The following is a 72,089-nucleotide window of genomic DNA, read 5'->3' as shown; positions in this document are numbered from 1 at the left end:
TCCTCCTACCATAGAAATGCTTCACATCCAAAATGGTAACAATTGTTCTTTTAGTTTTTAAGAAGTTAAACAATGTAAAATTGATAACGGACGAAAACATATAACACTACTTCATCTGAGCTTACGCAGGTGACCTAAAAATAATAGCATCTTGCATAATCGCTACATGCATCGATATCATTGCGATGATTAGGGGATGCCTATTTAATGAAAATAAGTCAGTTTGCGTATATGAATGACAAATTATTTAAAATATAACAGACATAGTTAACCTATCACACATTGAAAATTATTCTGTCTTCTCTGTTTAATATAATACAGCACAGTTGTCTACGATAAATCCATTGGTTCCTCATATCCATATACGGAAACTTTAAAAGCATCAGTGATTTGCCTTATTTTACAAACAGCTGTCTTAGACCGGAAGAATGCAAATGCAAAAGAACCAAAGGAAGTTACGTAAAGAGAAGGCAACAAAAGAGGAGGCCTATGTCGTATCGCAGCAGACGAGCTTTGTTGATGATCCACTGGACCTTGCCAACAAGGGGTTGAGCATTCAGTGTATGATGGGGATAAGGATGACGAAAATCCTAGTTGATAAATCGTGCAATGTTGGTTAAACGTTAAAGAGGTTCGTTCATCTGTTTTTGGATAGCCATTTTGGGTCACCTCTATTCTAGAAATTATGCATAATATATTGATTCTCCTCATAAATTCAAATTTTGTAATGCCGATTTAACTATCTGAAATAAAATAGTAAAGGAAAAATTCCATATTTACAGAGATTAACATGGGACTATATTTTGTGGCGGAAGGTTTTTAAGAACCAAATGAACATTTTTCATAACTTACTAGTAGTTGTTTTAGAGTACCGTCACTTTAGCTTCCTTATTTTCAGTGCAAACAAAATTTCCAGATAGTTTGCGCATTAGGACATCTTTATTTTGTTACGAAAAACAATTTTACAATTTTTTAATATTTCTTTCGACACATATTGGCAAATTTAACTTATATTTCATAAAAGTCAAGGAAAAATGAATCCCAATTTTTTTCCTAAATTCAGCTTATTTCATGCCATATCTCAAATTTTACATAATAGACCCATACTTTTTGTTTTATTTTCTGAAATTTTAAGATTTTTCTGACAAGTTAATCATAATTTGAGAAAAAGTTTGAGACTTTTAAATAATTTCATAACATGTTGAATTGGTAATAGATAAAAATAGCGTTTTATCAGTGCAAAAAGGTCAAAATATCAATTAGGTGAAGAAATTGTAAAATTTTTCTTCCTGATAATTTTAATTTTATTTATTTTAAATAGTATAAATTTGTTTTTGATACCATGGTTCATTCCAATAATGAAATACAGAGGGAAAAGCGATTTATGTGCAATCTGCACTTTCAGTGCAGAAAGGTCATATTAAATACACCCTAGCGCCAAATGAAGCATATAGACCCCAAAACTTTGTTGTGAATTTTGGTTAAGCTATGTGTGTAGATTTTAAAAAAATATTTTAGAATTTTTTTTTAAGACTTTTGATCGCAGGATCCAACGTCCTTAAAAAGTACATGATACACGTTTAGAAACAGTTCATCGACTCCAAAACGCATGCATAGAGTTGCGAATTATCCTAAGACCTTAACAAATCGCGCATTACTCATGTAAGTACCAAAAAAAAAAACCGCTGCAAGATGATGTTCATATACAAGTAAATTTTCGTGTGTATTGCATAGCGATAATTGTAATTGCATTCAGTCGCGTCTAAATACTGTCCTTATCTATTATTTATGAGACTTGATTCGACCATTCAAACGATTGCAACAAGTGCGAGACAAATAACGACTTATGCGAGGGCTCGCGCGAAGCTTAAAGATATCGATCACAACGAGTTATAATGAGCCCGTGCGCAGATTGTAAACGACATTTACTAGTTCAATATATTTCGCTGTAAAGATCTTATCCATTTGGTTGCACATCTTGCATCGCCGTAATAATACATTTCACTCACTTCTCCAACCATGAGAATTACATGTTATATCATAATTTACAAACAATGTACATTAAACAAGAAATAAATGCACGAAATCAAAAATATTTATGCCGATATTTATGAGGTGTAACTTATCCTGCTTTACCAGCAATGTCGGTAACTTTTAAAAGTGATTCTGGAAATCAGGGCGTTTATACAAGCTACTCATGGAGGCTAAATGGAGAAAAATGTAAAACTAAGTTGTGTAACTCAATTGTTTTGTGGTAAAAACAGATCGACGGATCAGGAACTCGAAATAATTTGTAGCTTATCCGTCAATCTTTTGTATAAACAGAGACAAACCGTTACATTCAATTGGATTTTGTAAAGAACTTATTATACATAGCCATTTAAAATTCACTATTGATTGTACAATATTTAACGTCATACTAAAGAAAAATTGATAAATGTAGCTTTTGTTTTCTAGAATTTTTGTTTTTCCTTCTTTTGTTTTTGATTAAGGAATCTTGTCAAAACTAATCAATTTAGACTCTTTTGATGTTTTCTTTCTAATTTATTGATATATTGTTTACAGGTATAATTATTATGAACTTTTAAGTTATGAATACAATATTATGGGTATATTCATCGATTATTGCCCCCTTTCTCATGATTTTATGTATGGAATTAATTAACGTCAAAATCATGCTTTCAAATTGTAAGACTCTCTTTTTCAAATAGTTTGTTTGTTCAGGTAGTAAATGAATCTGGACAAGATTTGAAATATGTTTAATTCACTTACTATAAGCTAGTTTGCTTTCTTTAGATAAAAGCAAACTTGTTGATATAATGAAAATCTTATTTAAATTTAGTGACATTACATGTACTCGTTATGTTGTTTCTTTGTTTTTTTGTTTCGGGGTTTTTTATTTTTTGGCTTTTTTGGAGATTCAGTTGGATATTTTTTTTTTTAAACAGTACAAAAATATCGTTATCTCATTGGTGTGAGAAAATTGAATTACATATGAAACTCGCTTGGAATCTACAGCCACATAACCACAAACACAAGATCGATATTCTCCAATCAGTCAACTGGGATATGACTGAAGGGTTACATGTGCTAGAATGTGAACAAATGGCAGAACCTTGCATTACAGTCCCCTCTCAAAACCTTTGATTTAGCATCCAAGACTGAGTTGTTCAAAACTCTGGTTAGCCTTAATCACTGTTTAATTTAACTATTGGTCAAAGTCAGTATCCACAGGTTTAATAACCAGTGGTCAAAGCGGATAGGTGTCTAACCATTTGTTACTATTGTTTAAACAGCGGTAAGTATCAAATAATGCATTTGTCCGTCTGTCAATAATGGCAGAAAAAAATGATAACACTTCAATTTGGACAAACAACACTCAGTTTATCATTAAACAAGTTAAAAACTTTATATCCATCTTAACAGCTATATATAGAAGTACATGTTATAAACTCAATACTGCTTCGATACAGGTAAATTGTGATAAAGGTGATTTTTTTGGATTATTATACACATTGTGCCTGGCTGATAAATTTTTAATTGGCACTATTTTCACACAAGTGTGAATTAACTAATTACTTTTAATTACATCCTCCCTTTAAACAACAGGGTTTTTTAAGTGATTGCACTTGACAAGTACACTGTGTACAAATATCAAATCTACGTGCAGTAAGGTGTTTTAATCATGCCTAACCAGTACAGTCGGTAATGTTTGGAAGTGATTCGGGAAGTCAGAGTGTTTATACGAGCTTTCATGGTCTAGCAGGTGAAAGAAGTGTGAAACTCAACTGAAAAGGATCGTTAAATTGTATTAAGTGAAGTATCATAGATTTTGTTGTCCATTTAAATGAAGCAAAATTTATAATGTTAAAAAAAGAAAACAGACTGCCCAAGCTGGAAGGTAAATTGAGACAATATAACAAATACAAAATCTGGCCCCATAATAAAATAGTCTGAAATCTTGGTCTGGGTGGCGCCAATGTTTCCATTTTCATTGATAAGAGAGACTTATGTTTATAGCATTTTCGATTTTATTATATTCGTCGTAGCTGAAAACGTTGTGACTTAGTATATACAAATAACTAATGTTTTCATCTTCATTGGTAGAAGGAACATAAGTTCTTTACTTTCTTTCGATGAACTTATGCGGAATGCAAACATTACGTGTCTAAAACGTTTTCAATATTCTTAATGTACCAGGCCCTTTTAACCCGGTCGGAAAATACAGCGCTTTTATAATAACTTTACAACTTATATATTTTTTTTTATCTGATGTATAACAAAGAAAAAACCCAAATTGTCCAAACTTACTAGCAAATAACTGATCAGATATATAAATAATCAGTCGGACGTGACTTTTTGAAGTGTTGATATATATTTTTTGACAGTTTTCTAAACTAAAATCTTATTTTAGTTAGATTAGATAATATATATTCTTACCGTGTTAGAGTCTGCTTGTTCTAAAAAAATATTCAATGTATCACCACTGTTCTCTATTTTACTTCTTTGTCGATATAATCCAATGACGTGGATTTTCTTATTTAGGATGTCTTCCTAGTTGATGTAATGCATCATCTATGATTTCCTTGTTAAATGATTTTTGAAGCTTATTTCTTGTCAAGAGGTAGTATTATTTCATAAAATTCCTATCTTTTCTGTAATTGCCACAGTCTTTTTTTTTGTTAAATGAATTGGCAAAACACGCAAAAAAGCAAGATTTGATAGAGACTCTTCTCTTTTGTGATGGTAAGGCTTTGCCGTTCATACATTATCCAATTGTACAGGTTAAGCAGTCTTTGCTTCATACAAAGTAATTTGTTGTACCGGTATTTAAATGAAAGAAAATTAACACAATATCATGTTTTACACTTATTTGTACACACAGGTTTCAGCTTTCCTGGCAAAATGGTTCTTGAGAGGAAGATTTTGAAAGAGTTAGTCTTTATATTTCTATGTAAAAATTCAACCCCCATGTTTGCTCCATCCTTCCTTCGGGAGTCGGACAATTTAGGCATTTAGTTTTTGGGTTTAAGATGAATCCGTTCAGCGTGATCAAAATTGACTTAAATGGAACTTAAAGATGGTGAAAATACAATTGAAAGGGGGCGTAAATGCCACTTAAAGATAATCAAAGGTGGCTTATGGACGTTTGGACATAAAGGACCTATAAGATCTGGCTTAAAGGTGACTTAAAGGTGGCTTGAAGATCATACGTCCTTAAACCCACCTTTACGCCACCAATAATGACTTGCTAAAAGATGATTTTTTCGCCCTGTGACGATTAACTAGCATTCATTTAAATTGTCCAGTTGAAAACAATAGTTTGATCTTATCCACATTACTAACATAAAGGCCTTGTCGGTGAAATACATCGTCATGCAGCACAATAACAAACTTTTTCCCGGTTTAATATGTTTAAATATATTATATTTTATACTGAGCAAAACTCTCTAATATATTTTTTAAACTTTGCACACAGCTCTTTATAAAACTTTGCTTTATGTACTTTAATCAATTCTTTAGTGATACTATATAGATCTGTCTAAATGCAATGATTTCACACTCATATCTTAAATTTTCTAACTCGAAATACTTTCGTAACTAAGTGCTTTTCTTCTTTAAAAATATCAAGTCTTTATGCGCTTAATTTGTACAAATACTGACATATCTTAACGAATAATTTGCTTTTCGTGAGTCATATGTAATTTGTCAAAACAAATTATCACTTTGTAAACAACACAAAGTGATAAAATACAGAATCATTTCTTTAATAAATCTGAACAAGATCGAAATACAAGTACCTGATTAGGCTCACTGCAAAAGCAAATCTAAAAGTTCTACTAGGCAGCAAATGTGATTTATTCAAACTAAATTTGTGAACCATATTATATATAGTACACAGGTATGACAAAAGGCAAATAATCAACGTAAAGTGAACATTTATATGTACCTATAAGAGCAGGTCAAACTCTTAAATTTATTTATTTTTGCAAAAATATGGCCCACAAAACAAACCCAAACTGTCATAAATCTTCCATCAATAACCTGAACTCTAGATCTATAAATGACAACACATGAATTTTATAATTACAGATAACCTTGTGTATAATAGACAAATACTGGTGACCATTCTGAGAGGCTGTATTAACAGGAAGAATAGAAAATTAAAAACAAAAGAAACAAAATCGTTAAATAATGATGACCTGAGACAAAGTACCAAAGCAGAGAAAAAATATACATCAAGTCCTTTTATAAATCTGACGTTTGCAGAGCCATCAATAATAAGTTAAAACCCAATGCAAATAATGTTTCAGCGTTACATTGTTCACAATAAAAGTTTATGTATGGATTTGATTATGAATAAAACAAAAAACCCCAGAATTAACAATATTAGCAAGACAAAAAAATGCATTTTGAACAAATAAAAACAATCCTTAAAAAAAAAAAAAATAACTTTGTTTAAAAACACAAAGCCAAAAATGCACTTGTGAAAATACATCACTTTAATCTATATGTATCTATTTATTGTATTATATGCAATACTGGTATATTGTTAGAACAAATTGATAAACGGTAAAAATCATACAAGCATAGGTATGTATTATTATATTTTTGATCTTGATACCTTTCAAAAACATTGTGTTTCATCTACTGCACATACACCCCATTATGAAAAAACAAATGATAAATATGTTCACAGATTTGAATGATTTGAATAGCTGTGAATTTCATCGTAGTTGCTTGGTTTGCTGATAATAGCAAGTTCTGTGTATTGTTGCGATGTCTCACTAGGTCCATCTGTAATCAAGACAATATCTATTAATATTTTTTTCAAAATTATTTAAATTCATTCACCATCTTTAATTTTTTATGTAAAATAATAACAAGTATAAATTATTTGTTATTACGAGTACATGTATTTATTCATATGTTTGTTATCTCAATCATTTGGCTAAATATAAATTCTACTTAAAAATATTCACACAAAATATAATTTAAGCTCTGTTAAAATGATTATAATACGCATTTTAATGGTTAACGAATTTTCATTTAGATCGAGTTAAAAAGATTCAGTGCTTTTTTTTTCTTGTTGATTGCAGTATTTTTTTTTTATTTCTTTTGTATTGGTTTTTTCTGCGTTCATAAGACGAACAAATTTATTGCAATTTATCGAGAAAAAATTAATTATATCATAGGAAAAATATATTTCTTTAACAATTGTCATCATATTAATCCTAGTCAAAGATATGTATTCAAAATAAATGATGGTTCATTTAATTCAAAAATAAACAAAAAAACTTGTTAACAAGTTAAGTATATGAACTTTATGCTTTATGTTTCTGAATTAGGTAAAACCAATGCCTTTTCTTATCCGTCTATTAAAAATATCTCATTTTCTTTCTGATTTTTATGATCTAAATAGCTTGAAATGTATTTTTCATTAATATATATTTGAAAGCAATTTCAAATGGCAGATATAGTTTACAAATGGTTGATACATGTACATATATGACAAAGGTATCAGTTTATCAAAAAACATTTTGTATAAATATGTAAACAGTCCGTCAAGGAAAAGAGTTAATAGATATCGTCCCATTTAACATAACTCATCTTTTTAGAAGGATGAGGGAAATACGTGTTGGAAGCATTTACTAATGAAACTTTACCTGAAGGAACTTGAAGTGTTGTACTTATTTTCCTTCTCCACAATATAACATGTAATATACTTCCACCGACAAAAATAATCAGAACTGAAACAACAACGCCAATGACAATAAAACTGTTTCTATTAAGAAAGAGGATTTTCTATTCGTGTCCTCTTTTTTTCAGTGCAAAATGAAAAATGAACACAATGCAAAAACAGAAATGAACATGAATTTTATTCATTTTGGTCGTTGAACACAACATAAATTGGTGAACCCACCATCTTTTTTACACAAAAGCACATTTTACAGTATCTTTAAACCTTCATATTCCACAATGACAGTCATAATTTTGGTGATTCCACCAATTTCATTCATCGATTGTTTCACTTACGAAAAAACTTGGTGGGTCCACCAATAAGAAGATAATGGCGATTCTGTTATTTAAAACAGCACCAAATATATCAAATTCACAGGACCCTGGTGATTCCACCAATTTTATTCATCGACTATCTCACTTTCAAATCAACTTGGTGGGTCCACTAATAATAAGATATTGGCGATTCTATTATTTTGAAAAGCATAAAATATCTCATTCACACAGGCCCCTGGTGGTTCCACCAAAAATCAATTGTGAATTTGTCTGTATACAGTTTTGTATTTCATTCAAAGAATTGGTGAACCCACCAACAAAGCATTTTGCAAACATTGTTTGGTGATTCCACCAATAGTCAAAGAGGTAAATTTTTCTAATAACGGTATGTCAATAATATTTCAATATATATAAATACTACACTGAACAAATTCTAGGAACTTGTCAAAATTGTAAATGCTGTCGCTATTTCAATACTTGGTGGATCCACCAATATAAAATTGTGCGAAATGTGAAATGAAACTAGAGTTCCAAATTGGTGGATTCGCCAAGAATTTTTAAAAGATTAAAAGCTATTAATAAATCGCTGTGTTAAATAGAGCAGGTTTGGCAACCAAAAAAGATGAAAATGTTTGCTTCTATACAAGACAAGAAAGTTGGTGAATCCACCAGAAAGAACACATTAACATATTTTTAGTTTTCGCTGATGCAGACTAGTGAAATGAATTTACCTTGTTGGACTCACCAAAACAAGCACTTTCACTTTAGATTTACATACTTGGTGGATCTACGGTGACTTATTATCCAAAATAGATAACATAGCTGGTGCATGCACACAAAAAAAAAAAAAATCCCTCAAAAACATTTTGTTTATCAGTCAAATAAAAATATAGATTTGTCGGAGTCTGCTCTTTCTGTGAGTCAAAATACGTTTTCCTTTTTAAGGGATTATCAATGACAGAAATAATTATATTATAAAAGATAAAAGCAAAAATTATCATCACTAACTCCTAGGTGCAACTTAGAAGGATTTCCACCGATGGTAGGTGTTGTAAATAAACTAGTCACCGTCACTATTCATCATTTCAATAATTCGTTGATTATTATCCCTTAGAAAATCACCAATACTACTCTCTGGTCATGTTTTAAAGAGTTCTCGAATTATCGACATACGCATAGTGTGTCTTTCCTCCTCAGGCTTCTAGATGGAGGTGGTGCCACAGGGATTTTATGTGTAAACCAACACAGCGATCTGTATAAAAGTACAAAACTAATTACTTTACTGGATAATTATGAAAATGGAAAGAAATTTTCAACTTTCTTTTTGATATGATAAACTTTCACAAAGATGATTTTACTTGATTTTGTCAGCTCAAGTACAGAGAAAATGAAAGAAAATATAATCACGTAAAGTCAATGTAGAGGTCATGCGTTAAAGTTTAAAATAATCAACAAAATGTTGATATCACGAACAAAATTGCATAAAGAAAACTAGGTACTCAGTTTCAGTTTCGTATATAAATAATGACAATAAATAATAATCAATATGTAATCAATAAATGTTTTAAAAAGTGCTAGTCTCTCATGTTTGTAAATAATATTTCCTAATTTGTTTGCTGGAAAGATAGTTTTACATAGGTGTTGTTTCATGAAGATGGCTATAGAATACATATTTTAACTAAACAACCCCTCCAATTATCCAGGGGCCGGAGAGCAATTGTACCGGATTAAATGAAAATAAAAATGGTATACAATGCTTCATACTTCACTTAATTTGCATTACTTCTCGTATCAACATATCTAAGAACAGAATTCGGCTCTTCCTTAGCACATTGTATTGTATTAGACTATGACCAGGCGTCTCAGTCTGTACCCGCTTCACCCGAATTTTATACGAAATGCGAGAAAGAATTACGTAATAATGGCAGCTACCGAGTGCCTTTTGGACAAACGAAAAAGCTTTCATTCAACAGGTCGGGTACACTACCTTATATGGATAGCATTGTTTAACACGTGACAGTATTTTCGTCAAACAGATTCTCCAATCCAGTGAATGAGTTGCAATTCATGACGGTCTACAACGTGTTTACGATTCAACAAACTCACATGGTTTTTGTCTGTTTTATTCACAATATTTAATTGCTTGCCGGAATGTTTGTACATCTTGATTTTTACTTTAGAAGGTAAAAAAGGAAAGATTACGTACCATTAACTTTATTCCATGCTCACATTGCAAAATAATGTTGTTGTAGTTGATCAATTGTTGCTTCAAAAAATGATCAGTATCAAACGACTGACAAACATACGCATACAAGTACAAATAGATTTTGATAAGAAAAAACTGCACAATTGTGTATTGGTGATTTTATCATTGTGCACTAGAAATAAATACAGGTAACTGTACATTTTTAACATACGTGAATAGCCACGGTAGTAGAAATGCACAAATATACAAATGCAGAAGTGCAAGCTATACAGCATATAGTATTTTGTCCATAAGCATTCTGATGAATGTCCCTGAGGAAAATATCAACGCGCATTCTACTAATGTTGTCCCAAATATGGGGTATCTCGTGAAAAAACGCTACTCTCTGCTTCTAATTCAATAGGACGTACAGCCGTTTCATGCATATCTTTTACAATTTAATGCCATGCTATGGTATGCGATTTTTATTAAATGCTATGAGATTTGTATGCTATGCTTTGAGAAATTGAAATGAAGGGCTCAATGATATGGTATGCTATGCTATGCTATGGTATGCTATGAGATTTGAACAAAAACGCCTCCACACACAGAAGAGTTCTACACATTTCGAAGTAAAATAATAAGAAGCCAAAGTTTACCACAAATCTATCTTGTAAACATTTATATTTTTTCTCAAATAAATACATTTAAAACCGAGTTTTAATAATGTTGTATGCTATGCTATGGAATGCTATGGTATGATATGACGAATGCGATTCTATGAGATTGTATGCTATGATATGAGATTCCAATGCTATGCTATGAGAATTCAATGATATGCTATGAGATTTCAATGCTATGCTATGCTATGGTGTATTTTGTAAAAGATATGCTTGAACCGCCTGTACCTCTCTTTTGAACATTGACAATAGGGTATTTAAATAGGTTGATATAAGTCCTCATATGCAATATCTTTTAAATGTGAGCATAGAAATTGAAGTTCAGACATAAGTGTCCATATAAATTTCATAAATTCTGAAAAATCATTCAAAATGAGTTTCCAAAGGACAATTTAAAATGGTATATATTTTCAATACGCTTTGTATACACTGAAACTTATAGTAGCCCACAATGCCTTGCAACTCATTCACCTCATTGGTTTGTCGATAAAAGTAAACAGATGGCTAATTTAGTATGCAAATTTATGCCGACGTCACAAAATATAGTGGTCTCGACCTGTTCAATACATACAAATATTCCGTTTGCCTCGTGGTTATTTTAACGTCAACCGACCTTGCAACCGACAAGGCAACTTGTCATCTAACGCTATCTGGCTATTCTACTTGGCGATGTCACTTATTTAAACAAAAAGATATTGCAACTCATCATGGCACAGTTCTCTACGTAATATTACATTGTAATCAAATTATACAGCTTATACCACAGTGATATTCTTTTTCTGCGTACATGTACTTCTTCTGCATCTTATATTCAGTTTATTGAATATTAGACAACATAGCTTAAGCTTTCAGTATTCATTCTTACACTTTAATAGAAATACAAACAACCATATGTGTATATTGGTGAAAATATATGGCATTTAAGTCCAAAAATCTTTTTATAACATATTATGCAGTGTTTTGGGATAGGAAATTGTTAATTTTCTATATTTACACCCACCAAGTATGATTACCTCAAATTTTAACAGAAAGGATGACTGCACTTAAGGACATGCGATATTTGCGAGAAAATAAACTTTTAAAACAAGAATTTTCTTTAAATTGCAGAAATGGTCAACATCTAAACTGCAACTTTACGTAATTGCGTTAAATAAAAGTATGTGTTAACAAGTACGAATTTGTTTTATAGCGGGGGTCATCACGATTTCTTGAATATCCTTACGATAATAAGGACACCCACTTTTACACTGACTTCAAACAAAATCAGCGCATGTTTGTCTATTGTTTTACGTTTAACAGTAGTTGTATATTTGCATCATCAAAGTTATGTCAAAGGGAGATTAATAAACAAACATGCGTTCATGGTTTAAATGAGAAAAAGCTGCTTCTTCTTACTTCCGCTTTACCCGTTGTAACCAAAGGTTGATGCATGTTGTATATTATATAAATCATCACGTGATTTCTCACCTCAGGTAACTTTGTGAAAACAAAATTCTATCACATGACGTGTAAGATAGCATTTTGTGTGCTTACTAGGACAATATTTTCAAGAACGTTAAGTTGTCAAGCATTGACTTAAAGGGACTTGGACACGATTTAAGCTCAAATTTCTCAAAATTTAATTTGTCATTTTTAATGTCTAAAACAGTCAGTATGGGTGTTTTTAATACTTTGTCAAAATTTGAAAGTACAATATCGAGTTACAAGCGCGTTACAAAGGTAAAAATGTTTTGTAAACAAAGCTTGAGCCTTGTTATTGTTTAAATATGTGTTATAATGATATGTTTCAATCTAATGTTACTTTTCTTGTTGGTAAAATAATTTATGAGCCAATTGAATGAGTTTATCTTGTTTCCAAAAGTTATTTTGTCAAAGAAATTGTAATTTCTTTACTTTACATTATTTGTAAGCAAATATAAGACTCGAGCTTTGTTTACATAACAACGATTTCTTTCCTCTGTCTCTCGCTTGTAACATGACTTCTAACATTCAAATCTGGGTAAATCATGTATACAAATCAAAAATAAAATTTTCATCTGAAATTGTGTCTAAGTCCATTTAAAGTCTTCTGTACTTACATAGGCGTGGTCTAATTGTTGAAACCATATTAAATAGTATACTTGTACTATATAGAATAGATAGGGTTATGGTGAAAGAGTGACCACATTAATTTTATACATGGCATTGTTATTCATGCTAGTATAATATTAGTAGCATTCTGATAATGTCAGCTCCACCTCTCATGGATATTAATATCAATCGTATGTTTGATCAAGGGCAGATAGGCAAAAAATCTCCTTTTTTCGAACGTTATAAGGAGAAAAACACAGAAATAGCTTAATGTATCACGGTCATGTTGGAAATTGACTAGACTCTTTAAAAATTTTAACAAAAGTGGAACTAGGTTTAGAAATAAACGCAACAGAAGCGACCAAAAGGGGCCCAAAACCCGGCGCCAAGTGCAGTCATCCTTCATGAAATATATAGCTATGTAGACACTCATATAACTGAAATCTACCCAACCCTCTTATCAATTGGTCAAAACCTACAGTGACATAGGAAAAATCACGGACTGCACGAAATAATCATATACATATACATCTTACTGATGTATATGAATTGTAATTTAAATATTTTTTAATTACTTTTGACAATCATTTCATCAATTTGTTAAAAGAATGGTGTTTATACAAACAGAAACGAGGGTATGCTTACTTTGATGATTCATACAGGTTATATAAAGGTAGCGAAAATTGCAGAAAAATTTCCTAAACCCGATAACGCGAATTCTAGCCACACCCTGCGATAAGAAACCCTACCCTGTGGTTGTTGAATTCATAATTTCGGACTTTACAGTCTTTCTTAAAATTCATTCAGTTTCAGTAGAGAGAAAGAAGGTTTCAACCATTTTACGTGTATATTAACACTGCATGACCATTTTGGCCGACTGAGTGCATCAAATAAACAAAACAAATAAAATCAAAAACACTTAATATTTTTAAAAAACCATTATGACAGCAGTTACAGGCACGTATCATCGTTATTGAAAGTGTGTGGGGGCAAACTCATCCCAAGCAAAAAAAAAAGTTACTTTCAAAATCATAAAAATCCTAATCCGTGGGGAAGGGGGGTGGGGGTCAGAACATAGCATATCTATAACTTCATATAACATCAACTTCCTTTCAATTAATATTTTTTACATTCTCCCAAAAAGGGGGAGACAACTCCATTTTAATTTCCCTCTTTATATGTAGATTTAAAAAAATGTTTACTGCGCAAAAAAGCAAAAAAGCAGGGGAGATGCTGCCACCCTCATCCCTACTCCACCCTCACCCCCGATGCTACGTGCCTTAGCTACAAGGTACTTGTATAAAGGCCAGGTCAATGATACAGATATAGCTGTTGCATTTGTAATGTTAATACTTCCATAACTTTAGCAATCGTCATAACTTCGCATTTTTTTTCTGCAGTTAATTGTGGACACGGTTAAGTAACATATTCACAAAAATTCCAAGTATTCAAGTATTCATGTTGATGCAGTGTATTACTTACCATAACTAGGCCGACTTCATTTGTTGTCTATTTCTTTTTTTCTTTCTTCATTTATCCCACCATCGGCATCCATATATATATACATGTATAATTCTGTTCTTCCCTTTCACACACGATATCCAATATTTCGGTCATTATTCAAACAGATGAATCATTATATTTCGTGGTATTTCAAAATTCCGTTGTTGTTTATCCGTACGTCCTATTTTAGAATGTTGGTCATTCGTACTGTAAACTGTTCTGTACATGATCCATTCACCCAGCCTTCCATTGGTTGATGGTATAATGTTTCAGAGGAAGGCACAGCAGGAAGTCTTTATGCAACCGTTATTTGTTGACTGTGCCGTGCATTTCAAATTCAAAATAAATAAAATATTTACTATACCTAGCTACATTTAACTGTATTTATTTGTTGAATAGTACTTAAAATAAGCGAAATATTTTTCAATTATGCGATCAATGGTTCCTGTTTTACAAGTTTTTCCGACCCACTTTTATGAACCACACTAGTCCATAATGCATCATTCTATTCATAATGATAAACTACATGTAACCTTTAAGGGAAACTTGTTAAATAAATCTTAATCTAGGATTAAATCGTTACAAACAATTAATTGTCATAAATTTTCTAAACACTCTTCTCCTAGAATAAACAGAAATTTGATTAGATCAATACTCTCTCTCTCTCTCTCTCTCTCTCTCTCTCTCTCTCTCTCTCTCTCTCTCTCTCTCTCTCTCTCTCTCTCTCTCTCTCTGCAAATTATCTATGCACTTTTTTTTCCTTTCTTTATCTCTCTCGCCGATCTTGCTGACTTTGACATGTGTCTATGTGGGAATTTTACGACATCCAAGAGCAGTGAATAATTCTCTCTCTCTCTTTCTCTCTCTGGGGAGGGTGAACTATTACCATGACCTTACAAGCCGCCCCTGTCTACTGTTGGCCGCCCCGATTACGACACCGAGTGCTGATTTTGAAGCGGAGAATTTCATCGGATAAAGTTCGATTTCGTTACAGTTCAAATGAAAACTTGTTAAATAGAAAGAGTTGAATGAAAAAAACTGAGGATGGGGGTGTCTGAATTTTACTTATTGTTTGATGATGAAGAGTTTGGGGGACAAAGTCATCATATCGTACATAAATTGCTTTAAAAGCTTATCATGAATTAGGTGTCTGGTAACTGGAATGGGTTCTTTCATATCGATCGGATTGTTCATCTATTTTGAGTACAAAGTATCATAACAAAGAGACATGTTTTGAAGGGTACTGTTTAAATCAACATTTTTTGTATTTATTTGAATTAATCAGTTAGCAATGTTTAAGCGTTCCTTCGCTTTTTGTTGAGACACTCATATCACATTGCTGAAAAATGCCACATATGCATGTATATAACCAAAATATATACTTAGTATTCTTAGCACTTTCTTCAAATATAATTAGAAAAAACTTCAAGGTGGATTTAGGTCATATAATATTTTTCAAATTGTAAACACACAAGATAAGGTCGCTAGGATATAGAGGAGATAAGGAGACACAAAACGCGGTTCCTCTTGTCCTGCACAAGGTCAGCAATGTTTATCCTCCCGCTGGTGTGAAGACCCAGCGAATTCAACAGAATGTAGCCTCCCGCTGTGCCGACCAAGAAAGTGATCTTACAGGTGTTTGTAATTATCTAATGAAAGACCTCCCTCTTTGCTGAGCTTCTAGCACGGAATTATTCTGAAATTCTCAGATATTGCTGAAGTTTACGTAATTTACATTACGTTGCGATGTTCTAATGAAACATGCTCCTGGAAAGTGACTTATAACTCAATGAATATAAATATATATCTTTTCAGTTGAATAATTGTCAAAACTTAGAAGCAATTATTAAAAAGTCTTTACGTAAAAAAGTATGTACCTTACAAAAATACGATTGAGATGAACTGACTGAGTACCCACAAGAATGTTTATGAAGCTATATCTTATAAATAAGAAACTTTCGAGAGGCGGGTATGACGCATCTTACATGGAGGTTCATGTGATGCTGAATATTTGTCTATTCTTAGGACAACTTCTGATAATTTATGTAAATGAATGATGTACATGTACTTATTTCTTTTTTATTTATTCGCCGTCGCATCAAATCCAACAGTTTGAATAAAATATCAAATTTGAGAATAAATCATTCATTTGGATTAATTTTTATTCATTTAATGAAAATGACGTTTATTTAAGATATGCATTAAACGGATGCATAATCTTTTCCCCACGCAAAAAAAACAGAATTGTTTCTGATGCTTTTAATAAAAATCCGCACATACGAACGCCTTCTGTCCGCCGCCACTGTATTTTTCAGAGTTACATGTATACGTACGTCCGCCGGAGAACATAACGTGACGATTTTATTTAGAAAAAAAGTTCTATATACATGCACATTTTGCACATACATGTACATGTGTATTTCCCTTTTTAAAACCAAAAATCCTGCATCTTATGATCCTGAAAATTATGACCACTCTAATACAAAACATAAGAAGTAAACCGAAGCTGTCTTATGTATACTAAATCATATATAGGGATATAGAGGGGTTTTCAAAGCAGAAAAATAGGAATGGGAATAGGAATGTATAAACTTTCAATTCTTCACGTGCACATGATCTGATATTTTAAAATTATACTTGTTTCTTGCATTTCTTACCCAGGTAAATGTAGACAATGGTGTGTACATGCATATACATGTATATATAAATACATGTCATAATACTTATCATGTTTATATCAAATTTAAATTGCGTGTATTGTTTTCTCACACCATAAGATTATTTGGATCTATAAATGTTATTTTCGATCAGATATAATTTGCCGATATTAGTTTTTTTTATAAAATGGAAATTGCAAAAGGCTTACTTAGATCTACATGTAAATATTAGACGGGGAATCTTCTTAAAATTTAGAAAAAACGGATTTTGTACTCAGTGTATGTAAGTAAACACAAGTCATGCGTGGATTGGGAAGAATGAATTTAATTTGAATACAATCACATAGTTAAGTTACTGAAACTAGCGCTCGGAACCTCCACCCACCTTTTGGAGAAATGCAAATTCAGATATGATCAAAAAAGTGTCCTTGTTACAAACCCTGAAACGTTCTACTTTCCCATTTTTTCGTGTGTTCAACGTGCGCTCATAGTGCGCTCAATGTGCGTTCACTTGCGCTCTCCGCTCCGCTCCGTTCGCGCTCACCGTTCACAAAGCTCTCATAGTGCGTTCACAAAGCGTTCACCGTTCGATCAGCTTTCACGTATCTTTCAGTCAGTTTTCATTCGGAACTCCAAAATGAAAGAAACGGTCTTTTTATGCGAGACACAGCAAAATGCAAAGGTTGTTGAAAATAAATTCTAAAAAGTTCGTCTTCTGCCTCAGATGACATTTTATACAGCTAAAATTGTCTTTATACGATAGAGAGCTCCACAATTATAAAAAGGCGAGGGCGAAAGTTTGAAGATGCGAAGGCGAGAGTGCGAAGTTGCGAAGGCGAAGAGCGATAGTAGTATCGCTCCTTCGCCTTTGCAACTTCGCATTTTCGCCTTTGCATCTTCGCGCTTCGCCATCGCATCTTCGCACTTTCGCTCCTTCGCCATCGCACCTTCGCACTTTCGCCTACGCAACTTCGCACTCTCGCATCTTCGCCATATAGGTGAAAGTGCGAAAGTCGATGTGGCACCATCGGAATACCATAATTTTGTCCTTATTACCGACGAAATACAACGTAAAGAAAATCTCCGAGGCACTCCAAATATATCGTTTCTCTTGCTTGTACAAAGCGTTCACATATCGTTCATCGTGCGTTCATCGCTCACTTTCCGCTCCGCTTGCGCTCTATGTTAGCTCATCGTTCACCAAATTCCGTTCAGTGTGCGCTTACCGTTCCCTCAGAGTGCGCTCACCATTCAAGTGGGAAAGTAGAAAGATTCAGGGACTGTACCTCCCCCCCCCCCCCCCCCCCCGCTATGAAAATATGTATCGCGCGACGGATTGGTTGTCCACCTTATGCATAATTTGTAAACAATAAACAAATGGTGTAGATACGTCTTTATGCATATGGATAAATTATTTATGCACAAAACGGGGAAGATGAAGGGGAGAGGGTGACCCCCCCATCCTAAAATTTTTTTTCAAAACATTATTTTATCTGAAATTCTTATTTGGGTGGATGATAAAAATAAAAGGGACCTAAATCACAAAATATTGAGATACAATGCACAAAATATATGCCCACTTACTGGTTTGATTAAAAAAAAAATATTTTTTCAGTCAGCTGCATAAAAAGAATTATGGCCACGTGCATTACATAAATCATGAGTTTAGATTTTTCAACCATATCCTCTCCTATAACTTTTCATTTTGCAATTGCGATAGTTTTATTTTAATTTTAAGGAATAGGTTAAGAAAGTTATTAAAAAAAAATTGGACACGATATTTACAAAATTTACTAAATATTAAAGAAATTAAGATATTAAGCATTTCATCATATCAATTAATGTGTAAGTGATACATATAATATTCGAACTTGTGCGGGATACCATCTAGTTTTAATGCAGGGACATAGTATCGGGGGGGGGGGGGGGCGTTTTTTGTCGCATCAATGATTTTTCTTAAATTTACATATAAAAAAATAGAGTTTTGGGACCAAGTAAAAAATAAAATGGAAAATAAGGAAATGAACAGTAAAATCCACGGATTGGGATTTAAATGATTATTGAAAGGTGTCTTTTTCCTTTTTTCCTTCCCTTTTTTTTTTGGGAGGGGGGGATGCTTGTCAAGATTTTATCATGGATGAGTCTGTCTTTTAAAAACGATGCTACGTTCCTGTTAATGATGGAGACGCGGACTCTTAATCATAAATTGTTCTTCTCTTTTGTAAATTGCTGTGAATCATATCCTCGGTACTCTTTACTGCTGTGGAAACATTCACTTTTTTAATAGGTTCTGTTTGTGGATACTGTCCTTTACAAAAAATAGGTCATTGGGAATCAATTCAAGTGCAAGATTTTCATTATCAGGATCAGGATTATTTCTCGAAACTTTTAAATCTGGCATACATGTCAAAAGGATTTCAGGAAGTCGCTGGAAATCTCAGTGTCATTTGATTTCATTTTTACATAAAGCACAGGATCCATTATTTCTGCCAAAATATTCCTCTTTTCCATAAATAAAAAGTTACGTGCACTGTAATGCCGTCAATTACATTTGCATCTACACTTAGCGACCTAGAGCACACCGGCGCTGAAAACTACCATGCACTGTAATTGTGGTTGGAACTGCATGCTAGCTAGTCTAGGTCCTGATAATGTACATGTAAGTTGCTTGTAAATCGCTTGACCGGAATGGGCGTGAATCGTATACCCGGTACACATATCTGCACCAATAATCCGTTTGGAAATTCTTTAACATTTGCTAGTAATGCCCAGTGCAGAAAGGATTTATTTGGAACGATTACCGATATAAAATTACATGCAGCACCACCAATTAGGACCCGATTGACACTCGATCGAATGGTGGTCCTCCAAATGTTAATTCACCAAGTAAAATCAAATTAGCGCTTCATCATTTATCATAGATCTGAGATAAATTTTGATTCAGATCGGTGATATCCGGACGACTGTCCGATTCCGGCTGATGTTAAGAGTTTCAACAATTTTTCAAACAAACAACTACATGTATATGTACATGTAACATGTGAAATATGACAAATGGATAATAAATGTAGTACAGACTATGGAAGCAAAGTAAATACCACTGTAAAATATAAATATACATGTACAGGCACATGTAGCAAATTAACCCCCTTTTAACACAAGCAATATAAAGATGACAAGTGAGAAAACCCAAGTTTTGTTCACCAGCCTAGTATATATCCCGTTCGTTAAATTAGTTTCCTGTGCATCGTTGAACTTCCTCATATAGAAACGAAGTTGCACCCTCTCTCTCTCTCTCTCTCTCTCTCTCTCTCTCTCTCTCTCTCTCTCTCTCTCTCTCTCTCTCTCTGAAATATAATTAAACATGATAAGGTTCGGTAAGTAATAAAACAAAATATCCACACAAAAAAATCTTTGGATATATATTTCATCTGACTTCATGGCCTCATGTAAATGGGTAAATTGCAAACCCTTGTTGCATTTATTCACACCAAAGCAAGATACCCCATCCCTCACACGCGCGCAGGTGTTACACGTGTGAATACATCAGTGTATATACATGTAATGTAAATGTGTTTTACTATGATAAAAATATTGGTTGTTGTTATCCCGTGTACAATAAATTGTAATTGAATGAAATAATTTAGCGAACGCGAATAACTTAATTTAATTTTTTTTAACCTGATCTTGAAAAAAAGTTGTTCAGATTTAGCAAATCAATTTAACCCTCACACTGACTTTGGGAAAGTTTGCTTCAGTCTGGACGGACCGGGAACACAAAGACAGTGCTGTTTTGGGCCCGGCTCCGGGTGCGGTAGCCCGCCTCCGAAGCGAACACAGAACGTACCCGTTGACGCCCGACTCTGGATAGGCTCTATGGTGATGCTCGTCTTGTCCGAGCCGGCGCTACGGATGCGGCGGCAGACGGGGAAGAATGGCCTGTACGCAGAGGCTTTGCGTCTATGGTCCGGCAAGTCTGCTCCGGTGCTCGAAGCGATGACTTACTCGCAGCAAGGATCCACAGACCCTTCGGACGAAATGACAATACCCGGCGCTCGGTGGGAAGATACATGAACATGTATTAAGAAGGGGCATTCCCCGTGAAATGGAGAAATCGCACTTTCCCTGATGAAATTCTCCACTACAAAATCGGCACTCATCAAAATCGGAGGGGGGGGGGGACCAAGCAGAAGACAGAAGCGATTTCCCTGTGTCTGCATGGTCGGTCTGGGTTAGGGTTAACCATCATCCAGACTCTCTCAGAGAGAGAGAGAGAGAGAGAGAGAGAGAGAGAGAGAGAGAGAGAGAGAGAGAGAGAGTGAGAGAGAGAGATTCAAATGAGGCATCTACATGTCGTAAGATCATTATATAGACATATCAAAATCTGTAAGTTTTGGGTGAGATAAAAAAAGAAAAAAAAAGAGGTAGATATTTGTCTAGTAAGTAAAGCTTTATAATTCAGAAAGAGTGGCCAATAAAGGGCGTCTTCAAATTCAAGTATCTTGACATCCTTTTGATACGGAAATTGTTTCTGTTTTGAATCATTCATCAAATTTAGGAGATTGCAATAATTATTGCTGTTCAATTAAGAAATACAATTGTTACAATGTAGAAAATGGTTTGCGCTCACGCGATAACCATTGAGACTTAAAACAAAAAAGATTTCTTAGCATACGTTTTTGCTCTTTTGTAGCTTGATTTAAGGGAAATAAAATACATTTACAAATATTTATACTTACATATAATTAATGATTTTACAGTGTTCATACGTTCACAATTGTGTGTATGTAAAATAAATGAGATGGAGATAAGTGAATATTTCCGGAATCAATAAAATGTTTTCTTCTATAAAATCACGGACTGTGTTGACTCTATGAACAAATGACAGACTTCCAACCGTAAACCATATTTAATTCGTAAAGCCTCTGCCTATTCCCTGGTCATCGAAGGTACCATCTGACATAGGTATGCCGACAGACCTTCCATATATAGAAGAACCGCCAGGATCAACAATACTGCACGTACTTTTGCTTATTTATTGTTTTGTAAAGAGAGAGAGAGAGAGAGAGAGAGAGAGAGAGAGAGAGAGAGAGAGAGAGAGAGAGAGAGAGAGAGAGAGAGAGAGAGAGAGATAACATCCTTACAATTATTAGGCTTATACTTCAGATCAATTATTATACAATTATTTAATGCTTGAGCAGTCAATAAACCAGAATGTTTTTCCCGAGGTGCAGGGAACAACTCAGTATGATCTATTGCCCGGGGCCGGAGAAAGGATGTAACATTATAATTTATTACCTAATCAAAGGGATTTTGTTGTTTTATTACAAATTAAATATTTGAGTCTATTTTGAACAGCCGGTCAATAGACTGCGATCTATTAGACCGCCGGTCAATAGACTTCGATCTATTGGACCGCCGGTCAATAGACTGCGATCTATTGGACCGGCAACGTATTTCAGAACGCGGGTATGTTAATGTTACATCCTTTCGATAGTTCTCAGGGAATGTATATTTCTTTACATAGACGCTGTTTTTAGTACTTGGTAAAACCAAATTTATGTTATCAAAATGGAGTATCAAATAAGCAACAGTTTTAAAGCCTCATATAACTTAAGGTAAAAGACTATTTAAAATCTAATGGGTTGAAGACTCCCCCTTCTTTGTGTAAACTAATATTAAATTGAGATGTTGTAATGCATGCAACAGGTTTTGTGCACGTAAAAGATGAAAAAAAAAAATCTTAGTATATTCCATAATGGCACGAAAACCATCTGCAATATGCAAATTATAAACCCCGAAAAGTAAAAAAGGAATTAGGTAATAAAACAATTATTTAATGCTTGAACAGTCAATAGACCAGAATTTTTTTTCCCTTGGTGCAGGGAACAGCTCAGTATGATCTATTGCCCTCGGCCGTTGGCCTCGGGCAATAGATCATACTGAGCTGTTCCCTGCACCTCGGGAAAAATATTCTGGTCTATTGACTGCTCAAGCATTAAATAATTGTATAATACACGCGTTTTGATATACGTTGCCGGTCCAATAGATCACAGTCTATTGACCGGTGGTCCAATAGATCAAAGTCTATTGACCGGCGGCCTAATGGATCGCAGTCTATTTACCGGCAGTTCAAAATAGACGCAAATATTTAATTTGTAATAAAACAACAAAATCCCTTAGATTAGGTAATAAAAACGTATAAGTCATATTATTCACGGAAGCTCTATGATACATGTACTATCCTCAAATTACATGGGGAAAACTTAGAGTAATCGTTTTATTTTTTAACAACGTCAGAGAAAACATTTTCCTTGAACATGTTCCCCACATGCATATTTAGGATGTCTAGTTTACAAACATGCCTGCATCAATTACTATTGTATAACGTCTGTCTATCGCTGGAGATTTTTCTCCATTTACATGATGTCATCTTACTCGTATGACGACTTTCTTTGTTGCTTGACTATTTGATCACAAATCATTTCTAAGCAATTAAGTAAATTTTATATACTTTTATATCGCCTTAACATCTGTTTAAAGATCATTACAAAAGTTGATATTTTTGCGTCGCCCCAAACGCTGACGTCGCCATTTTACTACGAAATAAAACAATTTTTATTGGTGAAAAAAAATGAGCATGAACAAGTTTTATCCTCTTTTTGATTTCTTTATTATTTAATTTGAAAAGTACTTTTCGTCACGATATTCATTTCTTTATGCTGATTTTAACTTTTCATTTTTTATTTTCATTACTGTGTGAATAACGCTACTTATTTACGCAGTTTTGGGACAATCCTCGTATAACATTGTGAGTAATAAGAAATATTATGTGAACAACCCTGTTAGCCTTGCAAAGTTTTACAAACCCGTGAGTCAAATGTCATGACTTATCTTATGGCTGTATGCTTACAAATTACAATGTAAAACAGTGTCTATTTGTCCGTTTGTTTGCCTACATGTAAATGTACCTGTCCGTCTCTCTCTCTCTCTCTCTCTCTCTCTCTCTCTCTCTCTCTCTCTCTCTGATATAAAAGTGTGTGACATAAAGTAACGTCTCTTCCGTTTATCAAAACACTTGAATTAAATGAGAGAGAGAGAAGGAGAGAGAGAGAGAGAGAGAGAGAGAGAGAGAGAGAGAGAGAGAGAGAGAGAGAGAGAGAGAGAGACTTTGATAGATCGTAGAGCATGTTACATATCGGAAGAAGATACGTCTGTTGTTCATTGGGAAATAAATCTAGACTGAGTGGTCTAAGGTGCGGCCTAATTAGTGTAGAACGGTTGCCGTGGAGCCATGCTGTGTCGTTTTTGGATTAGCACAAACAGGTCGGTTCGCGCTATAGAATTGTTTCAGATGTTTACAAGCTTTGCATTTCGAGGATACAATCAACGTATTTGATTACTGCATGTAAATCATGGATGAAGAGGAGAAAAATCCCAAGTCAAAGGTACGTTTTTAAATTGTTGAAGTTAAAATATAAAGGGAAAATAGAATGCTTTGAGTACAAATTTTACATCACGAATTTTGCTTTTTTCGAACCAATAAAAACATAATCTTAAGAATTCCCTACATTTATAATAACGATGTGGACGCTGAAAAAATGGGTCAAGGAACAGACGATTGTGAAGATTACTTTTGACGTTTCTTTTGGATAGCGGGTCATGCCGAGAACAATCCGATTGTCAGAACATCGGAAGGCTTCGAAAACCTTTCATGCCTGTTGGCAAATAACTCTATAGTTAAATTTGGAATTTCTATTTCAAGTAGTGCATTTTAAGGAAAAATATCTCAATAACATTGGTGGTAATCTCGGCATTTCTCTCGGCGATTAGTCAAATACGTCTGCATTGACCATGTTAAGACACTGTCAAATTATTCTAATCTTCCTTTTTTCCGTTTAGAAGACTCTTACAAAGCCTCCTCCGTTATGTGCCGTGATTTTCTCGAACACCACGTAAAAGGCTACACGCTCGGACTCGGAAGTTACTGTGATCATAATCCTACGTTTGAATCAGATGTCACAATACTAATATTCAAGCGCCTGTTAATGAATCTAGTGGCTGAAAGGATCCATTCAAAAGCATTACCCGAAGGTAGGTTGTCATACACTAAACGTTTATAAATATATCCGTTTATATAGTAAAGATTTTGTTTATAGTCTTCTTTTAAAAAATAACAATATATCATCAATATTGGGACATGAAGCTACAGAACTTCGAGCTAGATAACACATGTTTTGATGTTGATGTCTTTTACGGTAGATTGCTTTGCCTATATTTATGAAAGAAATGAATTGCAAATATTATTTGCAATATTTGTTTTTCATATTTTGATTCATAAAACATGGATCTCGAATCAAACTTTAAAATGCCCCCCCCCCTCCCCCACAAATTAAGTGTCTTGTTTATATAACAAAAACATATACATGTAATTGGGATATAGACAGAACCGTTGTATGGATTAAGTGAACATAGCTCTTTCTATATACGTATGACCACTGTTCTCTATCATTTAAATAATATTGCCATACAGAAAAATGTTATTTATGTAAAGTTTATATATAAAAAAAAACTGCATTTATGTATAAATCTCAACGTCACTGAGGATCCCATATTCTAGAATAATGTATGACAGATAATGATCACACGTTAAGTAATTCAAGGTCACTTGAAGTATTAATAAGATTTAGAATTGAACAACATGAATGTACAATCTCCCAGAGCTCTGATGCAAAACAGAGTACTGATTTTGTATGCATCATACAGATCAAGTTGGTGTGCAGCGATATTCATTTTTTTGTCTGTAAAAATATCAAATATACAAGGCAAATCCCTGTTGAAAATCAAATAAATGAAAAAAACATATGTTCAGTTATAAGAAAGTTGCAATAAAAAATATTTTAGAACTTGTAGTATCCAATGTCCTTATAGTAAGTAAGTAAAAAAAACCTAAAATAACTACTTGTCTATTAACTAAATTAATAATAATCTGTCGAAATGAGAAATTAATTTTTGTCATCCAAACAAATATCGGACTTTTATCTTTTCCTTATTCATGTTATTTACGTGCCTTGCCCAGCTCAGCCGAGATACACACTGCATGCGCATTATCTCATTATTTCATCTAAATTCAAGTTGATGTTGATGTTGAACATTGATTTAGATCACTTCTTAAAATTAACTTAAGTCACAAACTTAAATTAAAATAATTAAGATTAGCTGGACTAGAAAGAAATAATATTATTTATGCAGATGACCAACTTGAACTTCATACGATTGTTAATTGTTGAAATTTGTGCTGGGGGATAATCACGACAATAATGTATATCTGGTCATTTTTGCGATAATCAAATAATCGCTTTTTTGCAACAATTATATTCAAATTTGAATGCTACTACCTATTTTTTTTTAATCGCAGAAAATGGCTGACGATAATACAAGAAGTTACAAAAATTTTCATATTTTTTTGCAAATTTTGTGACATACGAAAAAGGTTGGGATATAAGGGATGAATATAGCTTCGAAATAATCTCCAATTTAACATCATGGCTAAAGTTACTCTTATAATCGTTTAGGTCGTGTGGCCTCATGTAAATAAAAACGTTGTTTCCCCAGCTTAGTTTTTTTATAACAGAAAATAAATATCAAGTGTACACAAAACAATGAAATTTCATTTCAGATTGCTTTTTATGAATCAAACTTTGCGACATTTTGATGTATAAAGTTAAGCGCTAAATTTTAATTAATGCATCAGCTGTTTGTAAAAGTTTTTACATTATAAAATTGTGTCCTATTCAAGATTTGATTTTCATCAAAAAATTGATAACAACTGATAAAGAATCTGCTTGTACTATATTAATTAGGTTTATGCTGATTTGCGTTAGTTAAGGAAAACAATATTCTTGACAGTCTCTATGTATTCTGATTATTTAAGTCATCTGTATCCAAATTGACCGCAGTTGAATTGAAATTAAGATGTTATTGATTTACCCAAAATATCTTAATTATTCAATTAACAACAACTTCTTTTATAAATAGTAAAATGAATTCACAGGCAGTTAACCTGTAAATTATGGGATGGAAGTATATAGTAAAATAAAATCCATGTTTAACAAATGATACGTATTTGATATACTAGATGATAAACATTAAGGGGCTTTGTCTGTTCATCAAGATTTTTTTGTACGTTATACTGTGTCCGAATTTTTCCTTATTTCTTTTCCTTGACTTATGGTTTAAAAATGAAATGAAGTAGCAACTGGTGTGATAGTCTGAGGAGTTGACAATCACTGGATGAAATACCTGGTTTCAGCGCTGCGGAAACCCTTTGGAAACTCTGCGGAAACTTAAGGTTACTTAAAGTTTCCGACAGGTTTCAGCACGGAAACTTCAAGTTTCATTAAGTTTCCGCAGTGCTGAAACTTAGGCTGTCCATGAATCCAAATGGTTTCCGCAACGGAAACTTACTGAAACTTGAAGTTTCTGCATAGTTTCAATCTCCATATACGTTTGGGATACATATTGTTTACAAATGGTTTCCGCGACGGAAACTTACTGAAACTTGAAGTTTTTGCATAGTTTCAACCTCCATATACAATTGGGAAACATATTGTTTACAAAGGGTTTCCGCAACTGAAACTTACTGAAACTTTTTATATTTTTGCTTTCACAAAAGCTGAGCAAGGTTTCTACTTTATGTAAAAACAAAACAATTTCAAACAGTTCCAAATTTATTTTGTTCAAAAATCTGAAATTGTTTCCAATAATAAATAAAATACAGCCAAGATACAATAATGGAAAAACATCCATATGGCAATTCCCTTATTAGGGACTTTTATTTAAAAAATGATAAAATTGCACCAGAAAAAAATCTCCCATAGAAACTTTACATTTGTATTTTTTTTCATCTCGATTAAATGCCTATCAAATCTCCCTTTAAAAATGCAACAAAGATCTTACTTTTTAAAAATATGAATGCAAGTTAAAAATAACTGCACGTACATGAATAAACAAAGAAAACTTCACTGTTACATGAACATGATACACTTGTCTCAATTGGTTTTGACTACAATAAATATGTACACCATGAAATATTTTTGAAAAGTCTAAGTATCCATCTTAAAAAAAAAATACACTACAAGATAGTAGTTGACTATAGAGGTATGACCCAGATTTGATTTGAATATGTCCAATAAATCCCAAATGAGGTCAAAGTGACCCACTTACAAGTTGGGATAAACCTTTTCTTTGTTAGTAATATAATCTAATGTTTTACAATAGAACAGGATTTGATATCATTTTTTTTGATAATCCATTAAGTCCAAAGTGAACTTTTCATTTCCACCCATGATGTACCAACTGATCAGATTTTAATATCATAAGCCTGTCAGTATTTAATAGATGACCCAGAGGGAGATATGAAGGCTGTTGGCCAATAAAAAGCTAACAATGGAGCAGTCTGTCAATATCATGTGCACAAATATGATGTACACATTTAATTAATTATGCTGATTGCAACACACTTCATTCCTGATGAATATTCTTCTTTCACACGGTTTACCTTCCTACATTCCTACTTTATCTACATTAATATTTTTAAATCCAAGACATGAAGTAAAATATACATTGTTTATATATGACAAGTATTACTACATGTACATGTACTTGCTTTTTGCAGCATGAATGTATAAAATACGAAGAATCACACAGATCATTCACCTTACAATTCTCATCAATACCAGCATTTTACTTATGATATAAAAGCTAATTCCAATTATATATTAGTTACATAACACAGATTAAAATAAAACCCATATGGAAACAACTTTCCATCCAAGTAAAATTGTAATACATGGGGTATATGTTGTCTTTATATATTCTCATGTACGACATAATTGAATATTGTTTGGGTGTATTTTATCATTTCTATGACCATGCATTCATCTCCTAATGCAGTGTTTTTACATTTAAGATTTGTTTCTTAATTTTTCATATATTGCTGCAAATAAAAACTAAGTTATCACTAAATGTTAAACAAAGAAATGGAAAAAAGTCAACACTTATCAACTTGGAGGTGTAAGGATATATGTTACATGGAGTCTAATATTTTATGCATATTGCAATATTACAAATTATTTCAGAAAATGAAAGTTAATATCTGCAAGGTCTAATCAATCATTTAATAAGTCAAATCCATGTGATTTGTCTAAGATTCTAGCTTACAGACAGACATTGTAATATACTGGTATTTGATCATATAAAAAAAGTACTTTTATAGTTTATAGGTTTTTTGAAATGAGAATACTTTACAGTTAAAAAGTCTTGTTCTGCAGAGGTTTAGTTGGGTCGTAGAGATGTGTCCATTCGAATCAATAAGGAGTGTCCTTGGCTGTTGTTGATGTAACCCGAGTCGTAGGTTATGAAAATAGGCCTTTTTGGGGGACTTTCGAGCATTGTCCCAGACCGGTGAAGCACTCATATGATCACATCATGGCTACAGCAGACTAGTAGTTCTGGACAGTGGTAGCATTAAATTCTTCTTCTTGCGATGAACTTGTTCCTTTCACTGGGCTGTACTTTATGTCTGTCTATTTATCTTAAACCATGAATAATAAAGTTTCATTTAGATTTTAACACAATAAACATAAGTCATTTAGCCTAAATGTAATAAATTCTGAATAAAATTCTGAATACAGAAGCTACTATGCAATTGCCAGTTGCTGTTTAAACTATGTCATATACTGACTACAGTAGTATCTGGTCTAAAATGTTTCATTTTATGTTTGAAGCTATGTTATTTTCATTTTGATTCAATTATTGTTTGGTTGACCAATGGAAAAACTTATCAACAATAAGTGTGTTTCACCCCCCCCCCCCCCCCCCCCCCCCCCTCCATCAACCTCCTTTTCAAGAACTTAGACCTGGATTTCCCCAAAATTACTACAATAAATTATAAACACCCCAACACATGTATAAGTTAATGGTGAACATAATCAATTTCACAGCAATACCTGCGTTCACATCGTCCAGATGGTCAAAACATTCACCCGAGTCACCGAACAGAGGATGCAACTAATCACCGGAAACATTGACTTTGTATGCTGTCAATGCTGAAAAAGAAAAACGTGAAAGATTTCATTTTCCGGATTTATAATAAATTTTTTTCGTTACATTTAGAGTTTGTAAATTGTATAATGTGCGAAAGATTCATTGTTCGTCTTGTTTACCAACCAAGCATTCATATAATATGTTTATCCGGTGCTACCGTTCTGGCGAGCGCAGCAAGAATTACACATACCTTGCATCTTGTCACCTAGTGTTATTTAGGTATCAAAGAATGTCAAAGAATGAGAGAGTATTGCTGTACAATAGTGTGCCCAAGGTACTGATTTTAATGGTAATGATACACACAGCGCAACCCCCTACCCCGAGAGAGAGAGAGAGAGAGAGAGAGAGAGAGAGAGAGAGGAGAGAGAGAGAGAGAGAGAGAGAGAGAGAGAGAGAGAGAGAGAGAGAGAGAGAGAGAGAGCCCGGTCCCTGTTTGTAGGCTGTGTAATTTAATTCCCACTTTCAATTAATGGTTTGACTATAAGCAATATCTACCTAAAATTTTTAACTGTTTATTTTTTCATGTTATCCTTTTTATTTAGTTCAAATGTCCCATTGTTTATTTCCTTCCTACTCATATACTCATATACTTACCTCCCTACTGTACATGCATGCACACTTAGCTTTAAAATGGATCGATATGACAGTAAAGTAGGGCTCTTCCTAGTATATATTTTTTATATCTCTAAAGTTTTTTTAAAAACAAATCATATATCAATGAGGCAGGTATCGCAGTCTATCCTGAAATAGCTATTTTATAGTACACTCATTACAGATGTTTGATCCACCTCTAAATTTATCGCGGGAAATATAGCGCGAGAGCACTGTGACGTCATCCATGACTTTGTTCGTCTTTGTTACGTTTCTCGACTCAATACGAAGGTATGGAAGCATGTAACAAATCTTTTGAGTCTCGCCAAAGCATATGCGGTACTCAAAACGTGTCTTCAAACTTTAAGACACCGTAAATTACGAGTTAAAAGTCGGCCATTTTTGGCATAGCACCACGGGTGAAAACATTAGAGAGCATTATGGGACGTAGACAAAAATTTTGTTTGATGAACTGTAGTTTTAGCTCGTTCTTTTTCCCGCGCACTCTGGTTCTTAGAGCGCGCTTCGCTCGCGCCGGCGCTGCGCGCCGGCGAGCTGCGCTCGCTATTAGGGACGTTTATATAATATATATGTGTATACCCTGGATAATCTGATTATCATGCATATAAAGGTGGTTAATGGTTAACTTGGTCAAAAACGTAAATTTAAAAGAGATACGGTAATAAAAATTAAAACGCCGAACCAAGTTTGAAAAAAATGACGCCATCTTGGTTTGATGGCGCGAGATCTCGTTTACAAATGAGAGATAAATTAGAGCCTTGAAAATGTTATTGGGAGTATCTATATTGTGAATTAAGTTACCTTGACATGAGTTCGTCGTTCCTGCATTATCTCCTTGTTGTAGAGGCTATTAATGCTTCTCAATTCTCCATTTAACAACAGCACCTTCTTGTCCCTTTTAACCTTCGCTCGGAATCATAAAGTGCGCCAATACTGACCAATCAGAACCCGCTAAATCTTGGAAAAGTGCATCTTGGGATAGGTTAAAATGAATAATGTTTAATCAAAATTATCATTTTTTACCGAATAGTATACTTTTTACATGTATATTTATTTTAAAATAAGAACTGTCGGAGTCAGTATTTCCTGGTTAAATACGACAAAGTATTGGCGTGTGTTTGTTACAATTGTATTTGTAACACGTGATTAACAAAAAAAAAATGGCCGACCGTTTGTTTACAAATGTCTAATGAAATTAAACAAGTTTTAATGAGACATATGTATCAGATTTTGTCTTTAACTATATTTTATTTACATGTACTGATGATTTTGCCAAACTAGATATGATAGAGCCATATATAGTTTACTGACAAGTGAGTCTTGACTTGTCCAATTTTCACCGCGATTCTAAGCACGGTCATATTCTTATTCAAAATATAGAGGTGTGGAAATATTATGTTCATCACAGAGCAGGTTCTGCATGAACACACAGAAATCACAAATATAATTAGATGCCGATCAATTAACGGGGTCCGGTTAACAGCGTTCACCCCGTACGGTGAATTTACAACTACGATGCACCCCGTACGGTGAATTTACAACTACGATGAATTGATGGCAATTATTTTACAGTTACAAATGTGCACTGATTGGTCATGCGATGAACAGTACGTTAAGAATACTTATGAAATTAAAATACAAACGCGTTAAACAAGCCGGGAAGTAAGGCGTACACGTCGGACTGATACATAAACAAAATATAATTTTAATTATTTGGTATACTTTCTACATCAAATGTATACGAATGTATAATCAAATTATTAAAATGGGATTAAAATCACGTGCACCACATGGCTAGTGCTGGATTTTAAACTGATTTTGTTATATAACGTATAACTTCAGTAAAATTATAAATAATGCTTATTATATCTTATAACAGAAACATGTGCATTGTTTCATAAACATGTATCAATATCTGTGTTTTACAGTACAGAAAGTAAATACAAAGTATAGAAATGCACGAATCACATAGGCGTCGAACCGGGGGGGGGGGGGGGGGGGGCTTAGGGGGGATGGGGGGGGGGGGGGGCGGGCTTAGTGCAAAGTTAGACTTAACCAATAGGCATATAGCCCCCCCCCCCCCTACTTTTTCCCTCGCCGGAAATGTAATTGTTCCTAAATTTACCTTGAAAGATTGGGAATTTGGAGTGATAGGCATACTAGACCCCCCCCCCCCCCCCGACACGGATAAGGAATTTCATGATTTTGGGGGGGGGGGGGGAAATTGGGTAGGGAAATTTATTTATTTTCGGAAGTATATGGTATAGGTATACCCCCCCCCCCCCCCCCCCCCCCCACGGATTAGGATTTTCATGATTTTGGGAATTAGGGTTTTTTCTCAATATTTCTGAGGATTAGTCTAGCCCCCCCCCCCCCCACTTTCAATTTGCTTCCGACGCCAGTGAATCATGATACAGTCATACATGTAGTAAAGTCTGGAATGCATGTAAATAATTAAACAATTATTATATTAGACTCAAACTCCAAGTGGGTTTTACTTGTTATTATCAACTGTAGAATTTTTAAAAAATGTCCAGTGTACATGTGTTGGCGTGGTATTAAAAAAGAAATGAATTAGCTCTAAACTTCAGGTTGTACGAATATTTGGTATGATTTGTAAAAATTTACAAACGACTTCACCTTAATTTGTTTGCTTAATTAGTTACTGTACCTCAAGGTTCATTCAAATGATAACTAAAGGATTTAAGAAGGAGTCTTACAAAATAGGTATATTAATTTATTTTACTAAATAATTATAATTTACTTATCAGTTTTACTAACTCAGGTACACACGAATTGAAAAAAAATTCCCGCCGGGCTCCAGTTATAAACTCACGCTTCGTACTGTGTATATGTTATGTAACAGTTTTTTGTTCACTCCTGACAGAAAAACCCTGCAATCCACACAGAATATACAGGAAAATCACAGAGGAAGTCACCTGGACCAAGAATGTATACACATGTATACACGTGCCCGAGTACCTAAGATTAATGATTTCATAATATGCATTAAACAAGATCAGACATCAGTTTTTCTTTTCAAATTCAATTAATTACTTAGTAAGGTTCTTAATCGCCTTATTTGCCACATTTGAAGATAGTTACATGTATACATATAGTTTCAGTCACGCTGAAACCTTACTATACATTTTAGTATGTATGGATTCATTATCATTAGGCTAGAATTAAACTTAAACCTGTTGAAAGTAAATTATATCACTATTAAACTCAAATCAATTCTAGTAATAGTTTCCGCAATGCGTAAACCATTTGGAATCTTAATTTAAAGTTTCAGCATACTGAAACCTAGCGGAAATGTTCTGAAACTGATTGATATTTCCATAATAATTAACACAACTTTTCACATGATTCAAATTTAGTTTCCGTATTGCGGAAACCATCAGGAATCTTAACTTAAAGTTTCAGCATACTGAAACCTAGCGGAAATGTTCTGAAACTGATTGATATTTCCATAATAATTTACACAACTATTCACACGATTCAAATTTAGTTTCCGCATTGCGGAAACCATCAGGAATCTTAGACTACAGTTTCTGCTGACTGAAACCTAACGGATACTTGCTGAATCGATATAATGGTTTCCGCATTGCGGAAACTATACATGAAACTTCAACTTCAAGTTTCAGCAAGGTTTCCATATAGTTTCAGTTTTGCTGAAACTTGATTTTTCATCCGGTGAATGCTTAAAAACTTAACTGAAATTGATCATAAAAATTATATAACTGTATTCAGTTGATGTAGATGTGTGTTGCTTAGATTTTTTTGTTGTATCTGACGGGAAAAAATACAAACTTTTCCGGCTTTCCACTGTTCAATATGCAATTTAATGATGCCGCTGGAAATATTACCGTTTTTGCAATATCTATTGTATTAAATATGAACCCATAATCGCATAAATACAGCTGTACATGCATTAGGACATTGATTACAGAATGGGAAGGGGATGATTAGTGAGACGTATCTCTTCTAGATTTTGTTCTTTAGGTTAAATGTCACTATTGAGTTTTATCACCGTCCCAAATTAAATGTATCAGATAAAAGACTGTTTTCGAGAAGAAGAAAAAATCCCCAACACTCCTGGTGCCCGATTCAAAGATTTCTAAAGATGATTCATTAGATAGAACTTAAGATATGCCTAATTTATAACTTAGGAATTTACTGATGTTTATCATAGTTGTTTCACAAAACTTTCTTAGTGTAGCACAGTTGACTTATCTTAATTAAGATACATTGTAAATCACTTTCATATCATATTGTTAATTCTAAATAAGTACCGATCATGTATAAATTCTTTTCAATATGACACGAATGTAAACTTTATAAGTGAATATAAAAATGCATTCCGTTAGTCAGCTAGAAAAAAAAGCGTACATTGAGTGTAAATAGTGTAATGTCTAAAAACATATACATGTACTGATATTTTGTATCAAATTTCCATTTACATGTACAAGCGAGCAGATAAAAATTACGTAAGAACCCGTATGTTCTTTGTAAACGGTATTTCTTTTTAATTTAATGCATTGCTCAAAGTATCAAAGCCACATGTACATATGTTTCTTAGTTTTAAATATTATATGGATATGACCGCATAAATCAATTGAAATTGGTCACTGCTGAAATTTTTACGATCGAATTTATTTTTTGTCTATAGTTGGTCCATTATAAGGAGCCCGTGTTAACATATACAGATATGCTTACTCCAAAATTAAAAATTCTGGTGTGACCAGATAATCTACAAAATGTAAAAATCTAAAATCTAAACCAGAGAAATTAATTGACGATATATATTATGTATATTTTTACTTCTAAAGTTTTAGTTTAGAAGAACTAGTAAAATGAAAAAGGTTTTAATGATGCGTGTAATTTGTTACTTTTGTTCCACTTTAATGTGCTTTAATTTGCGTATAATTCATTTCAGTAGAACAAAAACAGTTGATAAGACATCGATTTACCTGTCTTAAAGTGAAGATATAACTTAGGAATTTCTTAAGACAAGACTAGTGAAACGGATAAGTAAAAGACTTCAGAAAAAGTTTTTTTCACAAAATATACATGTAACTTACTTAAAATCATGCTTTGTGAAACGGTCCCATGGGGATAGATTTTGAACCTAAGTTGTCCGATCCAATGTATATGCCCGAAACTTGATGAACTCGCCCTACACTATCTTCTATGATTTTTTGTTAGTTAATCCACGTAAAAAGTTCTCGCTAAATGATTCAATATTATTTCATTTCAAGTATATATTTTTATGGTAACTCCCACTGACATGAATCCGCCAAAGCGTGACCACTACCTCACTTTCATTTATACTATTGCAAAAATGATAGTAGGTTTTTTTTTTTTTTACAATAATTACATGTATTGGTCAAGCAAAAATGAAATTATAGCTTAAGGATATTTTCTAACACGACTTAAAATACAGAAGGTGTAAGCAGTTACTTCATTATTTTCTTCTTATTCATTTGTAAGGATAGTAATCCATCATCACTTTTGATATAGGAAACATAGATTTGTTGCCTTTATCGAAGATCTAATTAAAAAGATTGAAAAAAATTATATATTTTCAGGTGCACATTTTCTTATGCACATGAGGATGTCAATGCATGATTCAGCAACGAGGCTAAAAAACCGAGGAGTAAATGATGCCGAAACGTCCGATGATCCCATTGAGCTACTTCTTAACGTCAACATGATTATTAATTTGATTATGACATTAACACCCTGATGCAAAATAGTATGTGTGAATTTAGAAAATTTATTCGTCCACTTCACTACAAGATTACTAACAACGATTAGATAGTGAAAACGTTCTACATAAGGATGGATGACTTTTATGTAAACTGAACATAGCATTCATATTGGTGGGCCCACCAATTATATATTCAATAGCAGCAATAAACTAATTGTTACCGGCCGGGGGTTTCTTTGGTGAACCCACCAACTTTGTAATCTGTTTTTTTTTTGATAATTCGTATAACTTGATATCTGGTGGATCCACCAATTTGGGGTATTTTGAATTTTGTCAATCTTTTTGGTGGCTTCACCAACTTTCTTGTTTTGTATATAAACTGACATGTATTGTGGTGTTTCTGTTTATTTAGCGCCATCGATGAATGTTTAGAAACTTTTGGTGAATGCACCAACTTTGTACTCTATATTTGTTTGTATAATTTCATTTTGGTGGATCCACCAAATATTTGGATAATGAAAGTCTGAGTTCACCAAATTTAATCAGTAAAGTATAAGACAAAATGATTATTGCATATTTGTATTTAGGTGGAATCACCAATTAAGGTTTCATTAAAACGGAAATGTTTGATGACATGTGTTGCTATCATTGCTCTGTTGGTGGGTTCACCAAATTTTTGAATGAAATACAAAACTATATGCGGAAAAATTCACAATTAAATTTTGGTGGAACCACCAGGGCCCTGTGTGAATGAGATATTTGATGCTGTTTAAAAAAATAGAATCGCCAATATTTTATCATTGGTGGACCCACCAAGTTTATTTGTAAGTGAGATATTCGATGAAATAGGTTGGTGGAGTCACCAATGTTTTGACTTTTATTGTGGAATATGAAGGTTAGAGGTACTGTAAAATGTGCTTTTGTGTGAAAAAGATGGCGGGTTCACGAATTTATGTTGTGTTCAACAACAAAAATGAATAAAATTCATGTTCATTTCTGTTATTGCATTGCGTTCATTTTTCATTTTGCACTGAAAAAAAGAGGACACGAATAGAAAATCCTCTTTCTTAATAGAAACAGTTATATGCATGTTGTCAGCATTCGACTGTCGATTTAACCTGTCTGAATCAAAGAGCACATATTTACTGACAACTGCGTTCATTATTGCATTAAACGATCAAAATTAATAATCATTATTTTGTCAATATACCTAAACCACACATCAAGCCACTCCATCCTGGTTTACAGCCTTTAATGCATATTCCCATAACTGGATCACACGACTCGTTTCCAGAACAGTAGCTGTCACACCGGTTGATGCAGTCTAATCCAAAGAATCCAGGCGGACATGCTGCGAAAATCATGACATAAGGGTTATGACTTTTATTTTCGGGATTTATATATCATATAATGCTTATAAGAGTTGAAAATTAAAATTTAGTCAACTAATTTCGGGTTACAGATTGTCTAATAAATATGGTATTTATAATCAGCAGAGCTATGAAAAAAAATTACAAACTTTCGTTACAATATTCGCCTTTGTATCCGTGTAAACATCCGTTCAAGCAACTTCCGTTGATGTGATGGCAGTGATCGGCTTGTAAACAATGACCACATTTTCTATTGCATTCAGCTCCAAAGTATCCGTTATCGCACACTTGAAAAGCATTTGTAAAATAAATATGAATATTTAAGTGAAACACGTGTTTTTCTCAAGAACGTCGAAGTATCTACATAGGAAAGTTACATAATAAATAACATTTATTTGTGATATATTACGATTGAATGATCTTAATTGAAACCTTATTTGAAGATCGTAATTAAACTTAGAGTAAACTTAAATTAGACAAGAATTTTACACAGGTAACTGATCAAAATTTAGCAGAGAAGAAATTGAGATTTATACATAAACTTTGAAAAGATCTGCTATGCCATTCACATCTGACTTTGGTTTACACTATGCACCATTTTTTTTTACAAGCAGTCTCTCCGTAAATTATTTGAACAAGAGGCCCGATGGACCAAATCGCTTACCTGAGCAACAATGACTTTAAATGGGCGCTTACATGATATTGTGCTATATGGCCTCTTGGTTGAATAACAAAGAATAAATATTGTAAAGTATTCGCATTTTACATTTATTTTTGCATACACTTCAAGAGTGAGACATTGTATCTTTATTAGATACCATTTTAATGAAAATAAGAAAATCCTATGTAATATATAAAATTAAACATTTGGTAGGGGTACACTGTTTACTTCCAGCATTTTTTTCCAACTACTTACTAGTTATTGTATTTTTTTAAAAAAAATGTATAATAATAGTTATTGTATTTTATTAAAAAAAAAAAAACCTTTAAATGTGAAAAATAAAATTGTACCTCAATGCGCTCAATTCCTCAAGTTAAATACATTCAAGCATGAATTGGCCTTCCCCATTATAAACGACTGTTGTTTACCTGGCGTAAACTTTTGCGACTTTTTTAACCTTACTCACTTGATTGGTGAATACACTTGAATGAAAATTGTTGTCATGTGACATGTTAAAGAGTTATCATAATCAATGTATTGAAAAGCATATCACTTTATTTTACAAAGGCCGACCCTTTATTTTTTTCTTTATTCAAAAACAACAAATAGCTACAAACGGATGATTTTCAGCTGTAATATTTTCTTAGGAACAGCAAAAATGCCTTTTTCCCCCTAACAAAATGTGTCAGAAGTATGGAATCTTTTTTAAACGGGCCTTTATTATTTGCTCGTGTCTGAAAAACTACCAAAATTGGTGTAAAATTCATATAATTCATGGTATTAAAAAGGGGCCCCAGAAAGAAGTTACCGCATATCATCCTTTATTTTCTTTTTTCTTTTTTTGACAAGTATATAACGTTTAGCGAGACATTTCTTATGATCAACCAAAATTTCAGCGTCAATCGTAGTATTTAAATCAAGATACAGAACTCACAATTTTGCTAGGTTTGAACTAAACTCTGTTCGCATGAGTTTATAACGTTCAGCTTAAGTTTTTAGCTTGGTATTTCCTATATTGCAGCATTTAAAATGTAAAAATAATGGCCTCAGATCTGTGGACAAACAATTGTGAGCAAGGTTCTGTATCTTGCTTATAATTCGAAGATTAACACAGTGGGTTATAATGTTTACTACAAATCTGTCAGTCATGAGTGCAAATCCCATTCAGGTTTTTACAATTTGTACCTCTCCAAATATTTTCAAAACTATTTTTGTTTAAATAATGTAAAATTTGAAAAATGTAAACCGGTGAAAGTATTTTCATTATAATGCACTTTAATTTACATAAATATCGACAAATGCCCCATACCACCTTAATAAAACATACGTCCTCCTAGAAAGTACACAGTGATTTTTTTTCCGTAAATTACTCTGTCCGCGAGCTTTTTTAACAACCTTAACAATCCTCGAATATTAGTGTTAAAAAAAGAAGACTAACCTCATTATTATCAATAAAAAATGTTCTATTCATGTGCATAACAATGGTCACGAATACTAATGTCGGTAAGTTTGTAAAAGTTTCAATTGAATTGAGGGTTTTGGGGGTTTTTTTTTTTACATTTTATCGCCGAATATGGACGACCAACGCTGAAAAATTTGGTCTTAAGTGTTAATCTCACTTAATTTTGCAAATTAATGGACACCTTGGAGCATTGGGCCGTCCTTTAACTTATATGTGCAAACAGGAACAACTCCGATGGAGACCGAACGTTTCTTTGATGCAACTTGGGATGGCCCTGCATGTGTCTTTGTTTATAAAAGAAAGGTTTACAATCAGAGCCCGAGGTTTAAAGATGGATGAACTGATAATTTGATCACCTCCACCCTAGACAGACCGGATTTTGCACTTATGGATTTCGCTTTATTTTCTTATCTATAGTCGTAACTGCGTAAACAAAGCTTTATGAACCTTAATGATGTACGATATGCCACAAAAGACATTATAGAAAACCTTGACAAATAATAGTATTAAGGTGTATTTCATAAATGGGTTAAATGACATGAAAAGTGAGTTGAACAGAAAGGTGATTACTCTGCAAAAATATATAGATTTGCCTTACAGTTGTTTAACGTCACCTGACATCGTAAAAAAAATAAAGTTTTGCTGTGTTTATTCAATTCGTCCAAAGTAAAATATTGTTGTTGTTTTTTTTAAATTTTGAAAACTTGTTATTTGTTATTTTGTTATGAAAATGAGAATTTTTGAATTCTCATTTTTAATTTATACATTAATCAATAAATCATAGGTCATCCTGGAAAGTACACAGTAATATTTCCGTGAATTACTCTGTCCGCGAACATTTCTAACAATCCTCGTATATTAGTGGTATAAAACAGACTTACGTTGATTACAAAAGTATCCACTCCATCCACGTTGACAGCCTCCATGACACTGCCCGCTTAACCGATCACAACTTCCAGACACATTACAGTTTGTGCTACATCGGATACAGTTGATACCATAGTATCCAAGTTGACACTCTAGAATGCATGATAAATTGAAGAAAACATTAGATATTATTCAACAAATGATTTTGTTTTTGAACTCTATACAAACATATATTATCAGAAAAAAATATTATCCGCTATACATTTTCAAATCGTGTATAATGATTATAATGTGCAAATATGTGCAATATATATACACTAGTGATTAGATCATCCTTCAAGTATCATATTTCAAATTCATCAAAATTAAGATATGTTTTTTTTAAGTTAATGTATGTACGCATAAACTTAAAGATCGGTGAACAACCTGTTCATAAATATTTGCACAGTTAAACAGTATTTTGTAAATATATGACTGCATTTTGTCCGATCACTCAACATTTCTCAAACCGATAATCACATTACATGGTTAATTCGTTTTTATTATAAAATGTTTAAATACATCCGAAAACTCTTCATAGTGTGTAGGTGTATGGTTAAAAATTATAAATTGAAAAAAAAATTACCTTTCAAACAAAGTTCTTGTAACGTTATCTCTTAGACATATCAGAATTGTTGAAAAACAATTTCCAAGCATTATTCATTTTTTTACTTTGTCTGGTAATTCTTTTGCATTTTGTATGCACAGGTAATAACTTACCATTACACGTGTCTCCCGCCCATCCTGACATACATCCGCCATTACATCTCCCTGTTACACGGTCACAGTTAGAGGAAATCGAGCAATGTTCACTACATTGGCTTAAACAATTGTAACCATAGTACCCTGGGAGGCATTCTAGAATATAAATAAATGAACATAATTGAACTAATGCAAACATTTGAAATCTAATGATAGAACGATATTTAGTGAACACCTAATACATGTATTGAGTGAGTATTGTTTTAGTGTATATAGTACAAATAAAGCCTACAGTACAAAACAATCGTTAAATAAGGTTCCTGGCACCGCATACCAGTGTTATATGGGATAATCAGATTCTACACGTTGTACATGAGAGCATATACATGTCTTAGTTGGGAAAACGATCAACATATTCTTTAAGTTAAGTATAAAATGCAATGCTCTCTTTTTTTGTGAGCATGTGATTAGAATTGAAAACATTATTGTTTGTAATAATAAGCAATAATTTAGTACGATATTGATAACTTATTTCAAAGATATGTCCTTTTTGTTGTAATAAAAATCCCTACATATATGCATATTAACCTATTATGTAGTATAATGCAATATTATTTTGCTTATCTTACCATGCAATGGCGATTTTTTAATAGTATGGTGATAAAAAAGTTTATGTAAGTTAATGTAAGTTCTGAAGATGAAAAATCCGTTGATATCTCTAAATTTATTTAAGCTATTAGATGTGACCATAAAATAAAAAAACCTTGTCAATTATATATATTCACACTTTTCTTGTTACATTATACTAACTAGTTTCCTAACATGTTTCTATAGAAAAAATACATGCGAGGGTTGTTAGAAAAGTTCGCGGACAAGCAGATTATTTGCTAGGGACAAGCACATTATCTGCTCGGTACAAGCAAAACTTATTAGATTTAAACTTGAAATATTTATAAAATATATATAAAGATTTGGCTTTGTTTTATGTACCACAAAAATGTACAGCTTCATTATTATCATTAAAATATGTACCATTCACGTGCATAACAATGCACGATAGTTCATATAAGGTCACGAATACTAATGACGGTAAGTTTGTAAAAGTTTCAATTGAATTGAGGGTTGGTTTCTTTTTTACGTTTTTATCGCCGATAATGGACGACCAACGCTTAAAAATTTGGTCTAAAGTGTTAATCTCAATGTACACCTTGGAGCATCGGGCCGTCCTATAACTTAAATGTGCAAACAGGAACAACTCCGATGGAGACCGAATGTTTCTTTGATGCAACTTTGGATGGCCCACATGTGTCTGTGTTTATAGAGGAAAGTTTTACAATCAGAGCCCGAGGTTTAAAGATGGATGAACTGATAATTTGATCACCTCCACCCTAGTCAGACTGGATTTTGGACTAATGGATCTCGCTTTATTTTCTTATCTATAGTCGAAACTGCGTGAGCAAAGCTTTATGAACTTTAATGATGTACGATATGCCACAAAAGACATTATAGAAAACCTTGACAAATAATAGTATTAACTAAAGGTGTATTTCATAAATGGGTTAAATGACATGAAAAGTGTGTTGAACAGAAAGGTGATTACTCTGCGATATTTTTTAGATTTGCCTTACAGTTGTTTAACGTCACCTAACGTCGTGAAAAAATGAAGTTGTGTTGTGTTAATTCAATTCGTCCAAAGTAAAAATTTGTTGTTGTTTTTTTTAAATTATGAAAACTTTTTTTTATGAAAATGAGAATTTTTGACACTCTCCTTTTTAATTTATACATGTAATTAATAAAAACATACGTCATCCTGGAAAGTACACAGTAATTTTTCCGTAAATTACTCTGTCCTCGAAAATTTCTAACAATCCTCGTATATTAGTGGTATAAAACAAACTTACCTTGATTACAAAAGGATCCTCTCCATCCACGTTGACAGCCTCCATGACACTGCCCGCTTGACCGATCACAACTTCTAGATACAAAGCAGTTTGCGCTACATCGGTTACAGTTGGTACCATAGTATCCAAGTTGACACTCTAGAATGTATGACAAATTGATGTAATTATGTACACAAACTTTGTAAAAAAAATTGTTAAAAAAAAGGTTAATGCTATTTTTGGTAACACAGTTGTTTTTTCAACTCAATACATAACTTCTATACAGTAAGAAAAATATAATATCCGCTTTGCATTAATAAACGAAAATATATTTTAGGTACATAAAGATCCTAAGAGGAAAATGCCATCAGTTGAAAACATTGCAGATAATCATAAATGACAATGTATCCATGTATGATTAAGTAAATAGAATGGAACAACAGTAACAAAAACAACACGATTAGTCTTATACATCTACATTTATTACTATTTATTTCTTTTAATAACATTTCAATCTTATGTAATCATAGATATGTCTCTCAAGTAAGCTATGTCCTTAAAACAATAGAGTTAATTGTTTTACGACATGTTTATAATTATTTCTACAGTTACCAAATTACAAAACTGGTTTTTTCCCGGTCAGACAATATTTTACATGTAGCAGTTAATTGAGAGGTATCTTTACATTGTATAGAATATCAAAGAGAGGAAATCATGCTGCGTTTTCTTTAGCGATTTTTCATACGATTTTGATGCAAAATATCAAGACGATCGTTTTATTAATATGAAGATTTATGACATTTTGGGAATTATTTCGTTTTGTTTAAGAGCGAGCGAAGCGAGCTTTAAGAACCAGTGTGCGCGGGAAAAAGAACGAGCTAAACCTACAGTTCATCAAACAATTTTTTTTGTCTACGTCCCATCATGCTCTCTAATGTTTTCACCCGTGGTGCTATGCCAAAAATGACTTTTAACTCGTAATTTACGGTGTCTTAAAGTTTAAAGACATGTTTTGAGTACCGCATATGCTTTGGCGAGACTCAAACGATTTGTGTACATGTTTTCATACCTTCGTATTGAGTCGAGAAACGTAAACAAAGACGAACAAAGTCATGGATGACGTCACAGTGCTCTCGCGCTATATTTCCCGCGATAAATTTAGAGGTTGATCAAACATCTGTAATGAGTGTACTAGCTATTTCAGTATAGACTGCGATACCCGCCTCGTTGACATATGATTTGCTTTTAATTTTTGTTTATATAGAGATTATATAAATATATACTAGCAAGAGCCATACTTTACTGTCATATCAATCAATTTTAAGCTAATTGTACATGCAATGAAGCATGTACAGTAGGCAGGTAAGTATATGAGTAGGAAGGAAATAAACAATAGGACATTTTGAACTAAATAAAAAGAAATAAAATGAAAAAATAAACAGTTAAAAAAGAAGATGGGTGGATAAGGCGTGTAAAATGCCCATACCCGGTCGGACAAGCTACTGAAAAATTAAAATATCAATAAATCTGATATATTTTTTTAAATTATTTAAAACAATATAGATTTTAAATATCATTGATTTTCAACCTATAAACATTTTCATTTTTTGGAATATGTTGACTCAAACAGGCGTATACGTATCAAACCTGCAAATACAGTCATGTTTTAAAACTTCAAGGCATTTTATTTTATAGAGTGGGTTTGTGCTCCATATTTTTCTTATAGTCTAAATAAGGTATATTGGAAAACAAACCGATTTCAATCAACAAAAACGTGGAAAGATGACCCACTATACATTAAAAATATAATTCTGTATCCCAACAATCGAACGTTTTGAAAAAGTCCGTAAATTCGTGGTCAAAGTCAGACATATTATTTAAACAGCCTACTTTGTTGTGTCTGAAATGGCTCAGTGGTTAGAGTACCTGACATAAGATAACCTTAAATACCTAGGGTATGTATGTTATGGGTTCGATACCGCAAAAATTTCTAACAATAGTTTTTTTCTTATCTTTTGTTAAATATATTAAAAACTAAATAAAGTTAGAAATTGTGATTTTGTAAACTTGTATTATAATATATTTGAATATATTTAATTGAGGAAAAAATGAATTCAAAATTGTATTTCACTACTAAACCGAAAGGCATTTGCGCCATCTTATTCCCCCATCTTCTTTATGTAGATATTGCTTATAATCAAACCATTAAATTTGAAAGTGGGGAATTACATAACCTACAAACAGGGAACGCTCTCTGTCTCTCTGTCTCTCTCTGTCTCTCTCTCTCTCTAGGGGTAGGGGGTTGCGCTGTGTGTATCATAACCATTTAGTACCTTTGGCATACTTATTGTACAGCAATACTCTCTCAAACATTCTTTGACGTTCGTTGATACCTAAAAAAACACTACGTTGAAAATGATTTATTATGTGTAATTCTTACTGCGCTCGCCAGAACTGTAACACCGTAAAACATATTAATCTCAAAAAGACATGTATGTGTGTATTATCATTAAGCTAGAATATACATGATGGTGTGCTAAAAGAATTTTTACTCTGACCCTTTTTGCTTTTGATTTACGTTAATAATGTTGCAGAATTGTGCTGTCCTTTTGTATTTCGTACGCAAATGATCATTCAATCCCCTATGTGGATAAAAACTGAAAGATTTATTTAATATTTATTAAATCATAGCAAACGCTATCTGAGAGATAGTATATGATTGATTATCTAATGAGGCTTAATGGTTTTTTTACATGTAGTATAATCTACAGCAGGAAAACTTTTTTTAAACGAATATGTAATATCCAAAGAAACTTTTAAACATTTGAGAAGTTTCCAGAAAATGAACCACTAGGCTCTTTTTAGTGGCCATTTCAAAATGCAAGGCAAGTTCATGTACATTTGCTGTATAATTTTTATGAAAATTCTAAATTTTCGAATAAAGAAGCAGATTAAAAAGAATTACTTCGTTAGCGACTTTATTAAATTATATGTATAAGTATATGATTGATTATATGTACACTCTATTTTTTAAACTAATAAATGAAAAAAAAAATATTAAATTCAACCATCTAGTTTTTAATGGGTTCATCTCGAAAAAAAGCTTGCAATTTCTTGATAATTTAAAATAAAAACAATGTTCTGGTTATAGTACTGCCAAAAATAATCTCTCAATTTAAAAAGTGCTAGACGCAACTGCAACTGTTGCAGTTCCGGCGTTAAATATGTGCATCGATTATTCCAGTTGTAGAAATTTCGTCGAAAACTGAGTAAATTAAATTGTTGAAAAAAAAACTGTTTCCTTTTAAGCTACAACCTGCGTCCTGCACTTTTTATAATTTCTGGTATTCAATAAAAATAATTCAAACTCATCCCTTAAACCTGACGTGGTATCGTTAATTTTTTGTGAGTTTAGACAGGTATACATGATGTTGTGCAAAGGAGCCAATTTTCAAACACACTCATCAAAGGCAGATAATCCTACGTGGTAAAGGCGGGACATATTTAAAATTGATATCGTTTGTCGTTGGTTTTTCCTTATCTGCACATTTCTTTAACCTTTTGTGCCATTCGTAAACTATAAAGGGATATTACCATAATTTTTTTTGGTTCAATTTGAACAGAATGGAAAGATGAATTAAGTCACCAGCAAAACAGATAGCGGAATTGCACGGATCTAAAGAAGTAGGGGCTGGTTGTCTTCTCCATATAACTACATACTAAATGAAGTGTCTAGATAACAGGCTTAAGACTATAAAAAAAATTACTGGTCAGATCATCTCATGTTTTGAATAGATATGTCACACGACATATACTATATTGAAACATACCTATATAAAATCTCTCTTACGATATTAATGATGTTAATTTACGATGTTAATTCGTGCTATCGGGACGAATAATTATTAAATAGCTGTGACGATCAAACATGCGTTTATTCAATACACATACAGCATAATAAAATCATACACCGAACCCGACCCGAATTCCGAACCCGTTCCAAATATAGTATACCGCATTTAATCAACAGTTTAGCTGCATTTTTACTTTTGACGTCTTGCAGGACAAGCATTACATAAAAAAATGTTCTTGACAAATCGCTTTACGGCCAGTAAGAGTGCTCTAACAGGATGAACCCCTGCCATTCAGTTAACTAAAATGTGACTGAACGGTAACTGAAAGGTGACTTCAGTAACTTTTCCAGACCTCTCAGTTAACATTCAGTTGACTGAATGGCAGTGGTTCATCCTGTGTCCGTTGACGCGGGTGATAAGCAAACGACAATGCAGTTTAAAAAAAATAAAGCATTTAATCACATATACTTATTTCGATTCACTTTTGTTTAAAATAAAACTCAAGATGTTATTTAAAGCAATCAATCGATAAATTTCAACAGCAATTATTTATCTAAATATCATGAAGAACATTATATCATGTTAACAAATATCATGAATTAACATAAAAATCATGAAGGAGAACTAACTTCATAAAAGGTCATACGATAATCTTGAGCTATGTTGGAAGCCTTAACTTAGCTGCATTTTTTTTTTACTATGGGACAATGGTATATCAGATTGTTATACTTTCATGTTAAATACTGAAATCTGATTGGTTAAGACGCAGTTAATAATATTTTCTATTACCCTCAGCGTTAGCAACGCACTTAGCAACGGGTCACATTAAAAAATGTTACATGCGCGAAAATTATGCGCCTACGGTTCGCTGTAGGATTCACGTTATTCCTATATAAAAGCAGTAAAATTTTCTTAAAATGAAGACATTCAGTATAACAAAATAAATAGTGCCTGTTTGGGAGGATAACAGTTGAAATTGACACCCCTCGAAAACCATTGTCAACCTCCGCTTCGCGTCGGTTGACAATGGTTTTCTCGGGGTGTCAATTTCAACTGTTACCCTCCCAAACAGGCACTATTTATATAATATGAAATCAACGTTAGAATGTTTCCTGCTGTACTTAAATTTATGAATATTTTCAGCAGATTTACACAAGTATAGCGATTCAAAATTGACCACTAAAATTAAACTTAAATCTTATGAATAATTCTAATTTCGTTAAATCATTTATTCAGTGTCATTTATAAAAAAATGTTTTGATATGTCCTTGGACGTTGGCTCCTACGATCAGAAGTCTTAACGGTTTTTTTTTCTTAAGTATTTTCTAACATTTACACACATTGCTTAACCAAAATCTAAAACGAAATATTAGAGTCTATATGCTCCTTTTGGTGCTAGGGTGTATTCAATATGACCTATATGCACCGAAAGTGCAAATTGCACATAAATCGTTATTCCCTGTTTATCTTTTTTTTAATCAAAATAAACAATGGTATCGAATACACATTTACATAATTTAAAGTTTATTAAACTTAAATCATCATTAAAGAAATTCAATTTTCTTCACCTAATTCATATACAGACCTTTCTGCACTAAAAAAAACACTATTTCAGTCATAAAAGATTCAAAATGCAATAAAATCATTAAGAGTCTTAAACTTTTTCTCAAATTATGATAGACTTGTCAAAAGAAACTTAAAAGTTCAGAAAATAAAACCAAAAGTATGGTTCTGTGATGTAAAATTTGAGATATGGCGTGAAATAAGCTAATTTTTAATATTCATATTTGACACAGAATTAAGATACCAGAGGTGACCCAACCTGCTACCCAAAATCAAAGAATTAACCTCTTTAAGAGTAAAAATCAACAAGCATCAAGCATTCCATGGAAAGTGGAAAAATTATTTTTTGAAAAGCTGCTTGTATATTATTGAATTTAATCTACTTCACACAAAATCCCTGATAAACAATCATTTTTGTCATACTATGGGACTGGTATCCAAGGAAATTTATTTCCTTAGTTACGGGTGCACAAATCTTTGAAAATAAAACAATGATTTTAGCTAAACATCTACGTAAATTATTCCTTTACATGATATTATATAGTATTTTGCTTTTTGTATTTATTATAAGATTGAGTTTTCCCATTGTTAGGAAAAAATAAAATTTTAAAATATTTCATTGTAATTGTTGCCATGACAACAGGAAGAGAACATACATTTAGACGCTTATCAATTTTTCAAAAATTGCACATCTTTATCACTTTATATGCAAAATCTACAACCACTGCTGGAAAAATGAATTATGTATTTCTGTTAGTAATCATCTGTACTATATATGTGCAAAATAAAATCCATAGGCAACTTTGAGAAGAAAAAGTTGTACAAGGTTTAAAAGTATATCAAATTTGCATTTTAAGCTTCTACAAAGGGGTAAAGGTAACATAAATACCAAGTATTATTTAATTGAATAGATCATATTGTACCTTATTTTTAAAATATTCCCTGGTTAAAGATGCACAATAAGTCAAATTTTCTATTTTATAATTTTTTTTTTAAATGACATTTTAAAGATCATTCATTTTCATCTAAAATTAGAAAACATGGACACACTGACATAAGGGCAAATATAAGGTAAAATACTTATTTCATTTATAAATGAGGTATTTTACTCCTCGATGTGGTTGAATCATGAATTTAGTGAAAATCTGTATACAAAACAATCATTTAAAATATTATGTACCAAGAAAAACTAGGAAGGAGGTCAGGTTTAGCCCTCTGAGTTCATTTAATTTGACCTTTTTGTACTTAAAGTGCAATTCTCAACATAATGAAATATGACTGATATTCTTGACAAAAAATGTGAACAATAACATCAGATACCAATATTGTTTTTCATTATATAAGTATATAATGATGGTCAGAATGAATATATAAAATAAATATATATATAATATGTATATTTTGTTTAAGTTGCATCTTTCCTGACCTTTTTATACTTAAAATTAGCCAACTTTTAATAATAAGTGTGATTTAAAATAAAAGCTTTCTGAATGTTTAGATTTCTTATGATTTCAATGCAGTTTTCTGGATATTTTTTTTTTCAATTCATAAATAAGATGTCATATATCAATGTTTAGAAAGAGGGTTTTAAATGTAAAATTCTTACAAAAATGGCTTAAAATATTCCAGGTTTTTTCTTTGTATTTGAATCAGTTTACCTACACTAAAAGTCTATCACCTATAAAGCTCTATGAAGGGTGCGTAATTATTTAAAATGACCTCAGTTTAGAAAAAAAAATATGCTCTTCATCTCTATATGTAATACTGAATCTCCAGTCTACTCTAACATGTCTAAGAGATTTCAAGTTGTTCTGATAAAATCAAACACCAATAAGATTATTGGGGGGGGGGGGCGGTGGAAGTCCATCATAATTCATTTTTCAATATGTATATTAAGAAAAAACATTGCTGCATGAAAAAGTATGTGCAGAGATGTTATTTAAAAAGTGAAGGTCAGAATAAGAAATCAAGGAAGTAACTTATTCCTAAGAAGGCGAAATATCCAATTTAGATGTTCATCTGATTATCATAAAGATTTTATAGTTGAACACAGTCACCAATAGTATCTTTCTTTCAGTGATATCTGCCCGAATCATATTTGGATGTAACTATAACAATAATTATTTCAGTTAAATTGGTCATATCTGCCCCCTCATAGTACCCACGCGTGCAGGAATTTCACATAAAAACTGTCTCAATTAACAGAAAAATTCAATCAACAATATATGTATATGCTTACTTTAATAATTTATGTACTAAGCCACATTTAAAAAGTGTTATCTCCATCTCCCTACTCGATCAGTAATTAAACTTGTTGTCATTAAGATGGGGAAATATTTTTTCTTCAAAATCTAATAACCAATTATTTTACATAAAATTGAATTGGTCTGCAAAATTTAAATGATTTAATTTGTAATTAAAATCAAGGTAATTCAGAGAAATATTTTGACAGTCAGCTGATATAGATAATAAAGTAGCCTTAATATCAATATGTGAATTGTTGGTTTATTTTCATATGCATGAATTTATTTCCTATTTAGTCTTGGTTTTGTCAATGTCATCAGGGCAGTTCAAATAGCTTGACATAAACCTGTATTACTGAATGCTCTATCTTACATGGATTTCCTTCTTTATTTAACAACATAAAGTAAACACAAATAAAAATCTTATGAATATCAACTTTAATTTTTACCATCATTAATTTTCTTGTACATTTATTCAAGATGTAATAATTTTCACTGAAAATAATTCAACAATTCAAATGTTCAAGTGGTAATAAATCATTATGCATCAGCATTGACATATGAACACATTTTATTTCAAAGTAAACAGAGTATAAGTCAGGCACACATTTGCTTTGAAACAGTTCAGAAAATACTTGTTTGTACCTTTGTATTTAACCCAAATATCCCTATATATAATTATATATATAATTTTGAATTCTATTTGATAAGATTTTCAGTTTTAGTTGAAAGCCAGCTCTTCTTTTCTGTGGAACAAAGTGGCTAACATAGCTGTTTATCTTCAAGGATGAAAGAAATTCTGCTAAAGAAAATCATCCCTTGTCAACTTTAGTTTTAATTTGTTGCTTTTGTTGGTCTGTTTTTTGCAATTGCACTTTCACCCTCTTGTTTTGCAAAATTTAAATATTTCAAGCACTGTCTCTGATCTGTCTGGTGTAAATATTTCAATTTTTGTGTAGACATAGTAGATTTTAGTGTCCATCATCGTTTAAGTTGATTCATTTGGCTTGCATGTGAAACATTTTCTGTTTACAACCCTTTAAGTTATCTGTAAAATAAAACAAAGAACCTGTTACAACTAATACACCTTTCCATCCCCTATTTAATTAAACTGTCTTGAAAACTCATACAGTAAAGTATTTTACTGTTATAATTCATTAAAAATAGGTGAAAAATCTTGACTTCTTCAAGCAATATGGTACAAATAGTTGATTTTATGTGAATACAACATTAATTATCAACATATACAATAAGAAGAAGACTGATCAATTATTCACACAAGATACATTAAACATGTACTTGTATACTACATGTTCCAAAATACATGTAGCTACCATAGTCTACACATGTATGTTGATATATTTTTCATTAAACGTTTGTTATTGTCCTTGATGCACAAACACTATATACACTAAGCAATCACGTATAAATTTTCTTTGTCATGTTTAAACTATTATTTATAATGTTGTGTGCATTGACATGTTAATCCAAATTTTCACGAAGATCTACAGCTTCCACTATTTCTCCCGTTAAAGAAATGTTTGCTAGTAGCAAATAAGAAACCAGTAAAAGTTGTCACTTACCATGATGATGAACTAAATTAACACTTCTATAATCCAGAAACTAAAATCCATATTCGTCTCACTTCAGCTCCGTAGAAATATTGGATGTAAACAATGGAAACAAAATACCGTTTTTACCTCCTTTCGTAAGAGAGTCATATCAAAGGGAGGTAATTAGAGTCAAATTTGAACGTTTCCAGGTGTATAAAATCGGTATTTATTTATAAACGGGTGACTTGCCTAAAGATTTTTTAATTGATTCTTCTAGAACAAATTTCATAATATAAATACGTGGTGTTAGTTAACCTTGACATGGTTGTAGAATTTTATAAAAGTGCACTGAATTGACTGGTGTTTGCATGCAAAATTAACAAGATAAAACGGGTATAAATATCAAAGGATGAAGAAAATGTAAATTCTTAATGATGTTTAAATTACAGCAAAGTGTTTTGTAGTATAAAAAATTATTTATAGAGTTTTAAGATGATTTAACATAATATTGTATTTGAATATACAAAAATTTTCATGTTAAAATGAAGTACAAATCAGTCAGTCTTAAAGCACGTGGTTTCCATAGTAACAACACGAATAAAAAAAAAATTACCAAAATATTTTTAATACAATATTCATTCTGATTATCTTTATATGTGTTTTTATCATTATTGTTTTTATGTCACTTTCCATATTTTTCACAAAATGCTCGATGCTTGCTGATTTTGACTCTTAAGTGTTTTGTGGTGCATTATTTTAAATATTTCGGCAAAATGTTTGCATTGGTGTATCCTATATATTTTAAAATTGTGTGAAACGTCTAGAAAAGTATTAGATGTTTACATTGTCAAGTAATTCTTTTGCATTTTGTATGCACGGATAATTACTTACCTTTACATGTGTCTCCTGCCCATCCTGACATACATCCGCCATTACATTTCCCTGTTACACGGTGACAGTTGTAGGGAACCGAGCAACGCTTGCTACATTTGTTAACACAATGGTAACCGTAGTACCCCGGGGAGCATTCTAGAATAAATAATTAACTAACATTTGCAAACAATTGAAATCAAATGATAGAGAGATATTTAGTGAACTTTTCAGTATCATTGTGAATATAAAACATGAACATATAAAGGCCAAGGTAAAAACCACACAATATAATAAAAAATTTGGTACTGCAAGTCAGAATTATGCTAGAAAAACATATTGCAAACGTTATGAATGAGAGCATTTGATAAAGCGCATACCTTAAAAAAAACCAACATTTTGTGTTTTGTATCAGACTGGCGTGCAACCAGTTCTCGCCGAGTACCATTTCTCGCCAGTTCATTGTGACGTCATTTTATCAACACATAAAATTATATACGAAAAAAGACGTCAAAATGTACTGGGGAGAAATGGTACTCGGCGAGAACTGGTTGCACGCCAGTAGAGTAAATACATATTATCATATTATTATCATCATAATATTATTATTCATCATATTATTTCACTGTCTTTGGTTATAGTAGCAGTAAAGGCATCTCAGGATTAAAGACTGCATAAATAGCAACACAACAGTTTCTTAGTCTCTTAGTTTCTTAGAAAACATCATATTTTTAACAGTCAATACAGTCCATTTTTATATATCTATTCCGTGTAAAAAGATTTGAAAAATAATTGTTGAAAATACAAACCGTACTGGCAATGCTGCCCGTAATATCCTGGGGGGCATTTAAGACAGTCACCTGTATATGCGTTACAATTTCCATTTAGACAGTTTGTCGGGCACGCATACTGACAACCATCACCAAAGCTCCCGCGACATCCTATTAAATTCAAATCGTCAACGAAAAATAAACCACTTAATACAAAAGTAACTTCAAACTGAGAACAAAATACAACATAACATTGTGTGTATACTTACCATATACTTCTAACTCACATAGTTCATTGTATGCAAACTGTGACAGATAGCTAGGATTATTATTTTGACTACGTTCATTGAAGTAAATGACAAAACGTCCGTACATAGAACAGTTGACTCTCTGATCAACTGATGGATTGCCTCTAGTTTGGTCCTTATAACAAAGATGTGCTTCATTTTTTGATGTTGTATTAGAAATGTAGAGAGAAAAACCTGCCATTCTGTTGACAAATGGGCCTGGATCTAAATTAGATAGAATATAAGGTACTAATTTTTTCAAGCAGTGAAAGTACATCCCATAAGTTAAGATTCGTTACATGTTCCAAGTAAAGTATAGAATAAAAAACATTGGATATTCATAATACCCTTTTAAAAGAAAAAAAGTATATCACAGTTTTCTAATGAATACGCCTATAATATTGTATTTTTTGAATGAGAAGTTTATATATCTAACAAGCAAAACAATCAAATAAATATAGCGAATTTCTAAACAATTTTTGGCATATGTGGCGTATTTGGAGTCAAAGATTTGACATGAGTTTAAGTTAAAATATACATCATGCTTCTTATAATTTAACGTTTCACAAAATCTAAGCCCATAAGACATGTTCTGTCTTTAGTAATTTGTCTCTAAACTATGCTACACATCTGATGGGTTTTAATGTAATCCACCATTTGTAACGCCACTGTGCATGAGTGCGGGAGAACCAGGCATTAAAAACACGATGGAAGAACAGTTTGTTTACAAATTAGAATCACGTTTTTCATGTCTTAAACTAGATAATTCTTGTATCAGATGATACTTGAAGCATAATTGTTCCGATATCCATCAATGTTGAACGATATAAATTGTTAATTATGTATAATAAAGATGATGTTTAGCATCATCGACACGGTAAAATGAATACCCCCTCTACCTGCGGGATGCATGTACTAAAAGTTTTTATTTATTCTTTATAAAAAAAACTCCTCTAAACGAAAATCGACTTATGGTTTATAACTCATTAAGTCAAGATATGGAACACATGCAGCACGAACCTAATTAGAAAGACTTAATATTATATTGATATTCAAAACATATTTCATTAGAGCATTCCCTTATGGTTTATAACTCATTAAGTAAAGATATAGAACACATGCAGCACGAACCTGATTAGAAAGACTTAATATTATATTGCTATTCAAAACATATTTCATTAGAGCATTCTCTACTGTTGGGATGTCGAGGTACCAGTTTTTTCTTGTGAAAAAAGTCATTGTTCACCGATTTTTAGAACCCCAGGACTACAAGAACATTTTTTAAACATTTGTAACAAAACAACATGACACCTCAAATCCACTTGCAAGAGTTCAGTTCGCTGGTCTATAAGATGTAAAGCAGTTTAAGAAAGTAAAGCATGACAGACGTACGGACGGACGGAACAGGGTAACAACAATATACCATAACTTTCTTTAGAATGTGCAGGTGAATATCAGATTTAAAAAAACCCAAAAACATTTCTATTCAATGTTAGATTTGGGAAGGCTTATTTTGCATTAAGTCATGTAGTAGTAATATCATGAAAGAGATACCTTAATTTTTCTACATCGTATTATTGAGTAGAGAATGTTAATTGCACATTAAAAGCGCAAGAAATCCGTGATGATATACCAACATAAACCAACATAAACATATTCTTTTTAATAATATATATTCATTCCTAATCTATTCAACAATTGCTTTATTATGTATTATGCATATGCCTTACATAAACCGATCAAATTCGATCACCGGAATGTGGTTTTTTTTTGGCGGAGATATAATTTTCAGCTCTTTTGATTACTTTGGAATATTTGACAAATAATATTAAATCACCATTTGAAGTCCTTTAATGCAAAATATGTCGACAAACATGTAGTTTTTGAAGCCTACTTTTGGATACAACTTTCAAAGTGTATAAGCCTGATAAAAAAGAAACTGCTTACACCCAAAAAGTGTTCCACATACTCATAATCAATAAACAAGTGGCCAACGGGTCACATCGCTCAATTGAAAAATAGTTCTCGTATCATTTCTTTGCCAAATGTTTAAATATCGAACTACAGTACCCGCAACGTTTTTGTTTACAAGATAAACGATAGGATAGGATACACGCACGATAGGATAGGATTATCGCACGATAGAACAGGATTCACGCACGATATGATATGATTGATAAACGATAGGAAAGGATAAACAATGTTCAGGATATTGTCGTGTCGTGTTTTTGACTACGCTTGTATAGTGGGAATACTATAACTCGCTTGCAGTGTGAGGACCCGTTTTGCAATGTCCAGTCCAAAAGGTTTGGGACGATTGCACTGAAATCAGAACAGGAAAGCCTTTAGACAATTAAAAGATGATGTTTATTGTTGCAGGTCTCCGATTAGAATGTAACATAATATTAGTCACCAGGCACAATAAAAAATATGACACTATCTGCATTACATGTACGCATTACAAAAGTGGGTGCCCTAGCCTACCTAACACTGGTGACTATCAGAGTGATTAAACAATATAAAAACACCAACTCTGTTTAAAAAAATAAACAATGACATTTTCCTTAATAAAAGTTAAGGTAAACAATTGTCGAGAAAATTCGAACTTATAAAAGTAAATAGAGTTAACAGTTATCTAATGAACGAGGCTTTACACTAACGAAGCGGTGGTTCAACCCATGCATAAGTTTACCTGAGTATTCCTTTAAATAAGGATCAATTAAGTACTAGTATTTAAAGTATAAACTTACTATATAAACTTACGATATAAAAGTTAACTGTTGCATCGCCGTGCAGTTAACAAATTTTAAACTCAAGAACCAACAACGGAATAACTATTTCCGACTTTGTAAAAAGAAATAAAGTGCAAAGGTGTCAGTTATGAATCAATAAACAAAAATAACTATAACTAGACACGATCTCGTTGCGAGCAACGAGGAGGTCTTCCGTCCGATTTTTAGAATATGGAATGACCTTACGCTTGATCTTCGCCAACGGAATGATCCGGAAAATGAGGCGGGATCTATGAGTAATGGGTGAAAGACTATATATCCCTTTGGTGTCCCTTATTTGAGGGATCAGCTCCTTTTCATTCAGTCTAGTCAAAAGGTATTTTTGTGTACCACTAATAAGTGTTTAGAAATTGGTTACCGTTTTTGAGATATCTGGGAAAAATCGTTTTGATATCCGGTCCTAAAACTACTTTTAGGGTCCAGATAACAAACAATATATGGTTGTACATTGTTAAGCTCAATATTTTGAGCATCTTTTGTTCAATATTGCTTTCCAAAGTTTTCCTCCATTTTGAGATATTGAGCATCAAAGTTGTAGACTTCTGGCCCCTTAAAATCCCTAATTATGTAACATAAGAGTAAATGATTGGCATGTATAGGTAAATAACATTAGAATGAACATAATTGATTCTATAACGTATCACAAAATCTTTCACAGTAAAAAGTTATTATCAAAAGACTTTAGAGCCCCCTCAGCCCCTTATTTGAAGGACCAGCCCCTTTTTCATGATTTCAAATGAAAGTTCATGTCAATTCAAACACTTTTTGTTCAAAAAGTAATTACAAATTTTGTACCGTTCTCGAGATTACTTGAGAGGGTCGTTTTAGGGGCCGACCCTGTAACTCCCTTTAAGGACTGCATAACAAATAAATTATGGTTGATTATTGTTAAGCTCAATAATTTGAGCATCTTTTGTTCAATATTGCTTATCCAAATGTTTCTTCATTTTGAGATATTAAGCATCAAAGTTTTGGACTTTTGGCCCCTTAAAATCCCTAATTACGTAACATAGGTGTAAATGATTGCCATGTATAGGTAAATAACCTAAGAATGAACATAATTGCTTATATAATGCATCATAAAATATTTCACGGTAAAAGGTTATCATTAAAAGACTTTAGAGCCCCTTCAGCCCCTTATTTGAAGGGCCAGCCCCTTTTTCATGATTTCAAATGAAAGCTCTTGTCAATTCAAACACATTTTGTTCAAAAAGTGTTTACAAATTTTGTACCGTTCTCGAGATATCTGGAGAGGGTCGTTTTAGGGGCCGACCCTGTAACTCCTTTTAGGGACCGCATAACATGTAAATTATGGTTTCAGATTGTTAAGCTCAATATTTTGAGCATCTTTTGTTAAATATTGCTTATCCAAATGTTTCTTAGTTTTGAGATATAGAACATCAAAGTTTTGGACTTCTGGCCCCTTAAAATCCCAAATTACGTAACATAGGAGTAAATGATTGCCATGATTAGGTTAATAACCTAAGAATAAACATAATTGCTTCTATAACGCATCACAAAATATTTCACGGTAAAAAGTTATCATTAAAAGACTTTAGAGCCCCCTCAGCCCCTAATTTGAAGGGCTAGCCCCTTTTTCATGATCTGAAATTAAAGCTCTTGATTTAATTAAGTTTTTTGTTCTACATGTTTTAACAAAATGCTTTGAAGAAAAGAGATACTCAAAGAAAACCATGAAAAATCATGACGCCTTTTTTATCTTAATTTTCAAGCTCGGGCGAGCTTCGGCGCTCTTTGAGATAAAGATGATTAATGACCATTAGACACTATTTCAGTCTTTCGTCTATCAGCCCTGAAAAGTTCAACATCATATCTTCAATGGTAAAAGAGGAGTTCTCGGTACAAAATACCCCTATAAAAACTGATAAATCCACGATATCTCGAGACAGGAAGTGACGTCATCAACAAAAAAAATTTCCAACAAGGTTCAGATCAATACCTATCAGAACTGAAAATTTGACGTAAATCGGTTGAGCCGTTTCCGAGAAATCGCGTGCACAAAATCGGTAAGAAAAAAAAAATAATAATAACTAGACACGATCTCGTTGCGAGCAACGAGGAGGTCTTCCGTCCGATTTTAAGAAGAGGAAATGACATTGCCCTTAATATTCGTCAACGAAACATATCTGGAAATGGAGGCGGGATCTAAGAAATATGTATGAAAGACTATCTACCCCTCTCTTAATCTCATAAGAATGCTCTTGTCATTTCAAACACATTTTGTTCAACAAGTGTTTAGGAATTGTGTAGCGTTCTCGAGATATCTTGAGAGGGTCGTTTTAGGGGCCGACATGTAACTACTTTTAGGGACCGGATAACAAAGGAATTTTTGTTGAGCAACTATTCCTCCATTTTGAGATATTGAGGATCAAAGTTTTGGACTTCGGGCCCCTTGGAATCCCTAATTACGTAATATAGGAGCAAATTATGCCATGTATACAAATGTAGGTAAATAACCTTATAACGAACTTAATTGCTTCTATAACGAATTACAAAATATTTCACCGTAAAAAGATATAATTAAAAGAATTTAGAGCCCTCTCAGCCCCTTATTTGAAGGGCCAGCCCCTTTTTCTTGATGTCAAAAGAATGTTCTTGTCAATTCAAACACATTTGTTCAACAAGTGTTTAGAAATTCTGTACCGTTCTCGAGATATCTGGAGAAGGTCGTTTTAGGGGCCGACCCTGTAACTCCTTTTAAGGACCGCACAACAAAGAATTTAAGGTGGAATACCTTTGAGCTTAATATTTTGAGCATCTTCTGTTCAATATTGCTTTTCAGAATTTTCCTCCATTTTGAGATATTGAGGATCAAAGTTTTGGACTTCGGGTCCCTTGAAATCCTTAATTACGTAATATAGGAGTAAACGATTGCCATGTATATGTAAATAACCTTATAATGAACATAATTGCTTCTATAATATATTACAAAATATTTCACCGTAAAAAGATATAATTAAAATACTTTACAGCCCTCTCAGCCCCTTATTTGAAGGGCCAGCCCCTTTTTCTTGATGTCAAATAAAAGCTCTTGACGTTATAAAGTTATTTTGTTCTACATGCTTTTGCAAAATACTATCGAGAAAAGAGATATTGAAAGAAAACCACGAAAAATCACGACGCTTTTTCAACCGTAATTTTCGAGCTCGGGCGAGCTTCGGCGCTTTTGGTCACACAAAAATATATGTACCATATTTCAAATCTACAACCTTTTATCTACAATCCCTGAAAGTTTGAACTCAATATCTCAAATAGTTTAGGAGTTTATCCCCGGACAAACCGACCCTCTGAAAATCGTTAAATTGTAAATATCCCAAAACCGGAAGTGACGTCATCATTCAAAAAAATTTCCAACAAGGTTTAGATCAATACCTATGAGATCTGAAAGTTTGACGTAAATTGGTTCAGCCGTTTCTAAGAAATCGCGTGCACAAAATCGGTAAGAAAAAAAAGAATAATAATAATAGGGAAAAAGAAACCGAAGAAAAACAATAAGGTCTTCCGTTGGAAACGGAAGACCTTAATAATAGGGAAAAAGAAACCTAAGAAAAACAATAAGGTCTTCCGTTGGAAACGGAAGACCTTAATTAACTGATTAAAATAATGAATTCATAGACTAAGACAGAATTGTAACTAAAGTTAACAATTTAAAATAGCAAAACAAGGTTTAAATCAACTATAGCGACTAAGAAAATTAATGAAGTAAATCAAAACTTTAACTTAGACGAAAGCTCAAATTTCTTAAAAACACATTAAACTTGAAAATGGCATGAATAACTTTTATGCATTTAAAATTTTAGAAATGGTTTAACTTTTAAAATAAACTTTAAATTTAAAAAAAATAACATAAACCATATTTTACCTGAAATCAGAACAGGGAAGCCTTTAGACAATTAAAAGATGATGTTTATTGTTGCAGGTCTCAGATTAGAATGACCAAGGGAGGGTACGCTATCTCAATCGGAGACCTGGGCTTCCCTGATCTATTTCAGCCAATCAAAATTTAGATTCTTTGTTCGGACACAATTTTGGTAATTAAAAATTAACCCACGTGACCCTGATCTCCGGACACTGGTCATAAAGAAATAATTAAGTTAACGTAGTTAATCCCCTAACAAAGAAAAATCTGCTGACACCTGAGCAGATCTTGACACTAGGTAAAAAAGATAAAAGGAAACCTTAATAACAATTATAAACACCGTAACACCCATATGTAAATTAACTTGGTCGTCGGACTAATAAACTGCATAATACTACATTTTTGTGACATTGTTACTCCGCATACCTAACAGGATAAGTTTTGATAAGTAATTAGACAACCTTTAGGTATTTACTTTGAACAGCGTTGCTTTGAACAATAAAAACTGCAACTGTTAGATATGCCGAAAACGACTTTTAAAGTAAACATTATATTCAACATTTTGTAATGAATTTTGAATTAAAAGAAAAATGCAATAAATGTGAACATTGCTGTAACCCATAAACCTGAACAAAATATTGAGATCAATAAAACGAATTTACTACTCTACTTTATCAAACAAACTATGACTAAAAATATAGTCATGTTGTATATTTTATTTGACAAAATGAAATATATCAGAAAGGACAATTTACTTATTATCACGATCTACAATATTCACGCTAAACGTACAAGTTGTGTGAAGCAGTAAGACACTCTCTGCGTACGATTTAATAAATTAAATATACATGTAAATATGTTTCCTTGTTCCTAAGAATTTCGACTGCTCATATTACTCATTTATCTCCATTTCGTAGAGATGATTATATTTCGTTAATTTATATTTAAAATATCTTTGAAATAAAGTAATTGGGTACATATAACTCAATATTGTTCATTTGATTGAGTGCTTTATCTAGTGGTGCTTTATTATTCAGTAAAGTATCATTTGTGGCGTACTGAACGACTTTTAACTTAAATATAAAATCCTGAAAAGGCAGCATACGATTAACATGATAGGATAAACGAAAAAACTGATTCAGTACACGATAAACCTGATAGGATTAACGCACGATAGGATAGGATTAACGCACGATAGAACATTATACACGCACGATAGGATAGGATTAACGCACGATAGGATAGAACAGGATTGTAAAAAATAACGTTGCGTGTACTGTATTTAAAAGTGTTGAAAAACTTTTATTTATTATACATTTTGATAGTTTAACAGTGCATTAAAAATAAACCTCCTTTTTGAAGTCATACCCTAAGATAAAAGATGCACCAATTGACCAATCTTATTATCCAAGGCCTTACAGTATTTAAGATAACAAAACTGTCAACTGAACGTTACATAATTTAAAAAAGTAAAAAATGTCACAGTAACTTTCATATGAGGATATTAAGATATGAGAATGCTTATACATAGTTAAAAAAAAGTAAATGTAACATTGTATTTTTGATTTTTTTTTCTTTTACATTTTTTTCCTATATACTTCTATATTGAGATTTAAACCCGTCTAAGAGCCGTAATATTGGTCCGAGAATCACAGTTTTAGCAATTTTTGATGTGCACTATTTATCCATTTTTTGATAAATAATGGCATAAATAATGCACCGGTTCTTGAGAAGATGATTTTCAAAACAAACATCCTATTTCCACTGTTTTGTAATTATCTCTCTTAATAAAAATGTACTGCCTTTTATTTAAACACTTTAGGGTACCCTTCCAATAACGATGCTTAGAACAAAGCTCGGTTAAATTTGACTCAGTGGTTTTAAAGAAGAAAACTGAATAGTTCACGTACAAGCTGACAGACAGACGGACGGACGATCGGACGACGGACATTACATGATCAAAACCTTTCATCTGAAACTTTGTTTTAGGCGAGCTTAATACCAATACTAATAGAAACTGAACATTACTATACATAAAGTGTTCTATTTTTTTCCATACATTGTATTCTTATATTAAACATTAAGCTCCTTTTGTTGTTTCAGTTATAAGAAGACTATATTTTCTCTCCTTTATTATACTCTTAAGGATGTAATTCTCTATCCAGTTGACCGATTACTTGGTAGGAACGGTAATAATCGGTTACAAAATCAGTAATCCATCAGTCGTATGAAATAAAAATAATGTACTCATGTTTATTTTAATGCAGTTCGACCAAAAGATATATTTTTGGTCTTTTGAGACTATCATCTAATCAGGTTGAATTAAAACCGTTCAGACCCGAGGACTGAAAACCCAAATCCGCTAAATGTGTGTACAACCAAAAACCGGCTATACGGCAGCACATTTACACATTTAATTCAATATGTCTATAAACTACAACATACTTTGGTTTTCAGTCCTGTAGAAGATGTTGATGTAACTGATGCTGACCACACTCCCCAGGTCCACTCTCCATTCAGCTGTGTAATAGCCATCAGCGTTGATCGTACACTGACCTCCAGTTCCACGGTCAGTGTACATACCGTCTACTGCATTCTCACTGCCAACATCTCTACTATTAGGCTCAGGCCAGGGGTGTTCTTGCCACGTAGGTTTATTAAGTGCTAAATTTTCTTAACCAATTCAAAAATAAATCATGCATCTATTGCATTAGTTAATAACTAAACTAAATTAATATTAGCCTTAGGTATTTAAGTATTTTTTTTTATCTATAAAGGATGTGAATATAAATGATAATTGTTAAAAAAAATAATTAAAATTTTGGGTACTTATGTATTAAAACTTAACATGATTGGCACCGTGTACTTCCATATATGGTTATACAACATCCTTTAAATGTCGAGAAACAAAAAAAATAATGATGGCGTTGATAACGTATGGTTTAAAAAAAGAGCAACAAAACACAATCAAATACTATAGTTTCATAAACAACGCATAATGTGGAAGTATTAAAAAAATCACTTACCTAAAGTACACACATAATCCACGGAAAATAAACCCGAAAAGGCAATAACTAGCATCACATTACCACACATGTCCTCTATGTCTTGTATGTCCTGTGAATACCAAATATAGCTTTCCTAATATAACTATCAACTGTTTCATAGAAGAACTGTACAAGCAAACAGAAAGTAGCAGGAAAATATTTCAATTTTGCACTTGACGTAGTAATATATTCCTTAAATTATCAGCCATACCTTCTTATTTTAAATGTAGGAAATTTACATTTACAAATCACTAAGTATTTCCAGCTCATTAAATCATTGTAATAACACACATTGTGATCTCTTATCATTTGTACCTTTAACAATCCAGGAAGTACAATACGTCACAAACCTGTTTGCGAGCGGTTCACCGGCACGTTTTACCATGTACACGATTAATCTTCAATCGTAGTTATTCGTTATCATCGTATAAGATTGTATGTCCTGATATTTAATATATGTACAATGTAAATTTAGTATATATATATGTATAAACTGTTGACGTTTTCTAGTTATGTGGCCCGCAATGATAATGTTTAAATTGAGGTTTAACAAAATACGTGAAATACACGTGATAAGGCTTGGGGATAGAAAACAAATAATTTGTTGGAAAATAATCATATACCATTGCGAAATATGAGAGATCCTTAATATAAGTTATTTGTTTTAAACCTGGATTATTTTTTTAGAGAAAAAATATTGGAATAAATTATACGGTTTTTTTTTATATTTTGTTTGATTGATTGACTCATACATGTATGTCTAATATACATAACTGTGTCTAAATGGTAACAAAGTAACTGGAAATTTGATTTTGAAAAAGAGCATTAACACCATAACACGGCAATTTTTTGTTTCTTTCAATTGTACAGATTTTAACAAATACTGGTACATACATGTAAATCGCAATTCAAAGCTCAAATGAAGCAATCAAAGAATGTGAAATATTTGCCTTACCTCAAATAAAATGAAAATAATGTTTTCTTTCTGTCATGCCAGATCAACATTCAGAGCACCGACAATAACATAGTCCTGTGCGAATGACAATCTGACATAAAAACTTTGATCAATCTTCATTGCAATCTATACACGGAAGTTGATATTTGCAGCAAGAGATACATTTCTTCCTTGTTGAAATATATATTGAATTTAGCGAGTATTGTATGATTCTCTCCATTTCTTACGGAAAGTTATTTTAAAGTCATAGCTCTATAGGAACTACCTGACTGAAAACTACACGCTCCGTTTATCGATTGGTCGAAACCTACAGCAACTTAAGAAAAATCCCGGAAAAAAAGAAATAACAAGATGTAATTATTATCGGGGCGATTATAAAGTCGAACATACGAACATCATTGGGAGTAGGGATAACCCACATGGGTCAAACTTTAAAGACAAAAAAGATTAAAAACTTGACTATTTTAATTAAGTTTCATGATGTTCTTCAGGTGTCATTTACTATATTTCAGGTGAACCAACATGACCCAAGGAACAGGAATAAATATGGTTAAGGGGTGAGGATCTTAACCTTTTTCAAGTTATCTGTGCACTTCCTGTTTGAGGGGTTAAGGACCACCCCCTGGGCGCATGACCTACATACCATGTGATGCCCCTTACACAAGGAAAAAGAACATATATGGTTTAGGGGTCAGGGTTCTAATAGTTTATGAAATATATGGTCATTTCCAATTCCTATGGGGTGGGAATGACCACATGGGTCAGATCTAATAAAACCTATATATTGCCTTAAGCAGTTAATATATGATTCTGAAAACCCTATATTATTATCTTTGTCAGTTTTCAAGTTATAACCATTTACATTAGAGTCTACGATTTTTCCCATAAGGTTCAATGTTAGACCCCACGACCTTTTGACCCCCCCTCCCGAAAAGTGATTGGCCAACCCGAAATGAGAAACATCAAACCAGCATGCACATCTAGATATGCGGGATATGCACTATTGTTTTAGTTAACTTACCAAATAAAACATAAATTTCAGCTTTAATTAGGTTGTGGCTTACTTTCTATCAAAATTAACATTTAATAATGACATCTTTACTTATAGATGAAGACATTTCGTCCCAGTAAACTACAAAAGGCTTGTACCAGAGAAATTGCATATACCTTTAGTATTTGAACACGTGTAATGTGATATCCATAAGCTACAATTGAATTTTGCCAGATAAATAATTATTACGAAAAGAATTAAAGATCCTACTTTCATTTCCGATAAAACAGCTCGAAGTCAACTCCAAACTGACAGTAAGATGTTGGACAAGCTTTGGCGGTTTTAGTCTTTGGAGGTTAGCGTTAAAATAAATTCTTGCAATAAAATGCAATCATTACTTGGATTTTACATAGACATTAATATTTGACAACTGCTGAAACAATTTAAGGCAATTCCTGTCTTGTGTTCGGAATGTTTTCTTTATCGTTGCTAAGTATGCAATAAGTCCAGAGGTGCTCGAATGAATCTTCACCAGACGTCCCCGAAATTTGATATTGTCCTGTGAAATTTCTCGAGAGAGTATGTTAAGTGATCGGATAATATTCTCAAAATACGTAAGTACTGGTCGTTTTTCATATCATATTCTACTTTGATTTGTGTTAAAACATGAATATTTATAAGATGACAGTTTTATTTCATCCTCTACACGTGGTTGAAATTAAAAACATTGGGTTGCATAAAAAAATGATAGCCTTGTTTGATGCTTTTGTTTTAAGTTCCATGTTTTTTTTTAAAAAGAAAGGTGTCTGTTTTGTTGAAAAAACTTAGTATATCGAGTCATTTTCAAGGAACATTCTGCAGAAAATAGTATAGTCTGTTTCACTATTGGTGCTATACTAGGTCAGGCGCGGATCGAAAATTAATCCTTAGTGGGGATCGCTACATAGCATGTTAATTGTCGCAACTGCAGAAAAGACCGTATATTTTCTATTATCACAGAACTCATTTTATGAAGATAAAGTTTAAAATCAATTAAGATTTAGATTTTACATTTGACTACAGATACCTAGATTCCAGGAAATAGACTATAAACACGAGGCACGATTTTTACTGCAAAAGTGTAAGGGTTAAATTAAACCACGTGCTTGTGCAGGATATCGTCTAGTGTTATAAATATTATCAAAACCGCTTTGGTTGGCTTTTTCCGACAGCGTCACGTTCAATTCTCTCAGCTACGTCATCCATAAACAATACACGCCGCCGTTGTGAAAACTTTATGATTGGTCGACTCCCTCTGTTAGGCGGAGTTATCAGTACACGCTTATGCAATGCTAGAGCTGAAAGATTTATCATAACAGTTCATTTCCCCTAATTTGGAATCATTATCGACTATCTATGGCATGTCAAACGTTGCAATATTCGATTTTTCCATTTGTGTTGTATAATTTTCCATTTATATTGTATAATTTTCCATTTGTATTGTATAATTTCTATTTGTATTGTATAATTTTCCATTTGTATTATATAATGTTCCATTTGTATTGTATAAATTTCATTTGCATTGTATAATTTCTATTTGTATTGTATAGTTTTCCATTTGTATTGTATAACTTTCCATTTGTATTGTATAATTTACCATTTGTATTGTATAATTTTCAATTTGTATTCGATAATTTTCAATTTGTATTGTATCCGAGGGATTGTTTATTTGTTTTGTTACGGAGATTATCATTGGTTAAAAGTTTTATACTGTATTGTGGGAAACAAGCGTGATGTTCCGGATGCTGAACACAAACTGGTCCCCTTAACATAAGACTAGTTTAAACACGTACTGATCTCTCTTAGCGGCAGTGACGTCAGTGTGAGGCTCGCCGTATTGGAAAACATGGGACTGTTCTGGGGTTTTTAGGTAAGCCGATAGGGCCATTGTGATAAAAGATATATCAAGACATTATACACATGTAGCTGGTTAACCGAACCAGAATTTTCAAACCTGGTATAGACCAGTATGGACGTATACACAAGTACATGTTTGTCTCTTGACATGTCAATTAAGGAACGGGGGCCTCGTTCATCAGGTTAGGACCAATCGCCCAAATGGGATATAATAGCCTATTTGTGTTATAATAGCCAAAATGGGATATCATTTTAAGTGCAACAAAATATTTAAAAAAAATGATTTTGATTTTTTTAATATAAATCCGCATTAGAATAGATGCAATGCAACAACTTTTGGAAAACAACTTTTTCTGGAACCGTATTGTTACGGAGAATGATCCCTCAGTATATCCAAAACTTCTTGGGGATCAATCTTACAAACTATAGACAAATAGAAAAACTTCTTAACCAAAAGTTGTTGCATTTGATACATATTAATGCGGATATATATCAAATATCTCAAAATCAAATATTTTTTTTTTTATATTTTGCACTTAAAATCTTTATCGCATTTGGGCTACTATGACCCAATCGGGCTATTATATCCCATTTTGGTCCTAACCTTCGTGATCATGGGGCCTGGTCTTTACCCTGGTTTGAAAATTCTGGTTCGGTTATCAAGCTACAAATATATAATGCCTTAGTATATCTTTTATCACGATGGCCCTATCTGTTTACCTTAAAAACCAGAACAGTCCCAAGTTGTCCAATACGGCAAGCCTCACACTGACGTCACTGCCGCTTTATGAGATCACCACGTGTTTAAACTAGTCATGTTACTAGTCATATTGTGTTCAGCATCCGGAACATCTCACTTGTTTCCCCACAATATAGTATACAACTTTTAACCAATGATAACCTTCGTAACAAAACAAATAAAAAATCTCTCGGATACTATACAAATTGAAAATTGTACAATACAAATTAAAAATTATACAATACAAATGGAAAATTATACAATACAAATAGAACATTATAGAATACAAATTGAAAATTATACAATTATACTAATAGAAAAATATACAATACAAATAATATTTATACAATACAAATGGAAAATTATACAATACAAATGAAAAATTATATAATACAAATTAAACATTACATAATGCAAATGAATATTCATATAATACAAATGGAAAATACCGAATATTGCAACGATTGACATGCCATAACTATCCCCTATGTTGAAATCTCGTTTCCTCTTCTGTTACCCTATCACTTTTGGTGTAAATACATATACTAAAATATCTCCAAACAATTTATTGCAGATTTCTTTATTTTGCTTGTCTCTGAACCACCGATCACCAGCTCCATACATGTACACTGGCCTGGTTTCACTAATTTGTTTACATATAAAAATGACAGCTCTTGATCCGCTTTCCGAGTAAGCCTAAATAGTGTTTAATAGGAGAAAGTTTGGGGCAAGTAAAGCTACAATTATTAACAATAGTAAACTAAATAAAGAATTAAATGAATTGTTTGCATAAACTGTGGTTTGATATGATGTAAATCTTTAAAAAATGGCGTTATTTTTGTGCGCCGTAAATTGCATGTTTTGTGTACATGAACGTATTGTATGCACTGTACCTTTATATTTACTAATCCAAATTTCTACGTAGAGCTACAGCTATATATGTCTGTACCGTATGTATGTTTCATCACAAGTGTACACTTTCGAAAAATACCCCATTTAGACGGTCACGAGTAACCAGGTGAATTTTCCATTCTATGATAAGTTGTTGTTCAGCCCGTGCATAATTTAGTCTGAACAAGCAGTCAACCAGCGGTAAGCAGAATCTACCAATAAGAAAGTTTGTGGTTAGGTGCGGGTATTGTTTATGCATGGCGTAGCTGATAGAGTTGCATGCGACGCGATCGGAAAAATTCAACCAAATCGGTTCTAATAATATTATGGTTTTCCTCAAAATAGTGATACCCAACAGCATTGTACAGTGGATAGAGCCTGACTATGAGTCTGTAAGTAGTGAGTTGCTGTTGAGCCCTTTCTAAGCTTTGCCTTAAAGCTGACATGAATTCATAATACGCATTATTACCCATTTTATTTCCGCTACCGCCATAATAGTGGTCGATTTCTATTGTGCTGCTCATTGCTTCACATACTCTTTATAAGGGCGATAGTTCTAATCATACTTCACTGCATTCAGGTATTTTACAAACCCGAAAACGTTACATTGAACGCAAAGACTTGTAGAAACGCGTTTTGAAAAAAAAAAACCAATAAGACAACCACTGCACTGGCAAGTAATATCAAATGAACGACAAAACAAAACATAACAAAATCTAGGCACACATATACGAAAAGTCATCCGTGATTGTAGACCGTTTTCCTTTGTATATTTACCACATCGCACATGTGCAAAACACACACTGTAGCAGATCGAGAAATTTCAATGGATTTTAGGGGAAAATCTTTTTGTAGAAACGATGTTACATTCTTACTTTCTTGGATTTACAATCAATTATCTCATGTGTTGGATGTACTGCCGCATGGGTGGTTAAATAATATGCAAGTGCTATGTACTCTGTATGAACGGCACACGTGCTGGATGTGCATGCGAAGTGAGGCAGCACAACCTATGCCAAAAAAAAACCCGGATACTTTGGACATTCTTTCAAAAAATATTTTTGGGGGGTTCTATTGGTTGTAGTTTCCCTTATTCCAAACATTTCACTACAACACAAACAAAATAATAGATTTCTTAGTCCAAAGTTTGTCTATTTTAATGTTAATTATATTAGTATAATAACATATGTGTGTCTGTTTGTTTGGATTATATATATATACATAAACGAAATTATAGACAAAAATCTCAGCTGTCAACTTATAACGCTAAAGCATTGCAATATCCTTGGAAAATTATATCAAAATAATGTCATATATAACATGCATTTAAATGATTGTAAATGTCAGCAGCTGACATGTATACTGTATATGAAACGTTTTGTAATGTTTATATGTACGATTGAAACCTTTAAGGAATATCAAAGACACACGATCTCCCTAACTAATCCTCAAGCCCCTTCAGGACGAAAACCAAGTAATTGGCCCAATGATTGACTATTGATTTGTTTTCCGTTGTTTGGAGTTTATTATTGTTAAAAATCAATCACATCTCAAATACAGATAAAGTAAACACAATTAAGTCACGAAGCATATTTGATCTCTGGGAAGACTCTTTTTAAAACATTGTTTATGTATATTGTTTTGTGGTTCATTCCATATCTGTCCATACATTTAATTTTGGGGGTTTCCTGTTTTTATAATTGACATACTTTTTATTCACATTGCATACGCAGTGAAGGTCCATATTTCATTAATAATCGAAATTATGTCACATCATGTACAACACTTAAAAACAGCGACAGAATTTCAAGAGCCCACTTCAAACTCTTATATGGAAAGAAAAAACTGTTTTGTGACGATTATTGAATAAGATTGACGCATTTAAAATACGATCATCAATTAAGCTGATCTTGTTATGAAACGTCAATCTTAAAACGAAGAGAGCTATGGTTAATTGTCAATATGAACATTAATTGATACATTTCATACAGAAATCGTCTAAAATCCCTGTACAACATGCACATCTATATATTTAAGAATAATGCTCTTTGTTATAAATGGTTAACTTAATGTTACACTTTTTTGTTCAATAATTAAGAGTGAACAGTGCTTCTTTTTGTGATAAGGTACTAGAGCTTTTACGTAACAAATTAAGAAGCGGAGTCAAAACACTCGTGAAAGATGAATTTTACTGATGGAAGTATGTATTTTGCCGCATTCCTAAGCTAGCTGCA

At 32.6% G+C, this 72,089-nt stretch overlaps 1 protein-coding gene, 2 long non-coding RNA genes and 1 other non-coding gene across 4 annotated transcripts; 1 reads left to right on the top strand and 3 right to left on the bottom strand.

Annotated features, from left to right (window-relative positions):
• The first annotated feature begins 24,322 nt into the window (after positions 1-24,322).
• On the top strand, positions 24,323-37,591 carry LOC117691338 (uncharacterized). Its single transcript, XR_010707613.1, has 3 exons — positions 24,323-24,559; positions 25,014-25,205; positions 36,422-37,591. It is a non-coding gene; the product is annotated as an uncharacterized lncRNA (long non-coding RNA).
• A 56-nt stretch (positions 37,592-37,647) lies between these two features.
• Positions 37,648-41,051, bottom strand: LOC105345961 (uncharacterized). Its single transcript, XR_010707612.1, has 3 exons — positions 40,918-41,051; positions 38,063-38,200; positions 37,648-37,894 (listed from the first exon to the last, which is right to left on the bottom strand). It is a non-coding gene; the product is annotated as an uncharacterized protein (transcript).
• Positions 41,052-43,449: 2,398 nt separating this feature from the next.
• LOC136275825 (laminin subunit alpha-1-like) lies at positions 43,450-65,461 on the bottom strand. Its single transcript, XM_066085885.1, has 8 exons — positions 65,339-65,461; positions 64,363-64,453; positions 63,782-64,009; positions 54,647-54,889; positions 54,417-54,548; positions 53,629-53,766; positions 43,546-43,683; positions 43,450-43,454 (listed from the first exon to the last, which is right to left on the bottom strand). The coding sequence occupies exons 2-8, from the start codon at positions 64,430-64,432 to the stop codon at positions 43,450-43,452; spliced, it is 954 nt and encodes a 317-aa protein (XP_065941957.1). The 5' UTR covers positions 64,433-64,453; positions 65,339-65,461.
• On the bottom strand, positions 51,606-53,174 carry LOC117685381 (uncharacterized). The gene is made up of 2 exons (XR_010711914.1): positions 52,768-53,174; positions 51,606-52,232 (listed from the first exon to the last, which is right to left on the bottom strand). It is a non-coding gene; the product is annotated as an uncharacterized lncRNA (long non-coding RNA).
• Positions 65,462-72,089: the final 6,628 nt, after the last annotated feature.

The sequence above is a fragment of the Magallana gigas genome, chromosome 1 (assembly GCF_963853765.1).
Source record: "Magallana gigas chromosome 1, xbMagGiga1.1, whole genome shotgun sequence".
Classification (NCBI taxonomy): Eukaryota; Metazoa; Mollusca; class Bivalvia; order Ostreida; family Ostreidae; genus Magallana; species Magallana gigas.
The sequence above is the reverse complement of the archived record's forward strand: the minus strand, read 5'-3'. Positions and strand labels throughout refer to the sequence as shown.

Coding starts and splice junctions, on each gene's coding strand:
- LOC136275825 (XM_066085885.1), bottom strand. CDS start 64,432: ATGTGTGGTAATGTGATGCTAGTTATTGCCTTTTCGGGTTTATTTTCC. Junction 64,010..64,362: donor GGATTATGTGTGTACTTTAG/GTAAGTGATTTT, acceptor GAATTGGTTAAG/AAAATTTAGCACTTAATAAA. Junction 53,767..54,416: donor CGGGCAGCATTGCCAGTACG/GTTTGTATTTTC, acceptor TATTTATTCTAG/AATGCTCCCCGGGGTACTAC.